Raw genomic sequence first — 72,089 nt, 5'->3', positions numbered from 1 at the left:
GTAATATATCATCTACAAATAATGCCAGGAAGACGATCATGCTCCCACTAACCTTCTTGTAGACATAAGGCTCATCTTCATTCTTGATGAATCCATATTGTTTTACTGTTTCATCAAAACAAATATTCCAGCTTCTGGAAGCTTGCTTCAATCCATAGATTGATCTTTGTAACTTGCATATCTTTTGGGCTTCTTTTGGTATGTCAAATCCTTCAGGCTGTGTCATGTACACATCCTCAAGAAGATTCCCATTAAGGAAATCGGTTTTGAGATCCATCTTCCATATTTCATAATCATGATATGCAATGATAGCAAGTAAAATCCGAACATATTTAAGCATTGCAACTGGTAAAAAGTTTTCATCATAGTCAACCCCATGAATTTGTTTATATTCTTTTGCAACCAGTCTTGCCTTATAGGTATGTACCTTACCATCCATGTCAGTCTTGTTTTTGAAGACCCACTTGCATCCTATAGGGTTAACTTCTACAGAAGGCTCTACCAAGGTGCAAACTTGGTTTGCGTACATGGAATCCATTTCAGATTTCATGGCTTCTAGCCACTTCTCAGATTTGGGACCAGTTATGGCCTCTTGGTACGTCACAAGCTCATCTTGATCCATGAGTAATACATTACCATGATCAGTTATGAGATATCCATATCTCTCAGGCAGGTGACGTATCCTGCTTGACCCACGTTGGTCTTGTTCTACTTGAGCAGGTTGCTCTTCCACAACTACTTGTGTTTCCTACTCTAATTCCTCCATAGGTGTATCAAGGCTTTGTGATTCTTGAATTTCTTCAAGCTCTACTTTCCTCCCACTGATTCCTTTGGAAATAAAATCCTTTTCTAGGAAAACTCCAGTTCGAGCGACAAACACTTTGCCCTCAGAAAGATTGTAGAAGTAATACCCTCTTGTTTCTTTAGGATATCCCACAAATAAGCATTTGTCAGATTTGGTCTCAAGCTTAGTTGAAATTTGTCATTTCACATAAACTTCGCAACCTTAAATCTTCATGTAAGACATATGTGGTTTCTTACCACTCCATATCTCATATGGTGTCTTCTCAACCTTTTTTGATGGAACACGGTTAAGTGTGTAAGCTGCTGTCAATAGTGCATATCCCCAAAATGAGTTTGGAAGATTGGCGTGACTCATCATGGATTAGACCATGTCTAAGAAGGTTCGATTTCTTCTATTAGATGCACCGTTCCATTGGGGTGTTCCATGAGGAGTAAGTTCGGATAGGATCCCACACTCTTTCAGATGGTCATCAAACTCTAGGCTTAAATACTCACCACCTCGATCTGATCGAAGAGTTTTAATATTCTTACCTATTTGGTTTTGTACTTCATTCTTGAATTCCTTGAACTTTTCCAAGGACTTTGATTTGTGTTTCATTAAATACACATAACCATATCTATTGAAATCATCAATAAATGTGATGAAGTACTGAAAACCTCCTCTGGCTGGTATGTTCAATGGTCCACATACATCAGTATGTATGAGGGCCAAAAGATCATTAGCTCTTTCACCTTTTCCTATGGATGGAGACTTTGTCATCTTTCCAATTAAACAAGATCTGCATGTCTCATATGATTCATAATCAAAAGAGTCCAAGAGTCCATCTTTATGGAGTTTGGAAATATGTTTCTCATTTATGTGGCCTAATCGACAATGCCAAAGGTAAGTTGGATTTAACTCATTAGGTTTCATCCTTTTAGTATTAATATTATAAATAGGAATTTCAAGATCAAGGACACATAGTCCATTGTTCATTTGCGCAGTAGCATAGAATATATCATTCAAATAAATGGAGCAACAATTTTTCTTTATTATAAATGAAAGACCAAATTTTTCTAAACAAGAAACAAAAATAATATTCCTGCTAATTGCAGGTACATAATAACAATTCTCTAACTGAATTATTAAACCAGTAGGTAAAGTCAATAAATAAGTTCCCATGGCTAAAGCAGCAACCTTTGCTCCATTGTCAACTCGTAGGTCAACTTCACCTTTTGCCAAATCTCTACTCCTTTTTAGCCCCTGCACATTGGTATAAATGTGTGAACCGCATCCAGTATCTAATACCCATGATGTAGAAGTAGATAAATTAATTTCAATAACAAAAATACCTGAAGTTGAAGTCTCTACTCCATTCTTCTTATCTTCTAGGTACTTTGGCCAGTTTCTCTTCCAGTGTCCGGTTTTACCACAATGGAAGCAGGTGCCTTCCTTTGCTATTCCTCCACTAGGCTTCAAGGCAGGAACAGTGGGTTTGGGTTTGGCAATTTCCTTACCTTTCCCTTTATCACCCTGCTTGGTGGGTCTTTTGTTCTGTCTCTTTCCATTTCCGATCATCAGAATGGACTTCCCTTTTGACTTCAGATTCTGCTCAGCAGTTCTTAATATGGCTAGCAGTTCAGGAAGAGATTTGTCCATATCATTCATATTTAAATTAAGGATAAATTGACTGAATTTATCTAGCAACAATTGCAAGATCAAATCAGTCGCAAGTTCCTTTCCGAGGGGAAAACCCAACCTCTCAAGGTTCTCCATATACCCAATCATCTTGAGCACACATGGACCTACAAGGGCTCCCGTAGCTAACTTGCCTTGAAAAATGGCTTTTTAAACTTAAAACCTTTCATACCTTGCTTTCTCTTGATAGAGCATCTTCAGGTGTTCGATCATATCGAACACTGCCATGTTCTCATGTTGCTTTTGCAACTTTGAGTTCATGGTAGCTAGCACAAGGCAAGCAGTTTCATTGGCATCATCGACATGCTTCTTATAAGCATATCTTTCTGCCTTAGGTGCAGAACTAGGAGGTTCCTCTTCAGGAACAGGTTTCTCCAAGACATACAACTTTCTATCATGTTTGAGGACAATCCTTAGGTTTTAGTGTCAATCCAGAAAATTTGTCCCAGACAATTTTTCCTTATCAAGGATTGAGCTCAAAATATTATTAGAGTTGTTTGTCATCATGGTAATCTACATGAAAATAATGAAAATATAAGTATCAATAACATATTTAATTAGGCCTTTAATTAAATATGCTCCCACTATTTTACTCAAAACAAATGACCCTCACCAATTGATTCGGAAAATACCGCTGGAAGGTTTTCTAGTGGGTCGAGATCCACATTTCACTTTGTTTTAAGTCCGCGTAGGCGTATTATACAAAACTAGGTTATTTAGATAGGAACTCCATCCAATTGTATCTAATACAACTCTCGAATATTTTAGTTGGGTGAATAACTCCTTATTCCAATCCATCACATGGATCATTTCCAACTCTTGCTTCTAAACATATATAAAGTTTGACCCATTGTTTTAGCAATTGGATATTACAATCATCCCATCGCACCTTACTAATATAGAATATGCACCTCGCGTAGGCGAAACCTACATTATTCGATACTAGTCTTGATGAGTGCTAAAACTTGGAAAGCACAAACTTTATATTTAATTTGAGGGAATTTGCAATTATTTTGATCTCACTGGCTTATTTATCATATAAATCGTCTCTCACATGCATCAACATACATTCACATGCATCAACATACATACAAAATGAAACAGTTATGGCCCCTATCATAATTGTTCTCCCAAGCCAATGAGAGAACCTAAGCTAACCTAATAACGATATAAGGTTCTCCAAGCAAGATCTTCAAAGTTGTCCTCCTTTGATATTGTTTTCTTCTCTTTCTTCATAACAGTACATTACATAAAAGAAACTCGTTTTACATACGAGGGAGTGAGATGAGAAAAGAAGTTACATTAAGAGATTAAAAGAGAGGCACGACACGCATGTCGTATTTTAAAATATCAAAACAAAATAAAGGAAAACTAAGGTCATAACCGATCACCACAAGACAATAATAATAAATACATTATTATTAATTTAAATTTTGTTAATTAAATAAACCAAATTAAATTTCGACAACAGATCACTCCATGCAGAGTTGCAGGGGCAGCGCCCCGACATAAAATTTTAATGAACAATTCATTTGAAATCTACGTTGTTTTTCACATCAACACTTGATACCTTAAAGCACAACTCTTGCGCAGTCACAAACCTAATCCCATAACTCTTTGACAGCACAACCCTTGTACCGTCATGAACCCTAATGCAGCAATATCATACCGTCAAACACACCTCGATCGTTAATTCAGTATGATTGATCGACATATCATTGCTTCACCATACTAATGTCGGATCAAGAAGCAAATGACCATTGATCGCTCAAAGGAAAACAACCATTAAGTGTTTGAATGAATGAAACAGAAAAAATATATCATATATACCGTATTTTGCATCATAATTACTTATATCATATATATAACTTGATCGATCTCAATTGTGTAACCTATGGACGATCGATGTATCGCTGCTTCACCATACTAACATCGGATTCTGAAGCATAGTTAACATCAATCATCCAAATCGTACATACATGATGCCAAATTTAATTACTCGTTTAGCCTTTGATTCATTCCATCTTTTAATCGTATTAATACAGAAAATACAGAAAATAAATAGCTATCAGATGCATGGTTTCGTAAGTGGCTCTGATACCACTGAAGGAGAATAGTGATCCAAAACGCAGCTGAATTTAAAATTTCTCCATCAGCGATCCTTACGAATGGGCATCATCAGTGATATAATCATTACCGCTTGTGGCGATTGAAACCTTTGATGCAGATCTAAGGAGAGATCACGAACATTGAATGGTGACAACGCCTCTACTCAGTCCACATGGACGAATTCCTTCAATCTCAGCGCTAGCTGCTACGAATGAAGGCTTTGAGTGAGAGAGAGAGAGAGAGAGAGAGAGAAACGAAATTTCATATGAACAAATGCTTCTGCACAAGGGTTCTATTTATAGAACCACTTATGTGGGTTGTAAGCTAAAAAGCCCACTTAAGTGTATGTGGCCCATATCTTATGATATACCAAAATCACTTAAGCACGTGGTACCTTACCATATTTCATATTCTACTTAAGTGCACTGTACCTTACGATGTTCTACAATTCACTTAAGTGCACTGTACCTTACAATGTTCCTTATTTACTCTATCTCTCTTCAATCTGTCCTTTTGTGTGTGACCCTGTAGGTTCTCACGACATCGGTAATTATATTAAATCACGTATTTAACATAATAAACAATGAGCGGTATCTAGCAACACACCACTGCTATCGAAAACACGAAAATGTCATGTGATATGACAAATCCTTTTGTGATAATACTTATGCGTACAATTACCCTTTTTCCCTTATCTCTATATTGAACATAAAGCATAGACCATGTCATCCTTATCCAGTTTAATATTGGACCCGTAGACATTTATCCTGTTATGCAGAATGGGCAAATTCCATCTAGGTCACTCATGTCCCTCAACATGCTTCGTGGAGTACCCATCAACTGTCTTTATGGTCATCTAGTTACGGATAATATTTGACCTACAATAAGGCACTCGACTCTACATCTAGGGTCCATAGTGATTTCAGGTCAAAGGGTGGTATACACCATTATCACCATGAGAATAACTTATGACACTTTGCATAACGATCTATATAGTATTCTCATAGCGGGTCAATCCAGTATAAATATTACTCTTAATATTCATACTTATGCTTAAGACTTGATAACTCCTTATCCATCATCCGTGAGATGTGATCATTAGTCTATATACATAATAGTCTTAATGCTTTAATGTTATTCTACTTCACAACAAAGTTCGACTACGAATACTTTAAGAATATTACCCTTATGTTTAATGGGAGCTCATGATTAAGTCACACTTGATAAATTAAACGAACTAGCTATTCTAGGGACTTTATTAAACAAACATAATAAAGAAAAATCCTTTTATTATTAATAAATAATTCGATACAAGTACCAAAAGTATTGGCCTCTAGGGCTTACACCAACACCTATTACCCTTTGAAAAGGTATACGTCAAACACGAAATCATTCTCCATATTATATTGATTTATGTTATCTTCGTGTATCCCCTTTGCAATATACTTGTTTGTCTTCTTTGTCTTCTATTTCTCTTCCTAAAACTCCAAGTGAAACATTATCTCACCCTAAGTGGAGGAAAGCAATGATTCATGAAATGTGTGCTCTTCAAAGTAGTGGTACTTGGGAACTAGTTCCTCTATCCCCTGGGAAATCTTTAGTAGGTTGTCGTTGGCTTTATATAGTGAAGGTTGGATAAGATGGTTAGATCGGTCAACTTAAAGCTCGCTTGGCAGCCAAAGGATACACTCAGATTTTTGGGTTAGATTATAGTGATACCTTCTCGCCTGTAGCTAAGATGGCATATGTCAAACTTCTTCTAGCCATTCAACATTGACCTCTTTATATACTTGACATCAAAAATGCCTTTTTACATGGTGATCTTGAAGAGGAAGAATATGGTTGTTGAATGCCAAACCAGTTGATACTTTTATGGATCAAAGTTTCAAACTTCTACCCAATGAGGGGAGCCTTTATCTGACCTAGGAAAATATAGGAGATTAGTTGGAAAGTTGAATTATCTCATAGTCACTCGTCCAGTCATTTATTTGCAGTTAGTGTGATAAGCCAAATCTTAAATTCCCTTTGTCAAGAACACGTGGAAGCTGTTATCCAGATTCTGAGATACATCAAATGTGCTCTAGGAAAAGGTCTCATATATGAAGATAAAGGATATACTCAGATAGTTGAATACCCCGATGCTGATTGGGCAGGATCACCCATGGATAAACGATTCACCTATGGGTATTATGTACTTATTAGAGGAAACCTTATATCCTAAAAAAGTGAGAAACAAAATATAGTTGCAAGATCAAGCGTCGAGGAAGAGTATAGAGTCATGACAATGGCAACATGTGAACTTATTTGGTTAAAACAGTTGCTCAAGGAACTTTAAATTGAAGAAGCAAGACCAATGACACTTATTTATGATAATCAAGTTGAATTGCACATTGCTTCAAATCTAGTCTTCCAAGAGGACCAAACATATTGAGATAGACCGTTACTTTGTCAGAGAGAAGATCGAGTCAGGTGACATCGTCACAAGCGTTGTCAACTCTAATGATCAATTGACATATGTGTTTACAAAATCCCTGCGAAGTCCCAGAACCAACTATATATGTAACAAGCTTGATGCATTTGACTTATATGCTCAAGCTTGAGGGGGAGTGTTGATATATATATATATATATATATATATATATATATATATATATATATATATATATATATATATATATATATATATATATATATATATATATATATATATATATATATATATATATATATATATATATATATATATATATATATATATATATATATATATATATATATATATATATATATATATATATATATATATATATATATATATATACACACACACACACGAAGAGAATACTCCCTAGTATAATCTAGAATAGAGTAGGATACACTACTACAAAAGTAGATATAACAACGCCACCTTTACAACGGTCTTTCGAAGGAGTGTGGTGATATCTCTAAATTCATGCGCCTATATAATTTTTTATTTTTTAATTAAACATTTTTAATTTATTACCACAGTTTTCTCAAACAACCATGGTAATATAGTTTGACGTTTTATGAGTTCGACTCTTAGCACCTACTATTTCGTGATTTCTTCAGATTTTACCACCGCCTTTCACTTTTATTTAATTAAAGAAGGATAGTTCACTATAGTTATTTTGACTAACCGTTTTGAAAGATTTTCTATTTTTTTTTCAAATTGTAATACTTTAAATATGACATTTTTAAAAAAAAATATCAGCAATGTCAATATTATATCACCACGGTTTTTAAAAATCCCATTGTGATGTATCACAATGGTTTTCTAAAATAATCGTGGTGATATCTTTTAATCACATTACCCAGAGCTAGCTAGCTACCTTGTCTAATGTCATGAAATATTTTCAATAACATATTAATTTTCTATTATAGCTCAAATCACGTTATATTCAATTTTTTTTCACTTGTTTATGTAAGCATTTAACGATAAGACACCTTTGTCTTTCGAAGACTTATACGAAGTTCGTAGATATTGGGCGATTATTTTTAATGTGTTAGTTGAAAAAGGAGGAGTTAGTATTTATAATGGTTAATTTGATATTTTGTAAATATTTAGCTCGCTCTCTCTCTCTCTCGCTCTCTCTCTCTCTCTCTCTCTATATATATATATATATATATATATATATATATATATATAGAGAGAGAGAGAGAGAGAGCTAATTATTTACAAAATATCAAATTAACCATTATATATATATTTTTAACATAATGGTAAAACAACAAATAAAGATCTATAATATATAGAAATAAAAATAAAAATAAAAAGTATTTAATCACAGTAATTTTAAATCAACAATTGTTATAGATATCACGCATAATATTATTAACCATATATTCCTTGGGTTTCGAAATCATGATCATTTGTTTTATATTACAACAATTGATTATCTTGACCGTCGTGAGATATAGCACGCTACCCAGCTTATCACAACGGTCCAAGACCCATGGTGGAAATCATCATACATACAATCACACCCTACCTCGCAACGGTTAGTCAGACGTGATTGTATTTCTTTTCCAACCGTTATGATATGTATTTTTCGTAGTAGCAATATTTATGTAATTAGTACCACGGTCTGTATTTTTTCCTATAAAAATCATCTTCCGTTGTATTATTCAACACACGGTTTAATTTAAATGTCTCTTAGTCTCACTTATTTCAACAAAACCTAGAGCTGAAAATAGAAAGGGAATGACTGAGAATATCCCATACCACAATATTAAGAGGGTATCGGTCATTCCTCTAACCTTGCACAATGGAAGGAGTCTGATCAATGAGAAGGTCATCCTAAACAAACTACTTCGCCCCTACACACATCGTACTTGAGGGTCTGTGTGATATCAAGGTTCTTCATTCAAATACTTTTCTCACACATGCCTCATTTTTGGGAGACAATGTAATATCTAGGTTCTTCTCTCAAAAGAAATCCGCTCTTACCATTCTTGTGTTTGGGTGACTATGTGTCAGACTGACCCTCTAAGTTGGAGTCTCGCCTAGACCCTGAAGAGTGCTCCTAAAATAGTGAACAACATAGGGACCTTAAAACAAGTTCGAATAAGCCCTCCATAAATAGAAATAGGCTAGCACCCTTGGATTTGAAGTCGACAATACTGATTGAAATAATGGGTCCATTAAAAGGTCTTAAATATCTAGACAAATACAAATTTCAATCAAATCATAAATCTCATGCATTAACCTTGATTAGAAACTTTTTACCAAAATAAATATCTAGATTAATTAATTTTGTTTTCCTTTTTATAAAATCACTTTTTTAAGCATTAACCTTGATTAGAACCTTATTACCAAAATAAATATATGAAAATAAATATATTATAAGGTGGATTATTTAATTTTTTTTCCTTTTTATAAAAAAAATGTCTAACTTTTTATACATGGGTTAGTCTCTATAATTAAAAAGAATGCAGAAAGATAAGTAAAGATAAATATCATATATTTATTAACATCAATTTTTATATTTTACACCATCATAGAACATATTACAAAGGGTTGTATTATTTATATAAGAACAACTGAGTGTGGACCCTGTTTAGTTTATTATTTCTCCATTTTGTTCAAGGAATGCTGTGAAACAAAAGACAAAAAATAATATGAATATTAATTCTAAGTAATAGTAAATATATATTAAAGAAAGAAATATTGAAAACTTACTTATTGCAATCCATGTGTCTACTTATAGTATAACCTAAGTGAACACCGCAAAGTTCGGGAAGTGAGGCAGCTAAATCATCTCTAAAGTTAGAGATTTGATTAGCCAATCTTTTTAGGCATTCACATGCGGCACGACGTTCTTCAACAGTGGGTGCTGATGATTCTATAAATCTAACGCCAAGGCAACAACTAGTTGGTGGCTTATTATCCTGACCGATGAGAAATGGCTTACAAGATAATAAAGATGTCTCTGCTGCTCCACAATCAAAACCATGCACTTTCTCCATACTGAGGAGAAATAGAACTAGAAATGTCAGAATCATACTCAAATTCTTCATCTTGTTTTTTCACACTTATTTACTTGTGTTTCAATGTATGATATCAAGATTCAAAGGTGGGGTATATATATAGCTCAAGATGTGGGATAGTATCAAGGATAAAATATATTATAGAATGTAATTTCTATCACTTTAAAAATTAGTAATTTGGTTTTATTCTTTGGAATGCTTTTGTGTGTTGTCGATACTTCACTATATTGGCATTCTAATTTTGGATAAGTGAGAAAAACTTTCAAACTTGCATATCTATTAATATTTTGTACTATTTTTCATCAACAAACACAAAGTATGACACACCATAGCTTAATAAATATTTATATACTTGAGACGAAAATAAATTTTAGCGTCATCAAAATTCAAAAACTATGTGATAAAATAAAAATATGGACAAATCAATATTCAAAAACTATGTGATAAAATAAAAATATGGACAAATCAATTTGCTTCCACATATACGTAAGTAACAAGAAACCAAGTATTCACTATTAAAGCACATAAAATTTTTAATTATTTTATTTTAAATAAAATTTATGATTTTCTATAATATATTAATAATATGTTTATGTATTTTGTCCTTTGCTATATGAGCGAACCTTTGTCTATGCAAATGGCGCATTGTTTCTTAATTGGGATGGTCATTATCGAATATGACACAAGTTGCACAAGGTGCTTATAACCTGGGAAAGTCTTTAGGGCAAGAAAGTTCATAGAACTTAGAGTGATGTAAGCTTACGACATTACTATAGATAATATAACATAGTAGGGAGAACTCTTTTTCCCTACAAAGGCTTGAGTTTTTAATGAGGCGCTATATTTTTTAAAATAAATTTTATTGTATTCATATATTTATAACTTTTTTCACTATTTTTCCAAATCCCCTATCACTATAAGAATTATGTTGCATAACGTCATTGTGACTGGAACTCACATGGCAAAATAAGGTTGTTGCGAGTGAATTTCATGTCACAAACACTTTTTAATAATTAAATAATATTTTAGATGGTGGAATATTTAAAAAAAAAAAAAAACATTTCGTTGTGTTATTCTTCAGTAACATATGGGAATCTTTTCTGAACGCATTGATGAGTTGGTCAAGAAACTGTGATTATTGTGACTGTGACTGGTCAACATTACCGACATGGAAATCACGCCCCCAGGCAACAATTACTTTTTATTTGCCATGTGATTTTCACGTCGCTGAGTTACGACGTGATTTCTACGACGCATAATGGCTTATATATATATATATATATATATATATATATATATATATATATATATATATATATATTTGTTTGTTTGATTGTTTAAATTTATATGTTAGATTTATTTTCTTGTTTGGGTTTTGATAGTTAGATTTAAATATGTTCAGTTTTATATGTTGATATGTTTTTATATTAGTTGAATTTTTTTTCCAATATGTCAATATATATATATATATATAGTTATAGAAAAGAACAGAATATATTAAATAGTATATATTATTTTTCTAAATTTAATATAATAAATTTAAAAATTATTATTATTAAATTTCGTAATTAATAAATTAATAAATATTTTTTTTTATTAAAAAATGATTTGTGTCGTGGGAAACACGTCGCTAGTCATAAATAATTTTTCAAATAAGTTTCGTGAAAAACACGTCGCAAATATGATATTAGTGACGTTAAACTCACGTGGCAAAAATGCTACCAGGATCTGCAAACCTGACGTGCAGCAGTAGAGAAGCAGAAATGCAACAAAATTTTGTGACGTGAAAATCACGTGGCAAATGTTGTGACGTGAATTTCACGATGGATCTTTGTGGCGTGAAAATCACGTGGCAAATGTTGTGACGTGAATTTCACGACGCATCTTTGTGATGTGATATTCACGTGGCAAATGTTGTGACGTGAATTTCACGACGCATCTTCGTGACGTGATTTTCACGTGGCAAAAAAGTTATCGCAACTGCTACTTCCTCGTGAAAGATTACGACGCTAATGTTGCTTTGTGATGTGATTTTCACCTTTGTGTCGTGAAAATCACATCACAACATACAACTTTTTTGTAGTGTATGAGCGAACTTTGAAAAATCTCCCTATACAAAAATTTTGATTTCATCCTTATCTTTTCAAAATTCCCTTATTTTTGTCCTTCTTGAGACCCGCCATCCGAATTTATGACATGATCTTCTTTTTATAAATTCTTTTTAATGATGTGGATGATTTCTTTTTCTTTTTTTCTTCATTTTTTAAACCCAATTTGAATTTATTATTATTATTTTATTTTTTGGTTGTTAAATGCTAAAAGATAAAACTTTATTTATTCCAAAAAGATAGGTCCAACTTGTTCTTCTGATTTTTGGCAAAATACTCCACACTCAGAGCCAATCAATGGCTCATGAGTGTGGTGGTTTGTTCGTAGTTATGCATAGGTGTTGTTTCCATGTTTAAATCCCTTAAAAACTCGTACTTGGAGGATTTGATTTAAGTGTCTCAAGGTTGAAGACGACTTGGCTTCGCGCATTTTGAATTTGAAATATTGTGTTCGCTCATTCTGATTGGCCAACTAGCGTGCGCATCACGTTTTCCTTTTTGTTTTATTATTTTATTATATTGGTGTGTTTCTGAATCACCAAAGGATGCTTGGCCCAGTGGATGAGGGGGTTGACCCCCATGATCCCAGGGTCAGGGTTTTAACCCTCAGCGTGTGCATTTGTCCCGTTTTATTTCTTTCTTCTTTGTTTTTATTTATTTATCACCTTATTTATTTTCCACTTCATTTGATATTTTTACCACTTATATTTATATTTATGAGAATATTTCCTACACAAACTCATAGCATTTTTTTCTCTACTATTTATCACCTTATTTACTTTAGATTAAGTTTTGATTATGCATTTCTTAAGTTATAGTTTCATTTGATTCACTATGTTTCTATTTTTATACTAATCCACTAACCATTATTGTTAACTTGTTCATATTGTACATTAATCATTAGGACTTGTCTAACCTAATCATTTAATCAAATCATTAACCATTAACCCTTAAGTTGGTATAGTCTTCCTTTTCTCAAGCTATTGATAGATGAACTTGGGGTTTGTATAACTATCATTGTTACAAATCTATTATAAGTTGATCATTGATCATCTTCAATACATTGCATCAGTGATAAGTTATCCTCTGATGCGCCATATTGTAAGACACTAATTTTAACCCTAAGATCCCTCATGGCATCATGCTATTGCACAAGTGCATTGCCTTAAGGATCATAGCATGTTTGGCTCCTTAACCCTAGGGTTGGGACTTGTTTGAGTGTTTTGAGATCACCAAGCATGCTTGTATTATATGTTATTTCTTTTCATATTTGATTACTAACCAAAAGCACAAAAATATGTCACTAACTCTTTTTGAAGCTCAAGTGATCATGTGCTCCATAATGCTCCTAGGAGGCTCCTAAGCCCAATGAAATGGCTAGATGAAGATGAGAAAAAGCATGAAAATGATCATATATATCCCCCAATTATCTCAATTTGTCAATTTGATCAAGATAACCCAAAGGGCTTAAAGATTGTTTCCCAAGGAAACCCTAATTTCACCATGCTTTGACTGTGCCTTGCCCATGAAGCAATCTCAACCTATGATCAAATTTAATCAAAGTAAGTTCTTTAATTTATCATTTTATGCATATATGAGCCTATTTGAGGCCCCTAAATCATTTATTCATCAAGATTGGAAGTTTGGTCTTGAAAAGTTGACCAGTCAAATCATCTGACTAAGCTGAGGATCAATGAGATATAACTTTTGATGAATTTGTCAAATAAATATGACCCCAAGAGAAAACATGTTACTAAGAATCATATGAACAACTTTCATGTTCATAAAAAATCCATTTTAAGCTTGGAAGGTCATCATTCATTTCAAAACATTATAGGTCATTTTGACTGAAACCCTAATTTTGGGTCAACTTGCCAAGGGCATAACTCCCTTAATTTTTATGATTTTAAGGTGAGACCAAAAGCATTGGAAATATTGAGATGTCTAATTCAAATGTTATGTCGGACAAAATTTCATAATCCTAAAATAAATACATGTGATAATGCAAAACATTATAGGTCATCTTGGACCTAATTCATTGAATTTGAAAAAGTACCCAACTTCAAATGCCCATAACTTTGTCATCGAAAATCCAAACGATGAAAATTTTGAGTCTATATTTACCATCTTGGAAAGATCTACAACTTTGATGTTAGAAGTGTTTTCATTTGAAGCTTGTATCATGAGGACATACGGGTTTGATCAAGCTTACTTTTGGTGAACTTTTTCAAAATGATTTGAACATGTTTTGTACTTGAATTTTCCCAGCCAGTTTTAATCAATTTGAACATGCCAAATGATTTTTTGCCCAACATGACCATTGTTCCTTATTTCAAGAGCTTTCCAACCATTACTCACAATAGTCCTTGGGGAATACCATTTGGGAGTTTCGAATTTATTTTCATGTATGTGCATTTTGGATATTTTATGTTATAACTTGGTATGCAAGCATTTCCCATCCATTGTGCACGACCAAATGCCTTTCATGTTAACTCAACAAGCTTCTGCAGTCATTCATGGACCTTTCACATGTCCATAAAGGCCCACGCATTCAAATTTCATTTTCCATGCACATGAGCAAAGTGTGATGATCTGATACATTTAGCTATAAATAGAGGCTACATCTCCCTCATTTCAAAACCTCTTAGAGATCCCATATGCTGCTGCACTGAAACCATGACCCTCACCAAAGGAATCACTCAATATTTTTTAGATTTTCGAGCTTGAAATTCAGTATCATTAGCTGAGTTTTAAAGCTAGATTCCTTAGCCAATCGTCTTCCATACACTCAAGGATCAAAGAGGAGCAAAGATCTTGGAGAATTCGTGGCCAGAAGTTCATCAATTCAAACGTATAAACTCAAACTTTTTGGATCTGAAACTCTTAATTCAGTGTAGTTTGCTTCTGTTTCTGTGGTTCTCTGAAGTCCTCATACTTGAGGCAAGCTGTTGATGCATTCAATTTTCCATTTCATGAGCAATCCGTGTGGACATCATGATTTTATCCTTCATCTTTCTCTCAATATAGGAAGAGTGAGGGAAATCCAATGGTACAGTGATGATCTACATCACACGAGCTTCATTTCCATATCCTTGTTTCTTATTTTTGTTAAGATTTATTTTCTGCAACTTTTGGTCAAAATCAGTTGCTTCGCCGGAGAAGATGGTGGTTTCCACCACCACCACCACCACGTGTGCTTGCTTACAACCTTTGAATCTTGCTTCCATGATCTAATCGTGTGCATCCATTTTAAATACTTCATTTAATTCTCCATGTGGCGCGTTTGACTCAAGCCTAGCATGTGTCTTCAGATCCAGACCATGCATTAGTGCCACGTCAATTAATGAATTGCATCTTTTGGTTCAAGTTTTTTTTGCTTATTTCATTTTTCTTTTTATTTTCTATTAATTCATTTCATTTTCATTAATTCATTAAAAATTCATTTGAAGTCAGAAAAATATGAGATCAACTCTCAAAATTTTCTTGAAAAATCTAGTTTCATATTATGATTTTTAATTATTTTTTTGACTTCATTTGATATTTTTTATGAATTACTTGGTTTTTAATGATTTTTATTCATTTTAAAACACTTTCTGACTTTTAAAAAATACAAAAATATTTTCATAGCATCTATGGATCATGATAAGTCAATGAAAAATAGTCTCAACAATTTCTTTTTTGTTTTGAGATTATTTGAGATTTTAATTCATATTATGCTATTTTTGGTTGTTTTTAATTGATTTTAATTGCTTTCTGATTTCAAAAATTTGTGAGAAAATTAGTCAAAGTTTGTTTGACTATGTTGAACCTATGAAAAATTTAATTGGACTTTTTGAAGTTACTTTGAATGGAATTTGAGGTTCAACCTTGTTTGTTTATTTTTTATTTGTATTTTCTTTTAATTCAAAAAATACCAAAAAAATATCATTGACTTCTTGACTTGTTATCTTCATTCTTCTTCTGTTTGGTGTTGATTGAGGTTGAATTGGTTCAACTTTGATCAAATTCATTGGATCTTGTGGTTTGAAAGTCCTTAAGGATCATCACCTAGAAAGATGGATGAATTTGATCAAGGATGAGTTATCCCTTGATCAATTAGGATTGGTTGTTGACTTTTTACCCCCTCCCTTTCATCTTCATCCCTTTTTTTCCCTCAATGGCCAATGAGTTAAAGTCTTGAGGTTGGTCTTGACAAATAGAAGTTTAATCTTCTTTGATCCAAACCAAATTCAACTTGATCCATGATCAAGTGAGTTATTTTGTATCAAAGATAGGTTACTTCTTGGTCAAACAAATAACCAAAAGTCAATACAAGGCCCTTCCCCTTTTGTTTGGCATGGAAAGTTTATGGAGCTTGGCTTACTAGTCATGACCTCTAACTTGTGTTCTTTGCCTATATTCTTATTGACCGACTTCAGATAGGTGTGACTACTCTATTAGTCCACTTACGATTGCTTAACATAGAGGTACATTATCTCATGATAAGCTAATATAACTCTATTAACTACTAACTTTAATTTGAGCTTTTAAATTCTTGCCATTTACTTTTAATATCATTTATTTCTTGCTCATTATTCATCTTGGTTTTCATCTTTGCTCACTTGAGCACATATTTTATGTTTACGTCATTTTTCTTTTGCTCATTCGAGCCCATTATTGTATATAAATTGCTATCTTGTGTTATTTTGTGTTTGTTTTGATGTGAACCAAAATGCAAAAGGAGAAAGAACTTAGAATTAGGATTTACCCATGCTTAAAGGAGTTCAAGAGCAACTAGGCCTCATGCCTTTAGAATGCTGATGATTCTATAAATCTAACGCCAAGGCAACAACTAGTTGGTGGCTTATTATCCTGACCGATGAGAAATGGCTTACAAGATAATAAAGATGTCTCTGCTGCTCCACAATCAAAACCATGCACTTTCTCCATACTGAGGAGAAATAGAACTAGAAATGTCAGAATCATACTCAAATTCTTCATCTTGTTTTTTCACACTTATTTACTTGTGTTTCAATGTATGATATCAAGATTCAAAGGTGGGGTATATATATAGCTCAAGATGTGGGATAGTTTCAAGGATAAAATATATTATAGAATGTAATTTCTATCACTTTAAAAATTAGTAATTTGGTTTTATTGTTTGGAATGCTTTTGTGTGTTGTCGATACTTCACTATATTGGCATTCTAATTTTGGATAAGTGAGAAAAACTTTCAAACTTGCATATCTATTAATATTTTGTACTATTTTTCATCAACAAACAGAAAGTATGACACACCATAGTTTAATAAATATTTATATACTTGAGGCGAAAATAAATTTTAGCGTCATCAAAATTCAAAAACTATGTGATAAAATAAAAATATGGACAAATCAATATTTAAAAACTATGTCATTGCCGTCATCATAGGTAATTCTTCACCAGCCCTCACCTTGAACCGGCTACTCGCTCCTGGTCCCCAATATAGGACCAAAGCACAGTAAAGTTCGTTACCATCACCATAGACAACACTTCACTAATTCTTCACTAGAACTTTCTACTCGCTCCCGATCCATACCACCGGACTAAAGCACACCTAAATTGGACTGAAGTCTATACACCATGATGCATGACTCTCACAACATGCATTATCACCAAAAGAATTCCCATACTCATCTCACCATTTATGCATTACATCATTCATCATAAACAACAATCAATTCATGTTAGAACATCAATAAATAACAACAAACAACAACAACAACTCATCAAACATGCCTTCATAGGCATTCACTCATGTTACTTCACCAAAACAACAACACATCATTATATAAACATAAAGGTTCGCTAACCGATCATATAAGTCAACACAAACATTGCCACAGTAGGTACAAAATTATATTTGAAATAGTTCGCCAAGCATCACCATGCAAGACTTCTGCGGGTTAGCTTTCCAAAGCTTCAAACCGCGTCTCAATCAGAGTCAGGAAACTCAAGTTACGATGAAAACAATTGGAAACAAAAATCAGCATTTCAACATTGTTTCTCTTTGTTGAGCAAAGCCTTGCCCGCTAAGCGAAGTCGCCCTCGCTAAGCGAACTCGTTCAGACCTAGAAAATGTAGAATTATGAATTTCACTTCTGTAAGCAATCCGGACCTCCGATTTTGATTCTCTAAAATCCCCTGATCTAAGAATTTAACATATTAAATTTATTTAATGATTAAAACCATAATTCACATTATATCACAGATTGAGATAATCAAAATCATCCAATCTCATAAATTCATGTTTACCTTAAACCTTCTAAACCCTTAAACATGGTGGAAACATCAATATAGGAACATATAATTTATCAATAAAACAACCAATGACATCAAAACTTCATAGAAAATTCAGAATCAATCACATTCCAATATCCCTAAAGAGAGTAAGGATCTCTCTTCTATACCCTTCATGCAATACACCTAGACTGATAGCCCTTTCTCCCTCTTACCTTAGATTTCCAACAATTGATGATAAATTGGATAGTTTCTATGAGTTCCCTCTCCAATTTCCTAGCTTTTGCTATTTCTCTCCTTTGGTCAATCCTATCATATTACACTATGCCAAATAAGGGAAAATAAGGCGCTTTTTTTGGCCTATAACAGCGCTTTAAAGCGCCCTCTAATCTGGCGCTGGCATAGGTAAAGACATCGCTTTTTTTCCTGGTGAAAGCGCTCTCTAAAGTGGCTCTTTAAGCCCTTTAAGGGCCACTTTAGAGGGCGCTTTTTAAAGAAAGCGCCCTCTAAAGTGGAAACTTTTAAGGGTTTAGAGGGCGCTTTTACTGGAAAGCGCCCTCTAAAGTGGAAACTTTTAAGGGTTTAGAGGGCGCTTTTACTGGAAAGCGCCCTCTAAAGTGGAAATTTAAAGGGTTTAGAGGGCGCTTATTTTGGAAAGCGCCCTCTAAAGTGGGTGGTTATTTAATTTTTTTTTTAAAAAGCGCTATATTTATTTATTTATTTTAGACAACCTGTATATTGAAGCAGTACACCTAAAACTGTATAATTTGAAGCCCTTTTTCACACATTGCATTCAACAAGCCTTATATACAACAATCCATACATATACAACAATCCACTGATATATAATCGTTTAACTTCTAAAGATTCTAAATATACAACCAATTCATAACTTAAAAAGAAATAAAACTAAAGATTCTTCATCAACAACTTGAAAGTTATGAGAGAATCACATGCCATAAGCCTTAAGTAGTAAAGAATGAATGAGAGTGGAGAATTCTATTAACTCATTCTGAATATCTTTAGGTAGGGGACGAATGACCCAATTGCTCATCGTATTCACCTTTACTCATAAACTTTAGTGTGGTTCATATCTAATGAATGACAAGTCTTATTCATCTTCTATTATCATATAATCTCTCTTGCCTCAGTCTCTTTGTTGTCTCATACAGGAAACCTCCTGTCTCCTCAGCCATGGTTAGCCTCCCTGTCTCTTTCAGCAGAGATTTTTGTCATGTACAACATGTATAGCTTGTAGTTAGCATAAACATGGCTATAAGTCAAAAGCCAAAATAAAAGAGAAAATGCAGACTATCACAACATCAACACAACATGATTTGTACATGGAAATGTTAAAACAAACTCTCACACTTCAAAAGTAACCAACTTCATATCCAATTATGTCATTGAACAACAACTACTACAAATCCTAATCCAAAGCATGAGAAATCAGTATAAATTCGAGTTTTTTTCTTAAACAGAGGGAGAGAAAAAAAATTCAAAAAAACATTTTTGAGATAAGAGTTACAAAGTCACTAGAGATTAGTTTTTTTTTACAAAAACCTAAAACCTTCAACCAAACTAGCAACCATCAAGAATAAAAATCCCAGCAATTACCAAACAACACCAAGAGAAAAAAATCAGTAAATCGAAAAAACTCAGTAAGAAACCATAGCAGTCGAAAAATCCTCATTCACAAACAACAATCTTTCACCTTAAAGGAAACAGAATCGTCCAAAAGAAGTCGAAGCAGACGAAACCAAAGAGAGAGATCCGTAAGCGTTTACCTTTGAGGTTGGTCAGAGAACCTCGTCGGAGTCTCAAAACTCCAGAGAAGTCATTTTTCCCCTGCCTTCGTGCTTTCCTTTCTTTTCCTTGCTGCATATTACTCATTCCATTTTGAATTGAGGTCTGCTTAGCATTTAGGCCACTATTTGGTAGTTTGTTAGGTTAGTGTATTGAGAATACTCAATAAATGTATGAACCAAGAAAAATGAAACCAAAAATGAACAATAGCGAACGTCAGAAGAGAAACCAAGTAATATGAAGATTAGAAAAATACCTATGGTGTCAAAATCGAACAGCTAACAACGAATTAATAGAAGGAGGAAACGTCGTAAATCTAACAGAGGTGGAAGGAGAACGCCTTAGAAGTAGCGAAAATCGTAGCAGTGAGAACCCTAACGTGAAAAAGAACGAAAATAACAAAGAGTGAAATAACAAAACGCGCAGTATGTTATAATTTTAATGTTTACTAAAGGGGACCTTAGAGGGCGCTTGTGGAAAAAAAGCGCCCTCTAAAGGGGGCCTAAGAGGGCGCTTATGAAAGCGCTCTCTAAGGCTTTCCAAAAGCGCTTTATAAACTGGAAATGCACATGGACTTATAGAGCGCTTTTTTAAAAGCGCCCTCTAAGGGTAACCTTAGAGGGCGCTTTCTAAAAAGCGCCCTGTATTGTTGTCCCTCTATCTCCTCCTTATTTTTTCGCTTCACCTTAGAGGGCGCTTTATTACAAAAGCGCCCTCTAAAGTGCGCTGTCTATTCCAGTTGTTTGCTCCTTATTTTTTCGCTTCACTTTAGAGTGCGCTTTTGTAATAAAGCGCCCTCTAAGGTGCGCTGTCTATTCCAGTTTTTGGCGTAGTGTTACTATATATTTAATTAATTCGAATAAAACACTACTTATTCTAATAATTAATTAAAATTCTAATAACTTCTAAACCACTAAACAAACCTCTTACTCTCTCTTCAGACCTCTATTCCAAGGATACTTACCCCTACAAGCCCACAACAATAATTTTAAAACATCAATTAATCAAATAAAATTCTAAATAATTCAATTAAATTAATTATTCGAGTTCGAGGTGTTACACATTTCTCTCGTCATTTTTATAAATATCTCATTTTTATCACATATATTTTAGCCATATTTATTAGATATTATTATTTAGTGTAAGTGAGGTTCATTGTTCTAGATGAGGAAAAAACTTTAATTTACCAAGAGTGTATTATCTATTGTGTAAAATATCCTACCATAGGTGGTTGTTTGGTTTTGAGATAAGTTGTTAAAAGCTCTTGTATTTTTTGGGGAAGTCTCAATTTGGTTCATGAGATTCACCTTGAAGAAAAAGCTCTCTTTTGGTTCGTGAGGATCAACTAGTGAAAATATGCCCAATGGTTATGGAGCTCAGCCTGGTTAAAATATCTCTTGGTTTTTGAGTTCATCCTTGTGTAAAAGCTTCGTAGGTTTGAGATCAGCCCGGTAAAAATGTCAATTCAGTTCGTATCATCCTATGTAAAACCCAAGTTCATTTAAAAGGATATCCAACTAAAAACTTCATCTTAGATCGAGATCAGCCTATGGAAAATCACTATTTATTTTAGAGACTAACCACTCTTATCTTTGTTCGATGTTTTGTTAGAACTTTTCATGAAAACTTCATTTCCTTGATTAAAGAGGTTTGTGGGCACATCCTTCTAAAGTCTCTCAAGTTTAGTAGATACTCCCAAGAATATTGGAAGTGTGATTCGTTGGTACCCAATTAGCAGCTCCAATTCTGTGGAGTACAACATACTTCACACTTAAGGCACTTGCAGACAGTTTCCCTTTCCTTGGCCATTCCTTTACTTGTTTAGTAGTAATCTCTCTGCATATGACATTGTCAGAGACTTCTATGTGAAAGAATTCTTTAACTTGAATTAACTTTTAATGATAGCAAATTGTGTGATCATCATCCAAATTGGTTGTGCATTGCATTACATGATATATTTGTGTTCTTACCTTGTAATTCATCCCATTCTATTGTTGCATAACCACACATATAAGCCTACATTGAAGATTTCCTTTAAAATAACAATTAAAATGCATTTTATGTCAGTATGTATCAATACATGACCCTTTGCATCGATACATGTAGCCTGTGATTAATCACAAAACAATTCTTGTTCAGTATGCATCGATACATACGAACCATGCATCAATACATGGAAGGCCAAAAACTCTGTGCATCGATACACACGACAACTGCATCGATACATAACTACTTGAGTCAGCCTGTGCATCGATACATACGCATTCAGCATCGATACCTATTAGTGTAAAATTCACATGCATCGATACACACGATTCCTGCATCGATACATGATTAATTAATTTCACCAAAAATCTATACAACTTACAGTATGCATCGATACACACTTCTATGTATCAATACACAGAGTTGTTTTAAGTCATAACAGCAACTGTTTTTTTTTAAAGGATATAAATACAGGTTTCAACAGCAGGTGGATTAGACGAATTCATTGAGCAGAAAGACAATTGAACACAAGATCAAAGAAGTGTTGGAGCAATTGTCAGTGAGCACATAGAAACCTGAAAGAGACTTCATCTTCTTCATCTTCTCAATCACTCTTCTTTCAAGAACATTTACACATAACAATTCTTGTTCTTTGGATTAAAGAAGCATTGAGATAACGTTCAGTGGTGTGATCTAGGATCTAGCTGTGGGTTGCAGTGGAACGATCGAGGATCTAGCTGAGTCGAAGATTGAAGGGGGTTTCTAGGAAAAACCTACTGGTTTGTCCTTCAAGAACTGGTGTGTTCTTGAGGGTTTGGGAGTCACATTTGCAGAACACATTCAGCCGCAGCGTTGCGTTTGGAGATCGGGGGATTTCGCAAGCAGGTCGTGGAACCGGTGAATTGTTTGCAACTTTGTGCAGAAAAATCTTGATCAAGCTCAGTTCAAGTGAAGGTTTATACAAGAAGAGGTTCTTGGAGTTTAGAAATTCTGTCTTTGTATCAAAACCTTGTACAAACGGATTCGGCAATAATTGATAATCAAAGTTCTCAATTTCATTTGAAATTGAGAGGGAGACGTACCCACACGCGAGGACGACGTGGGGAACTTCCTTAACAAATCTCTGCGTATCTTACTTTTACCTTAATCTTCTTTACGTTTCAATACTGTTTTGCAAATTCTGTTAGTGTGTGGTGATTGATTATATTTCTGGACAGCAGTGATAACAAAACCTTTAGTCATACACCATTGCTGTTTATCATCAAACACTCACACACCAACTGTTTGACAAAACGGTTAACTTGATTGTGTTCATTGGAAATAGTATTTGAGGATAAGCGCATTCAATCTGTTAAAGTTCTGTGTGTATTATTTCTGTCATTCTCACTAAAATCCAGCAACTGCACTTGCGTGTCCGGCTTTCTAGTAGTAGTTCAGAATAGACGGAAGTCGATTCGGGACTGCTTTTTCCGCTGTTTTTGAAAACTCTGATTAAACGTTAAATCCGTTATTTTTTAAGAGGTGATCTATTCACCCCCCCTCTCGATCACTAGCCACACCGTCTAACAAGTGGTATCAGAGCGCCGGTTCGCTGGTGCTCTGTGGCTGCCTGTAACAGTATGGATTCTGAACCAAAGGGGGCGTATAATAGAGCGCCTATTTTCAACGGTGAAAATTATGGCTACTGGAAAGACTGCATGCGAGTTCATATAAATTCTGTGGATAGGTTAGTATGGGCTGCCATTGAAAACGGTCCGTTTCAAATTACAATGACTAATGCGGCTGGCGCCATAGTACCTAAACCAGAAGATGATTGGAATGAGAAAGATTAGAAAAAGTGGTCGTGTGATTGGAGAGCTCGAAACATGTTAATTTCAGCACTTGGTGTTGATGAATATTATCGAGTATCACATTGCACGACAGCTAAAGAAATGTGGGACGCTTTAGAAGTTGCCCATGAGGGTACTACTGAAGTAAAACAGTCCCGCATTAACACACTCAATCAAGAGTTTGAACTCTTTCGCATGAAACAAGGAGAATCCATCTCCGACATGCAAAAGAGATTCACCCATCTAACTAACCGATTGAATGCTCTTGGAAAACCTATTTCCAATGAAATTGCTACTAATAAAATTCTCAGGTGTCTTAGCAGGGAGTGGCAACCTAAAGTTACAGCAATCAAGGAAGCCAACGATCTTACAAGACTTACGATTACTACACTGTTTGGAAAGCTGGAAGAACATCAGCAAGCTTTGGAAAGTCTTGAAAAATATGAGAATAAAAGTAAGAAGGAGAAGGAAAAGAAAAGATACAAAGAGGGAGAGAAGAAGCCAATAGCTCTTGTGGCCTCTAGCTCTAAGTCCTCACGAAAAGAGCAAAGCGACAATGATTCAAGTAGTGACAAAGACACGGATGATGAGGAAATGGGACTGTTTGTAAGGAGATACAATAGGTTCATTCGAAAGAATGGAGTTAAGCATTCCGACAAAAATCTCATGAAGTTTCGAAAACAATCTACAAATTCGAAACAAGAAGAGAACAAGAAGAGTAGAGGAAGAGGATCATGCTTTAATTGTGGTAAATCCGGACACTTTAAAACGGACTGCCCTATGAAGTATAAGGACCAAAGAAAAGACTCACCAAAAGGGTACAGCAAGCAAAGAAGGGCGTATATTGCATGGGAAAGTGATAGTGATTCATCAAGCACACAAAGCTCAAGTGATGATGATGAAGCTGCAAATCTGTGCCTTATGGCTCACACAAAAAATCAGTCCTACCACAAGAAGAAAAACAATGACAAAAAGGTAAAACAAGCCTACTTCAATAACTTCTCCTCTATGTCTTTTTCGGAATTAAAAATAGCTTTTGAAAAACTGCATAACGAAGCTGTAGATGCTTTTAAACGACTAGCTTCCGACAAACATATCTTCTCTTTTTTGGAAGGTAAAGTAAACAAAGCTGAAATTGATTTAGAAGCATTGAAAACTAGTATTGCAGAAAATTCAAAAACTATTGACATTGACGGATGTAGTAGAGTTAGGTATTGTGACGCTTGTTATGTTTGGCAAAAAGAGGTAAACACTCTTAAGGTCAAACTAGAGAAAGCGCTACAACCTAAAATTACTTATGCCGTTGACCCCAAGTTGTTTAAGAAGTCATTGAATCCTCCATATGCAAAATACTCTTTTATCTTAAAGGATTCAATGAACAAGAAACAACAAACACATCATCATGGTTTATGTCATTATTGTTGTCATGCTGGCCATACCATTGAGAAATGCAAATTTAGGAGATTTCTAGTCCCTAAAGGTATTTATCAATGGAAGCCAAAAGGCAACCATGTTAACACTTACCCTCTTGGACCCAATGAAAATTGGGGACCAACTTCTCTCTTTTGATGTTGTAGGATGAGTGCCTTGCCTCCGTAGATAGAAGGTGGTTTCTTGACAGCGGCTGCTCAAGGCACATGACCGGTGACATATCGCTTTTTATAGACTTCAAGGCGAAGAAAAAGGGATATGTTACTTATGGAGACAACAACAAAGGAGCTATACTCGGCAAAGGTAGTGTAGGTAATCCCTCCACCACTACTATTTCAAATGTCCATTTAGTTGAGGGACTTAAACACAACTTGTTAAGCATAAGTCAACTATGCGACATGGGCTATAAAGTTTCGTTTACAAAAACTTGCTGCATAATTGAACATGCTGAACAAAACATTGTGTTTAAGGGTGTAAGAGTAAACAACATCTATATGCTTGACTTGTTTGATGTACCGTTAACAAACACTAAATGTCTAGTCACCTTGAATGATGATTCTTGGCTTTGGCATAGACGTTTAGCTCATGTTAACTTCGATTTGCTAAACAAGGTTGTATCTAAGGATCTAGTAGTTGGTCTACCAAAAATAAAATTCTCAAAAGACCACCTATGTGACGCGTGCCAAATGGGAAAGCAAACAAGGGTGTCTTTTAAATCTAAAAATGTAATTTCAACTTCACGACCCCTTGAGCTTCTCCATATGGACCTCTTTGGACCTTCTAGGACAAAGAGCCTAGGTGGAAACTACTATGGCTTTGTAATAGTTGATGACTACTCTAGATTCACTTGGACTATATTCCTTCATAGCAAAGATGAAACTTTTTCTGCTTTTAAAAATTTTGCAAATCTGTCCCAAAACAAAATGAATTCCAAAATAGTTACAATTCGTAGCGATCATGGTGGTGAGTTTCAAAATTATCACTTTGAGAAGTTTTGTGACAAGTATGGCATTGAGCATAACTTTTCAGCCCCTCGCACTCCACAACAAAATGGCGTTGTGGAGCGTAAAAATCGTGTTTTAGAGGAGTTGGCAAGAACAATGCTTAATGAGGGTGGATTACCAAAATACTTTTGGGCTGATGCTGTTAGCACAGCCTGTTATGTCCTAAACAGAATTTTAATTCGCCCTATTTTGAACAAAACTCCTTATGAACTTTTGAAAGGAAGAAAACCAAACTTGTCACATCTTCACGTATTCGGTTGTAAATGTTTTGTTTTGAATAACGGTAAGGAAAACATTGGGAAGTTTGATGCAAAAGCGGATGAAGGTATTTTTCTTGGTTACTCAATGTCAAGTAAAGCATATAGAGTGTATAATAAGCGTTTACTTACTGTTGAAGAGTCGGTTCATGTTTCTTTTGATGAGTCTTATCCGAAAAATGTCGGAAAAGGTATTTCTTTTGATGACGCAGGTGTATCTACAGAAGACATACTCAAGGAAGCTGTTGAGGAAATTGATCAGTCCAAAACAGCTGCCCATGAGAAGGAGGAAGATACAAGTCATGAAGAAATTGAGGAAGAAAAGACAGCTGAAGTGAATGATCTTCCAACAGCTTGGAGATCCTCAAAAGACCATCCCATCGACAACATTTTGGGAGACATTTCAAAGGGAGTAATGACCCGGTCAAAGATAAGTAACTTTTGTTCTCACTTCGCGTTTGTTTCACAAGTTGAGCCTAAAAATGCCAAAGAGGCCTTGATTGATGAGTTTTGGCTAATGGCCATGCAAGAAGAGCTTAATCAATTTAAAAGAAATGACGTTTGGGAACTTGTCCCTCGTCCGCGAGATCATCATATCATAGGCACTAAGTGGGTTTTTAGAAACAAACTTGATGAAAACGGAGTGATTACTAGGAACAAGGCACGCTTAGTAGCACAAGGATATAACCAAGAGGAGGGCATAGATTATGAGGAAACTTATGCTCCAGTTGCTCGTCTCGAAGCTATACGTCTTTTGCTCGCCTATGCGTGTTCTAAGGATTTTAAGCTTTACCAAATGGACGTAAAGAGTGCCTTTCTTAATGGTGTCATAAATGAAGAAGTATATGTTTCACAACCTCCCGGTTTTGAAAATGCTGAAAATCCAGATCATGTTTTCAAGTTAAAAAGAGCTTTGTATGGTCTTAAACAAGCCGCTCGGGTTTGGTATGAAAGGCTTAGCAAATTCCTAATTGATCATGGATATTCAAGAGGTAAAGTGGACAATACTCTCTTTATTAAACACAAAGGGAAGCACATTCTTTTAGTTCAAGTTTATGTCGACGACATCATATTTGGTTCAACTAACATACACTTGGTCGAAGAATTTTCTAAGGTTATGCAGGGTGAATTTGAGATGAGTCTAATGGGGGAGCTAAACTACTTCCTAGGACTGCAAATAAAGCAACTTGATGAAGGTACTGCAGTATGTCAAACAAAATACTGCAGAGAACTACTCAAGCGCTTTGGAATGAATGACTCAAAATCAATCGACACTCCAATGCCTACCAACGGAAATCTAGAAAAGGATGAGCACGGTAAGTGTGTAGATGTCAAAAGATTCAGAGGTATGATCGGATCTCTCTTGTATCTTTCTGCCTCTAGACCTGACATCATGTTTAGTGTTTGCATGTGTGCACGCTATCAATCAAATCCTAAAGAATCGCACCTAAAAGCGGTGAAGCGCATATTTAGATATCTTCATGGAACATCTAAATATGGGCTTTGGTATTCTAAAGGAAGTGATTGTAGCCTAGTAGGGTACTCCGATTCTGATTTTGCTGGCTGCAAATCAGATAGGAAAAGTACAAGTGGTACGTGTCACCTATTTTCAAACTCCTTGGTCAGTTGGCACAGCAAAAAGCAAGTTTCTGTGGCTTTGTCAACTGCAGAGGCTGAATACGTTGCAGCCGGTAGTTGTTGCGCTCAGATTCTATGGCTTAAGCAGCAACTACAAGACTTCAACATTCAACTAAAACGTATTCCTATCAAATGTGACAACACTAGTGCCATAAACCTTACTAAAAACCCTGTTTTACACTCACGCACTAAACACATAGAGATTAGACATCATTTCCTTCGCGATCATGTTGAAAAAGAAGACGTTGTCTTTGAGCACGTTGACTCCAAAAACCAGCTTGCTGATATTTTCACTAAACCATTGGCAACGGAACCTTTCTTCAACATACGTCGTGAATTAGGAATCTTAGATCTATCTCATTTGATGTCATAAGCATGTTACATCGTAATTATATTATGCCTCACCGTGTGTGACAAGCACTGTTTTAGATGTCAATTATCCTTCACAAGATCTCTCCAATAGAGGTAATATCAATCCTTTCTACAATTTTCTTATTGATTAGTGATTGTGTTTGTTAGAACAAATATGCTTACTCTAGTTGATGTAAAGTTTGCTTGAATATACTTCCTGTCTATAATGTGTGCTCATTAACAATCTGATTTCTGAGCAAAATTATCATGACATAGTGCAACTGCATAATCATACTGCATAAAAACTCATTAAAAACCAGTTCAGCATCAGTATGTATCGACACATACGAAGCCTGCATCGATACATATGCTCTGAAATTAAATTTTTTGAAAAACTGATTCAGTATGCATCGATGCATCTATCGCATGTATCGATACACAAGGCAATTGAAATACTTGGCATCGACGCATAACTCTCTGCATCGATACTTACTGCTGTCATCTGAATTAAATGCATTCTTTTTCTCTCTCATGCATCGACACATCAACCAATCATATCATCTCTTATCTCATTACTTCATCTCATCTGCCCTCAAAAACCCCAAAACCAGTGGCTAACCCTAATCCTTCTCATCTTCACTCTCTCACAAACTTGGTAAAACCCTAAATCTCATATCACCATGCCTCCACGCACCATTCCAGCCAGAGCCAAAGGAAAAGGAAAGGGAAAGGAAGCAGCCGGTACGTCTCAGCAACCACCAGATGTTCCTTCAAATGCCTTAGAAATTCTTCATCCTGCCATTGCTGCTGAATTTGAGGAATCCTTCAAGGCCAGGTTGGTAATGAAACCTCATATCTTTGATAAAACAGATGCTGTTCATCTGCACTTAAATGAAGTAGTTGAACTGTTACATGCACAAAGACTTGGGTCCCTTCTATCTACAAAAGATGACTATCATGAGGATTTCATCCGGGCCTTTTATGCTGGTTTACAAACTGGTACAGGCTATATGTTCCGGTGTTCTATCGGAGTCAGAACATATACCTTTGAAGCCTGTCATTGGGAAACAGTGTTTCAAATGCCGCTTCCGTCGATGGCTTTCAAGTCCTGGCATGACCTGCATTTTGATCCTGAATTTGACCTGAAGGAACTTACAACTTCTATCCTAAAGATTGATAGACCGTTGAGTGAGGACGAACACGTCCCGTCAGGTATGATCAAACAAACTCCGCGTATTCTTCACTGGATCATTACTCACATTCTGCGTCCAACCAACAGTGGCCACTCTCGGTTGGATAGGCCTTGCCTACATCTTCTCTACATTCTGCAAAATAAGATTCAATTCAATTGGGCGAACTACTTTGTCAAACGTCTATTTTATGTGCGAGACAGCAAAACTGTGGCGCTAGGGTATGCCTCTCAAGTAATGAAAATTCTCAAGTTTTGGAAAGTTACAATACCTATTGTGCCTCTCCTATCTCCATCTGCAGCTCAAGAATTTGATTCTGCCACTCTATCGCATATGGGATATCGATGGGACAAAGACCGCAAGTGCTTCTACTTTTTTGAAAGAAAATCCAAAACCAGAATTTACAACTTTGACGTGCCTTCTGAACGCATCCATGTTGCTGAAGAACAGCCTGATGAAGAAATGCAGGATGCGCCCGAAACAGATGTGCCTCAAGCTGAGGCCAATACTGGTTGGGGTGAGTGGGTGCCACGAAGGTGGTCTCCCACCAACTACGTACCTGAACCTACAGCCCCTCCATTCGCCGGTGGTACTTCAGCCTCAACACCAAATGCGGACATCACTCACATGCTTCAACAGATGGAAATCGTCAACAAAGAACGCCATGAAGAAGCACGGTACTGGCATGTTCAACAAACTGAATGGCATAACGAGCATCGGGACTGGCATGATGAGCATACACGGATGTATCACAATCAACACGCTTGGCACCAAGACTTGATTAAATGGCATCAGGTTTTCTACAACGAAATGTCCGGCTTTATGGATGATTGCCGTGAAAACCCTGGGATTATGGACAGCTTTAGAAGCACTGAAGTTCAGAATCGATTTAGGCGATACTCCTTCATGGGCCAAAATCCAGACACAATGCCTCCTCCTCCGCCTCCGCCAAGCTACCGAGATCCTGACAGACATGATGAGGAGTCATGTGGTGGCAACAATCCAAATTAACCAACCACCCTTTCATCTCACTGCATTTCATTTCATCTTGCTCATGTTTTAGCTTGTTGCACATTATATGGTTTCGCTTATGTAACCCTTAAACTTGCTCGCACACTTAAAATGCTTTTCAATTTCTGTTTACCTCTATCTGTTATTGCCCTTACTGTTTGAATGATTCTTTGTGAATGATTCTTTAACTTGCAGCTTCTTTCTTTGTGATTGATAGCCTATTATCCATTTTTGCCATGCCCTGCTACACCTTCTGCTTGCTAACTATGTGTCTTCCTCTTTTTGATGTTGACAAAGGGGGAGAAAACGCAGATATGCACAAACTCAGGGGGAGTATCACACATCTTGCCAAGAATTTGCCATCATCAAAAAGGGGGAGTTTGTGAAAGAATTCTTTAACTTGAATTAACTTTTAATGATAGCAAATTGTGTGATCATCATCCAAATTGGTTGTGCATTGCATTACATGATATATTTGTGTTCTTACCTTGTAATTCATCCCATTCTATTGTTGCATAACCACACATATAAGCCTACATTGAAGATTTCCTTTAAAATAACAATTAAAATGCATTTTATGTCAGTATGTATCAATACATGACCCTTTGCATCGATACATGTAGCCTGTGATTAATCACAAAACAGTTCTTGTTCAGTATGCATCGATACATACGAACCATGCATCAATACATGGAAGGCCAAAAACTCTGTGCATCGATACACACGACAACTGCATCGATACATAACTACTTGAGTCAGCCTGTGCATCGATACATACGCATTCAGCATCGATACCTATTAGTGTAAAATTCACATGCATCGATACACACGATTCCTGCATCGATACATGATTAATTAATTTCACCAAAAATCTATACAACTTACAGTATGCATCGATACACACTTCTATGTATCAATACACAGAGTTGTTTTAAGTCATAACAGCAACTGTTTTTTTTAAAGGATATAAATACAGGTTTCAACAGCAGGTGGATTAGACGAATTCATTGAGCAGAAAGACAATTGAACACAAGATCAAAGAAGTGTTGGAGCAATTGTCAGTGAGCACATAGAAACCTGAAAGAGACTTCATCTTCTTCATCTTCTCAATCACTCTTCTTTCAAGAACATTTACACATAACAATTCTTGTTCTTTGGATTAAAGAAGCATTGAGATAACGTTCAGTGGTGTGATCTAGGATCTAGCTGTGGGTTGCAGTGGAACGATCGAGGATCTAGCTGAGTCGAAGATTGAAGGGGGTTTCTAGGAAAAACCTACTGGTTTGTCCTTCAAGAACTGGTGTGTTCTTGAGGGTTTGGGAGTCACATTTGCAGAACACATTCAGCCGCAGCGTTGCGTTTGGAGATCGGGGGATTTCGCAAGCAGGTCGTGGAACCGGTGAATTGTTTGCAACTTTGTGCAGAAAAATCTTGATCAAGCTCAGTTCAAGTGAAGGTTTATACAAGAAGAGGTTCTTGGAGTTTAGAAATTCTGTCTTTGTATCAAAACCTTGTACAAACGGATTCGGCAATAATTGATAATCAAAGTTCTCAATTTCATTTGAAATTGAGAGGGAGACGTACCCACACGCGAGGACGACGTGGGGAACTTCCTTAACAAATCTCTGCGTATCTTACTTTTACCTTAATCTTCTTTACGTTTCAATACTGTTTTGCAAATTCTGTTAGTGTGTGGTGATTGATTATATTTCTGGACAGCAGTGATAACAAAACCTTTAGTCATACACCATTGCTGTTTATCATCAAACACTCACACACCAACTGTTTGACAAAACGGTTAACTTGATTGTGTTCATTGGAAATAGTATTTGAGGATAAGCGCATTCAATCTGTTAAAGTTCTGTGTGTATTATTTCTGTCATTCTCACTAAAATCCAGCAACTGCACTTGCGTGTCCGGCTTTCTAGTAGTAGTTCAGAATAGACGGAAGTCGATTCGGGACTGCTTTTTCCGCTGTTTTTGAAAACTCTGATTAAACGTTAAATCCGTTATTTTTTAAGAGGTGATCTATTCACCCCCCCTCTCGATCACTAGCCACACCGTCTAACATTCTATTTCAGCTTGTTCTTCTTCATTTTTGACCAAGAACCTATTGATTATTTCAGAAGAAAAATCCACACATCTTCCTCTAACATACACTTTTTTAAACTCCTTGATCCTCTTGTTGTAACATTCCTTAGAGATGTTCATAATAAATTCTTTAACAAGCATTTCATAGCACTTGCTAAAACCAATTACAATTTTCATTAATCCAGCCTTTTGAATCAGACTCATCACCTCTTTGCATTCAAAAGCATCTTTACTCAGTTCCCTTTCTAGAGCTAATCTTCTTTGATACACAAATTTCAATTTTTCAACATTATCCATAGAGTGAAAGGAAATCTTGTCAATTGGAACTTCAGGGATATTTGCTGGAATCTTCTTCCCAGATGCTTGCTTTTTGGCAGTAGAAATGATGTCATGAACATTGTGTTTGACATCATGGTCAGACTCACTAGACTCAGACGAAACTTCCTTCCTCTTCAGGGATTTCTTCTTAGACACAAGAGTAACAACCTTGCTCCATCTTTTTGTCATAACTAGTTTTATCACTAGTTTTAAAGGCTTCAACATCTTCCATAGCATTTGTTATAACATTACGATCTTTAGAAATACCAACATTAGGTTCAACTTTAATGGGATCAAGATACAAACTAGTCATAAATTGGGGTTGCTTTACTGTAGTAGAAGGTTCAAGAGTTTTTACATTTCTAGCAGTCATGGAAGGAGAGGAAGAGTTTTTACTAATTATATATGTTTGTATTGTTCATTAAGAGAATATTATCAATTTGTCATCAGATCTCTTCGGACGAATATGGTAACTACATTGTGTTGTTAAACAAAGAACTTGATCCTATGATGAAACAAATCATTACTAGGTATAACTTTATGTTTATGAGGCTTTTTGTGAAATTTCCTATTTGACTTTGTATTTATCTTAGTGTCTAATATTTTTAAATCATTTTCAATATACATGTGTGTGTGTGTGTGTATATATATATATATATATATATATATATATATATATATATATATATATATATATATATATATATATATATATATATATATATATTAATGAAATGCATGTGTGGTTATACATTCATAAAATATGTAAAATTGTAGACGAGGAGATAAGCAGAGAGATACAAGTGTGGGTACTATGTAATGAAACACATGTTTAACATTGTCTCTAGCGACATTGTTAATTTGTGGAATCAAGTATATAATATGATGAAATGTTTTCAATAACATGTTAATTTGTTATTATAATTCAAATCACGTGAAATTCAAAATTTTCCACTTGTTTATGTAGACGTTTAATGACATGACACATTTCTCTTCTGAAGACTTAGATGAAGTTTGTACACGTTGGACGATTATTTTTAATGTGTTAGTTGAAAAGGAGAGGTTGATATTTGTAATGGTTAATTTGATATTTTGTATTTTGTATATATATATATATATATATATATATATATATATATATATATATATATATATATATATATATTGGTTTGTAATATACTGATAAAACAACAAATACAGGTCTGTAATATATGGAAAAATAAATTAAAATTAAAAAAAATAAAGTATTTAATCACAGTTATTTAAACCAACTGTTGTTATAGACAACCCGCATAATATTATTAATCATACATTCACTGGGTTTCAAAACCATGATCATTCACTTTATATCACAACAGTTGATTATCTTGACTGTTGTGATATATAGTGCGCTACGTAGCTTATCACAACTGTCCAAGGCCTGTGGTGAAAAACATCATACATATAATCACACCCTATCTCAAAACGGTTGGTCGGACGTGGTTGTATCCCTTTTTCCACCGTTATGATAAGTGTTTTCCGTAGTAATGATATCTATGAAATTAATACCACGAAATATATATTTTTCCTATATAAATCATCTTCCGCTATGCTATTCAACACGCTATTTAATTTAAATGTCTTTTAAGCTCGCTTTTTATTCAACAAAACCAACAATTGAAAATAGAAAGGGCATGACTGAGAATATCACATATCACAATATTAAGAGGGTACTAGTCATTCTTCTAACCTCGAACAATGGAAGGAGTCCGACCAATGAGAAGGTCAACCTAGACAAAGTACTTCGCCCTACACACAATTAAAAGACTAGCTCGGCTCCGCTGATTTAATATTGTTTCAAATAATGGGTCCATTAAAAAGTCTGATGTATCTAGAGAAAACAAATTAAAGGTCTTAAACAATTAAAAGGTCTTAAACACACAAGAGGTACGAAAAAATTCAAGCAAATCATAAATCTCATGCAACAGAAACTTTGTCAATCCCATTAAAAGGTCTTAAGTATCTAGACAAATACAAATTTCAATCACAAATTTAAGATTAAATTTAACTACAAAGTACGGTCCTTAGTTTGGTTGCTTTATCACAAACCAGTGATTTACCAACTGTATTATGTATGTCTCTAATTCAATTGCTAATTTTTTTTTTCAAATGATATTGGGCCATGATTTTTAAATTATTAATTTGACAGATATAGCATGATGATATTTTTTATTGTATTTAAAATTTTAGGTTATTCTTTACCATTATAAACATCTTGAAACATATCTAAAATACAAAAGTTTTTATGTTCTGAATAGTGAAACTTTATTTGAAGTATTAAAAGTCATTACATGTTTTCTAATTGTTGAATTCAAATTAAATTTATGCTATAAGTTATAAAATAATCTTAGCAATCTTTGTTACTCTTGTCCTTGTTGATAGATTTTTTTTTTTTTGTGATCTACTATATTATAAGGTAGATTAATTAATTTTGTTTTCCTTTTTGTAAAATTATTTTTTGAAGCATTAACCTTGATTAGAAACTTATTATCAAAATAAATATATGAAAATAAAAAAAATGTCTATCTTTTTATGCATGAGTTAGTCTCTATAATTAAAAAGAATGCAGAAAGATAAGTAAAGATAAATATCGTATATTTATTAACATCAATTTTAATATTTTACACCATCATAGAACATATTACAAAGGGTTGTATTATTTAAATAAGAACAACTGAGTGTGGACCCGGTTTAGTTTATTATTTCTCCATTTTGTTCAAGGAATGCTGTGAAACAAAAGACAAAAAATAATATGAATATTAATTCTAAGTAATAGTAAATATATATTAAAGAAAGAAATATTGAAAACTTACTTATTGCAATCCATGTGTCTACTTATAGTATAACCTAAGTGAACACCGCAAAGTTCGGGAAGTGAGGCAGCTAAATCATCTCTAAAGTTAGAGATTTGATTAGCCAATCTTTTTAGGCATTCACATGCGGCACGACGTTCTTCAACAGTGGGTGCTGATGATTCTATAAATCTAACGCCAAGGCAACAACTAGTTGGTGGCTTATTATCCTGACCGATGAGAAATGGCTTACAAGATAATAAAGATGTCTCTGCTGCTCCACAATCAAAACCATGCACTTTCTCCATACTGAGGAGAAATAGAACTAGAAATGTCAGAATCATACTCAAATTCTTCATCTTGTTTTTTCACACTTATTTACTTGTGTTTCAATGTATGATATCAAGATTCAAAGGTGGGGTATATATATAGCTCAAGATGTGGGATAGTATCAAGGATAAAATATATTATAGAATGTAATTTCTATCACTTTAAAAATTAGTAATTTGGTTTTATTCTTTGGAATGCTTTTGTGTGTTGTCGATACTTCACTGTATTGGCATTCTAATTTTGGATAAGTGAGAAAAACTTTCAAACTTGCATATCTATTAATATTTTGTACTATTTTTCATCAACAAACACAAAGTATGACACACCATAGCTTAATAAATATTCGATACTTAAATTTTAGAGTCATCAAAATTCAAAAACTATGAGATAAAATAAAAGTATAGACAAATCAATCTGCTTCCACATTTGTGTAAATAACAAGAATCCAAGTACTCACCACTAAAGCACATAAACTTTTAAAAATTGTGACATATTAGTATTGGATACGTATCTGTATCTAGTACACGTATCGTACTCATATATTTAAAAAATTATTATTTTATTTTGAATGAAATTTATGATTTTCTATAATATATTTATGTATTTTTGATTATTTCTTATGATAATCTAAAAAAAATATTAATTAAAAAGTTAAATAGATACTATGCCCTTTGCCCTATCACTATAAGAAGTATGTTGCACAACGTCATAATATTGTGACGTGGAACTCACGTAGCAAAATAAGGTTGTTGCGACGTGAATTTCACGTCACAAATATTTTTTAATAATTAAATAATATTTTAGATTATGGGACATTTAAAAAAATTTAAAAAACATTGCGTCGTGTTAATCTTCAGTAACACATGAGAATCTTTTCTAAACCCATTGATGAGTTGGTCAGGAAAATGTGACTATTGTGGTTGGTCAACATTACCGACGTGGAAATCATGTCGCAAGACAACAATGATTTTTTGTTTGCCATGTGATTTTCACGTCGTTGAGTTACGAAGTGATTTCTACGATGCATAATGGCTTATATATATTCCAGCTTCGTTCTCCACGCACACAACGAACACATTTTCTTCTTTTTCTCTCTTCCACTCATTAAATCCACTCACTCTCAATGTTTTACACATTTTCTCACCTTAATCCTTACTCATCAAACCTCAATTTTACTGATTTCTCTCTCTTCCAACTCAGCAAAGTAAAAATTTATATATTCATATTATTATTTGTATTCAATTTTCCGTAATGAATTTTATTTTGTTATTAATATTTATTATTATTTTTTTAAATTTAAATTATTAAGAGAAGAAATTGATCTATAAAATATAGCTTGTTGCTAAATTTTTGGCTCCTTACGGGGCTCCTTATGTGATATTATTTCTTGAATCTTATTTCTTAAAATATAGATTTCATCTTTATCATTTCAAAATTCCCTTATTTTTGTCCCTCTTAAGACCCAGACATCCAATTTATGACATGATCTTCTTTTTATAATTTTTTTTAATGATGTGGATGATTTTGTATGCTATTTTTTTTTTCACTTTTTAAACCCAATATGGATTGATTATTATTATTATTTTTTTGGTTGTTAAATGATAAAAGACAAAACTTCCAAAATTTGGTTCCAATAGGGTTTAAATCCTAGTGAAGCTATCTGAAATATGCTCATCGAATGCACCACACACTCTAAGGTACAACCGAGTCGCCACCGAACTTTATTTATCCCAAAAAGATAGAGAATAAAAAATATCGATAAAACCCAAGGGAAAAGAAACAGGTAAGGGAATCGGGTATGCGTGGGGAAGGTATTAGCACCCCTTACATTCATGGTACTCAATGGGAACCATTTTGAATGTTCTTTCTTGGATGAGTGTTAAAATTTACATGTACCTACAGAAAATAAAGTGGGTTAGGAAAAGAATGCTCGAGGAGGATTGTGGCCCTCATGCTTACGTATTCTCATGGTACAATGAGAAAGTCGGAGCCTCATAGTTCGGAGAACAAAGACTAAAAAGGGGGAGAGGAAATGAGGATGGAGAAAGATGTTCACATAGGATTCACATCCTCATTCCTACGTATCCTCATAATGCAATAAGGAAGTCAGAGCTCCGTAGTTTGGAGAACAAACACTGAAAAAAGATATGATTTAGGGTGGTGTTTAAAAAAAGGAAAGGAAGGGGGTTAATCATAAAGGTGTGTCCCTGAAAAGGAAAGGAAATTGTGATGTTGTTTAAACCAACAGAAAGGGAAAACTTATCAAATTCGGAGACTCATATGACAAGGGTCTTACCAAAGAACTGGGACTAATATGGTAAGAAAGAAAATAAGGAGCTTGTCAAAGCCTGAGACTCAAATGACAAGGGTCTTACCAAAACACTAGGTCTAACATGATAAGGAAGAAAAGAAGGAACTTATCAAAGCTTGAGACTCACATGACAAGGGTTTTACCAAAACACTGGGTCTAACATGGTAAGGTAGAGGTATTTAAACCAAGAAATGGGAATAACCATGAAGGTGTCAACCCAGGGAATAACCATGAAGGTGTCAACCCTAAAAATGATGGGAATAACCATGAAGGTGTCAACCCAGTGACTAACCATGAAGGTGTCAACCCTAAAAGAAGAAGGGAATAACCATGAAGGTGTCAACCCTAAAAGGAAGTTTATTACAATGGTGTTTAAACGAAAAAGATCTGAAGAGAGGAGTCAAAGAGGCTAGGTGCAGACTTGACAGTGAATTGATTGGAATTGCACTAAAGTTTATGAACAAAAACGAATACTCTGAGCAGCTAGGGTCTACATCCTATGCATAGAGGTACTCTAGACAAGGGTAGGGAAGATCCCCTCTCATCATTTTCTATTTCTTAAGGCTCATGGTATGCAAGCCTAGTCAAAGACTGACAAGTTATTGAGGCATGTTCCCAAAGATGCTTGCAAGGATGAGTCATATGATGGATTGCTTGTGGGGGAGGCAAAAGCTCCAAGGTGACAGAGGCAAGTCCCATCAAGTGACCAAGAGAATTATGGTCACTTGATAAAGACAAAGGGAAATAATAACAGATGAAACGATTTAGTAGATCCAATGTGAATGGGATCAAAATAAATCAAAGGAAAAGATTGATGAACAAACAAAGATGCATGATCATACAAAACTAGCATAAGGTCTCATTGTTAGGTAGCCCAAGAGAAAGCCATGTGAACGCAAAGTATATTGTCTTATGTCTCATTGTTAGGTATCCCAAGATAAAGTCATGTATGTGTAAGAGTGTGCTAAACCTAAACTGATAAATGCAATGGGCAAGAGCAGATGAATCAACAACACAAGATCCAAAGTTCAACAAGAACAAATGCAATTCAAAGTGTCTACAAGGTCTTATGACCAAGGTCACTCCAAGCCAGCAAAGGGCCTAAATCCTAAGTCAAAGTCCAAAGTCCAAAGTCCAAAAGGTCTTCAATACTCTAGATCAAGAATGGGATTATGATTAGGTCCAAGTTACTTCATCATATTTTGATTCATTAATGTTTAACAAGCAAACAAATCAAACAAGATAAGAGAAACAAATGAATATAGCAAGATGATTAGAGTATGGAATGATATGATGATTAATGGGACATGAAATCGAAGTGAATTAAGTAAATGACATAAACTTAAATGACTTGAATTAAATGGTAATAATGTAAAGAGCAAGAATTAATGTTAGGAGTTAATGGTTAGTCAATTGTGTCAGGACAATTTAGCGTTATGTTAAGCAATCGAAAGTAGGCTTATGTAGAAGCCATACCTATATGTGGCATGTATGTTAGACAAGTTAGAGAATTAACATAAATTTAATCTCAAGTAACATGTCACACAATGGTCAAACAGAAGAAGAGAGATGAAAGTAGAAAGAATGAAGAGGCAAATCAAGGCAAGTGCATAGGTATCATTCTATCCACAAATTAAAGGACTCAAAATATGGTGCATTGAAGGTTAACCTATCATTGATCAAAAGTATTAAAGATGATTCATGATCATCTATCAACAGTTTTGGATCAAAGAAGGTTGAATCAACCTCAAGTCCATCTATCAATGATTTAAGATATGGAAGAAGTCATCAACCAAGTAACCAACTCAATTCAAAACACCAAGTGATCAATAAAAAGAAAATAAAAATGAATTAAAAATGATTAATAAAGGAAAATAAAAGAGAAAATGTCAAAGAGGGGGCAAAACATCAAATAAAAAACCAAGCAAAATGTGGGAGGTCGACAAAAATATGAATGACTAGACCTCAAAAGTTGGGATAAAAATGTTTTAAAAGGATTAAAATAAAAATCTCATTGTTCATGTCTTCCTGTATCAGAGCAATTGATTTGCTCTGAGCAGAGAGAATTTGCTCAGAAACTCGAAGACCATAGTTCTTCAAAGTAAAATTAAATGGTGAATACTGAAAATAAATGACAAGTAGGTTAGGAATTTTGATAAGTGAAACAAGGCGAAGAGTGTGGTAACGTGTTTACTCAAGGTTGTAACTTGTATCTACCTGTTCGAATGAAGCTTCAGAAGTCAATAATGGTGGATCTGAAAGCTTGGTTGCAATAGGATTCGGACCAAGGCATGCTTCAAACACCTTCAGAGGATGCCTATGAAGGATTCTGGGTAAAGAAATGGAAGGGAAAGAGCTTGAATAAAAAAATAGCTTGACTGGTTATTTGAGGCATCGGGCTTTAATGGGTTTAGAGTTTTTTTGGCTTTTAAAGCTTGCAAATGAAGGAAAAAGCTTCCTCTATTTACAGAGAATGTGTAGGGATCCAAATATATGTGAAATAGGCTTAAATTCGTGTGATTTGACTTGGAAATTTTCAGATCCCGATCGTGTGAAAGTCTGGCACCAAACTCGTGATTTAGGAGCTTCTCAAGTCGTTTCAAGTTGTCCTCGAATGCGTTTGGTCATGGGTAATTGTTTGGCACGCGTGAGAAGTGGTCCCAAAGTGTTTTGTGCATGTGTAGCGGGGTATTCGTTACCTTTAGATTTATTGACTAAATCAAAAGTAAATCATACAATTCGAGTCGTCACCGCACTTCTATTTATCCAAAGGAAAGGTTAGAAAGCGAACAAAAACCGAGAAATTTTATCAAATGAAAAACTAATAAAAATGTCAGAGATCTGGGTAAGGGGGTTGGTTATGTAATGGGAAGGTTTTAAGCACCCAAAATATCCTTAGTACTCTAAGGGAGCCCTTTTTACAAATGTTGTATGGTAGGTTGGTATTTGTGCAAACATGATTGGGGAGATGAGAAAATATTATACAATTTATTTATAATTTTGTTGTTTGAATGGATAAACCCATTGCCAACGTACCATCACAAAGGTAGGATCAAAACCTCGTAGTTCGGGGTAAAAATCTCAAAATAAATTGGTGAATTGATTGGTCAAAAGCCTTAAGGTCTTTTGTTATCAAAGGGAGAAAACTCAACCTAAACCACAAATTCACCATGTGAGGAGAGCTTCAACATACTAGTGAGGGATCCACCCTATAATAAGTATGGAAGACTTATAGTCCAATCACTAAGGATACAGGTGAGGTTTATATCAACGACTATGATAACTCAAACCTAATAGCTAATTCTTATGAAAAGCTTTGGCAAAGATGGTGATTGGAACCACAAAACATTTGAGTGAGTTGTATTTACAAATTAGAAGTATTCACAAAAGTAAAGTCAAAGTTGACTTCCTGATATTGGCATTCTAATTTTGGATAAGTGAGAAAAACTTTCAAACTTGCATATCTATTAATGTTTTGTACTATTTTTCATCAACAAACACAAAGTATGACACACCATAGTTTAATAAATATTTATATACTTGAGACGAAAATAAATTTTAGCGTCATCAAAATTCAAAAACTATGTGATAAAATAAAAATATGGACAAATCAATTTGCTTCCACATATACGTAAGTAACAAGAAACCAAGTATTCACTACTAAAGCACATAAATTTTTAAAAATTGTGACATATCAAAATTGGATATGCATCCGTATCGAGTACACGTATCGTATTCATATATTTATAACTTTTTTATTATTTTATTTTGAATAAAATTTATGATTTTCTATAATATATTAATATTATGTTTATGTATTTTCAATTATTTTTTATGATAAACTAATAAATTTTTGTCCTAATTAAAGAGTTAATATGTATTTTGCCCTTTGCTATATGAGTGAACTTTGATAAATCTTCATATATAAAAATTTAGATTTCATGCTTATCATTTTAAAATTCTCTTATTTTTGTCCCTCTTGAGACTCGGTCATCCGAATTTATTACATGATCTTCAATTTTTAAAAAACTTTAATTAATATGGATGATTTCGTTTGTTTTTTTTCATTTTCACTTTCTAAACCCAACTTGGATTTATTATTATTATTTTATTTTTTAGGTGTTAAATGATAAAAACAAAACTTCTAAAATTTGGCCCCAATAAGGTTTAAACCCTAGACTTTTGTCTATTCAAAGGGCGCGTTGTTTCATAATTGGGATGACCATTATCGAGTATGACACAAGTTGCACAAGGCGCTTATAAACTGGAAAGTCTTTAGGGCAAGAAAGTTCCTAGAACTTAGAATGATGGAAGCTTATAACATTTTGTTGAGGTTGTTACCTTTATCAAAATATGTAAAATCAGTAACATAGTGGGGAGAACTCTTTTCCCCTGCAAGGGCATGGATTTTTAATGAGGCGCTATGTTTTTTAAAATAAATTTTATGTGTGGAATTGAGTATAATACACGATAACATTTTAAATCCCTTCATGGTGTCATTGCTTGAAACCTATGGGGTATCATTGCTTCCTACATGGTACTATTGCTTGAACCATAACTGAGACTCCCTATGAGGTATTATTTCTTGAACCTTATGAGTTATCATTGTTGCTTAAGGAGGGGCTCCCTATGTGGTATTATATCTTGAAACCAATGTGGTAATATTTCTTGAGCCCTACGGGGGACTATTTATGGGGTATTATTGCTCGCATAGTTGAAAACAAAAACGTTAGTAAACAAGTTCTCCCTTATTGTGCTGATAAAAAAGAATGCCATAAGAATTGATTAATTGACTTAACAAAATGATCATTTCAACACAAAAAGAGTAGAAAAATATTTGTTAAACGTCAAAAGGCCCTGAACGGGAAGAGATAAAAGAATCGTCCAAACAAAGAAAAATTACATTAAAAAACAAAGCAAAAAACATAAGGTCCTAATTTTAATAGATGACTTTAAACGAAATGTCATGCTCGACCACCACATCACTTTTATTGGAGGAGAATATAGAATTTAATGGTCTAGAAGAGGGGGTGTTGAATATACCTTTTTCAAAAACACCAATTTAAAAACATTTACTTTTATAAAATTAGAGGTCGATAAAAATCGCTTGGTGTGTAGTTGAATTTTCGTACAAAATATATGCTTTTGGATTGATTGTAGTATATGTGGATTTAAGTGCTTGCAGCTATAGTAAAGATGATCAAAGATGGTGAAGCTTAGCAAAACTGCACTTCAACTAGGTAGTTTGATGATGACGACACTCAATATCAAATGATATCAAGTGAAATCAAGTATCTGGTGAAGTTATCTTAAATGATCAAAGATGTACATATTGGTTGATGACGTTATACTCTTGAAGATATTATTTAAGATCAAGTCAATATTGTGGTCCAACGACATTCAAGTGAATTTTTTACTTTCAAGGGTAAAAAATGGTTTAACCTCTCAAATAATGGCAATCAAGATGAATATATCTCAAACCTCATTAATAATATTCATAGCTCTTGTGTGATTCTAAAGTAATAGATAATGATGTGAAGACTTGAAGCTTCAGAGTTATGAAAAAAGGGAAGTGAGAAAGCTTGTCTGGTTGTTTTTGTCTGAGTCACCAGTGTCTTGAAAAGATATAAGGGTATTTTTAGAAATATTATGGCTAAATCACTCACACTAAAAACTTTTGAGAAGCCTCTCATATTTAAGTTAAAACATGAAGAAAATTATTTAGTCCTAGACTGTTGATTAAGAGATATTCTGATTGATTGGAAGACATTTTCTAAAGGCATAATCGATTAGATTATTAACCTAATCTATTATTTCATGCTTGGTTGAGTCTATAGTCGATTGGGACAATCTCTTAATGATTGGTAATAACTATATATATAAAAGTTCAATTTAGGGTCTATATTCAATTAGAGTATTGATTTGGACCATGAATTATTTCCAAATTTATACCATGCCTCGACCTTAAAATATAGAGCTTCTCAGACACTTTTTCACATCCAGAAAATCAGCTTAAGTATCACTTTTCATTTGTAACACCCTAAACCCCGAAAATAGATAAATCTTAGAATACTTCAAGCATTGAGCATAATGCACACGTTTAGGATGCCACTCATCATAAAACGACACCTGCCTCAAATATGATAAAACATTCTAATATACTTGTCATCACATGCTCACCTTCACTTAGGATATCATTACAGCGGAAATCATCAAATAAGCATGCTTCACAATAATTAAGTCTCGTCAAAATACCTTATTTGAATTAAAAATATGTGGCAAAAATATCCAGTATAACATAAACTCAAAACGTCAAGAGTATAGTATACGCCTATCAAATTAGCAAAACACAAACTAAATAAAAACAATCAAACATTCTCAACCTCAATGTTATAAGATCAGGGCAAGACTTCTAAAACAACGATGAACTAAACGAAGTAAGTATGGGAGCTAATTCCACTTATAGCAACAAACTCTATTCTTGAGTATCTGCAATATGTCCATGGTGGACAACATCAAAGCAAAGGCGATGAGAAATAACAAACCAATATAAACAGTGTAAAGAATGCTAAGATAGATAATACACAATAAACACACATTCATTACACATCCACCAACAACAAATTCTCACACCTAAACAATGGCAACAATTACATAATCACATTCAATCATTAACATCGTGAACAATCAAACACACATATAATCATATATGTAAATGTACTCCACAACTGACTCATTATGCATGTGGTATCATTCATGAACATTGAGATTCAGCTCGCTCCCGATCCCCACCATAGGACCAGAGCACACCAAATATTTACCATCAACATAGGTAACGCTTCACCAGTCCCCGTCTGGAACCGGCTACTCGGCCTCAATCCCCAATATAGGGCCAGAGCACACCAAATTTTGTTACAATCACTATATGTATGCTTCACTAATTCTTCACTAGAACTAGCTACTCACTCTCGATCCATACCACTGTACTAGAGCATACCAAAATTAGACCAAAGTCCATACACCATGATGCATGAATCTCATAACATGCATTATCACCAAAAGAATCCCCAGACCCATCTAACCATTTATGCATCACATCATTTATCATACCCAATAATCAATTCAATTTACAACATCAATAAATAACAAAAAATAGCAACAACTCATCAAACATGACTCCATAGGCATTCACTCATGTTACTTCACCAAAAAAACAATACATCATTGTATAAACATAATGGTTCGCTAATTGATCACACAAATTAGCACAACATTTCCATAATAGGTAAAAAAAATTATTTCAAACAGTTCACCAAGCATCACCATGTGAGAGTTCTGCGTGTTAGCTTTCAAAAGCTTCGAACCGCGTCTCACTCCGAGTCACGAAACTCAAATTACAACGAAAAGAGTCGAAAAAAAAGCATTTCAACATTGTTTCTCTTTGTTGAGTGAAGTATTTCTCGCTAAGTGAAGTCGCCCTCGCTAAGAGAACTCGTCCAGAGCTGCAAAATGTAGAATTGTGAATTTCGCTGTTGGAGGCCTTCTGGATCTCCAATTTCGATTCCGTAAAAACCCCTGATCTTAGAATTTGATATACTATAATTATTCAATGATTAAAACAACAAATTCACATTATATCACAAATTTACATCAACAAAATCATTCAATCTCATTAATTCATGTTTACCTTTAACCTTCCAAACCCTCAAACATGGTGGAAAACATCAATATAGGCACACGAAATTCATCATTAAAATAACCAATGACATAAAAATTCATAGAAAATTCAGAATCAATCATATCTTCATATCTCAATTTCCCTAAAGAGAGTAAGGATTTCTTTTCTCTATCCTTCATGTAATACACCTAGATTGATAGCCCTTTCTCCCCCGTTACATTAGATTTCTAGCAATTGATGATGAATTGGATAACTTCTATGAGTTCCCTCTCCAATTTCCTAGTTTTTGCTATTTCTCTCCTTTTGCATGTTTTCTACGTATATCAGATGTTTTCTTTAAAACCCATCTTTTTCCCTATTTTTAGAATATATAGTCCCTGTCATACCCCAATTTTGGCCCTGAAAATTTTTCCCCATCAATCACTCGTTTGTATTCTTTCTTCATTCACCTTCATATCCTTCATTCATGTTCATGTTTACTATTTCATATTTTTTACGTTTTTCACATTCCAAATTTACATTCATATTTTCTTCATTCACATTGAAAAAAATTCCATTCATATTCAAGAATTTCCACATGCTCATTCATAGTTCGATTACTTCGTTCATTCATTCAATCATAATCATCCATGTACATGGCATATGAATAACTTATAATAAAAAAAACATCTCATCACATGAATACTTGGAAGTTCTAAGGCAAAGAACAACTATGTTTTGCTACAAGGACACCAATTTTCATTCACATCCAGTGTTATATTCATTACAAATCATGAGATTTTTCTAAGCTTACAAATTTACAGAATGGACATTGGGACCAAATCGAACTCACTCCAAAACTTCCAAAAACTAATTCCAATTAATATGCCAAATCATCATCCAGCTTCAGCCTGACCACGACGGTTCCCATGTGTTATTGTCAAATATTTATGCTTCAAAAGGAAATTGGGGTGATGTTCTTGAAATTAGAGCATCTAGCTATGTCTAACACTACAAAGGTTTTGGATCCTACATTCCATGGAGTGGGTCAAAGATTAGGAACTGAAATATAGAGGATTGAGAATTTTCAACCGGTTCCATTGCCCAAATCTGAATATGGGAAATTCTACATGGGAGATTCATACATTGTCTTGCAGACATCACAAGGCAAAAGCTTGTGAAGAATTTTGTATTGCTTTGTCACTTTTGGAAAAAAAGGGAAAAATGGAACATTCTCCAGGTTCAGTCCCCCGCCCACATTGCAAGGATGTAAAAGAGATAAACATTGATAGAGTTCTCTACGAAGTTAATATATTGAAGGTCAATTTTTTTGATGGAAAAGTCTATCACTAGGATGATGGAGCAAGAAAAATAAAAAAGATGAAAAGATAACTTCCATCGAGCTCATGGCTCTAGATGTTCTAATTGAAGCATGTCAGAAGATAACACCAATGGATGTAGAACTGTATTTCAATTGCCATTACAGAAAACTGAAAATACTCATGGCATTGATGGGTTTGAGTACAAGTATTACATCACTTAAATCTTCTGACCAAACACATGGTTTCAGTACACCTTCTAATTTGGATGACTCAAATGAAAGCTCTATCAAGCACTATAGCCACTTGGTTACGGAGGAAGTGATGGCCCTCTCTGACTGTATATCACAAGTGAAGAAAGTTATTGATCACTGTGGAGATTCCGACGGCCTCGCTGTTCCGACAAGCAGCATTTGTCAAATGCAATCTCTGATGCTGTTAATCATGGGCTATGTCGCGAATGTACTCGTGTGCAACATAACCTCTGCACAAGTAATATCTGATCAAGTGGAAAGCATCTGTTTTGTTGATGCAGCCATTGTTTTCTGCAAACTTCAGCATCATAGTCGGACCACACCTATCGAAACTCAAGTTGATTTAATTGTTGCAACCCATGACATGCTTGCTGAATATGAGCTTTGTTGTGTCGGTGAAAGTGTCAAAGGTGGAGAAGGAACATTTCTTAGATTTGCAATAAAGCATCTGTTCGGCTTGGATATGAAGTTCAAATCCAGCTTTAACCTTAAAAATAAAGAACCAACGCGATGCGAAGAAGCATCCAAAAACAGTGTTGTCAATTTATCTATGGAAGAATCCATATCAGATACATTAGATTTCCGGATTGATTGGACCAGAATTAATGAAATTACCTATGTGAAAAAGGATGTTTCTGAAGGAATATCTATAGGAGTCTCATCTTGCAAAGTTCAAAATAAAGACAGTACGGAGGTAGAGTGTGAAGATAACATGGTTGCTGGGACTGACTGTAACTTAGTTGAGGAAGAGAATTCATGCAATCAATTAATTGAACATGGAAATGAACTTTCTGAAGATGAAGCAGAAGAACTCGAGTCTAAAATTGATGGGGCCTTAGATCAGTGCTTTTTCTGTTTATATGGATTAAACCTAAAGTCTGATTCATCCTATGAAGATGATCTAGTGATGCACAAAAATTCAAGTCGGGGAGATTATCAGACCAAAGAACAGTGTGCTGATGTTTTCCAATATGTTCTTCCTTATGCGAAGGCATCTTCTAAAACTGGACTGGTCAAACTTTGCAGAGTTTTAAGAGCTATGAGGAAACACTTTCTGCAGCCACCAGAGGACCTTTTGACAGGAAATCCAATTGATAAGTTCCTTGATGATCCTAATCTATGTGAAGATAAACTATCTGAGGAGGCCAGGTCTGAAGGATTCTTTGAAACTATAACTAAGACCATGTTTCCTGATGTGGGAGGTCTTGGACAGTATAACACAACACTATTGAGCAGGTCTGAGCCATATGTGGACGTCTACTGTAACTTGTATCATTTCTTGGCTCTGTCTGAGGAAATGAGTGCAACTGATAAATGGCTTGGATTTGTGCTGACCAAGGAAGGGGAAGAATTTGTTGAGCAAAATGCTAAGCTCTTCAAATATGATCTCATGTACAATCCTCTACGCTTTGAAAGCTGGCAGTGACTTGGAAATATTTATGATGAGGAAGTAGATTTGTTGCTTAATGATGGTAACAAGCACATTAATGTAGTAGGATGGAGGAAGAATCCCACTTTATTTGAGAGAGTGGAGACAAGCCGGAGAAGGAGTAGACGGTGCCTACTAATGAGTTTAGCTTTGGCTAAGACATCTGCTCAGCAGCGCGAGATACATGAGTTATTGGCATTGGTATACTACGACAGTCTTCAAAATGTCGTCCCATTTTATGATCAAAGATCAGCTTTACCCTTGAAGGATGCAACATGGATGGCGTTCTGTGAGAGCTCAATGAAACATTTTAAGAAAGCCTTTGCACTTAAGAAAGATTGGTTGCATGCATTTTACTTGGGAAAACTTAGCGAAAAGCTTGAATATTCATATGAAATTGCACTATCATATTACACAAAAGTTATTGCTTTGAACACATCAGCTGTTGATCCTGTCTATAGAATGCATGCCTCGCGCTTGAAACTATTAATTAAATGCGGAAAACAGAATGTGGAGATTCTGAAGGTTCTTTCAGCAGACTCCTTTGATCAATCTGTAAAAGAAGTTGTCACAAGTATCCTTGGCAGCACAGATAGCTCATCTTTAAATACAAAGGAGAGCTGTATTCATGCCAAATTTGTGGATACTAAGCATGGAGGGTTACTCTTACTTGCCTGACTTCCAATATTTCAGAGGTTTGGACAACAACATCAATCTCTCAATTAACGATACTGATAAAATATTGAGTGAAGTTAACGAGCACACAATTCATGTGGGTAGAATTGGCGATCAAACTGGTACTAGAGATTCAAACACCGCCGCACAGTCGTCATTGGTCCCTGTTTCAAAAGCAGCAGTTTAATTCTCCAGCAGGTGCAAGTGGGAGTCTTCATGCTACTTCTTTCCAATGCGTGCGTGATCTACAAAGGACCAACCAAATATCATTTCTGCATAAACTCACCGACAAATCCGACGTATACTCATTTGGTGTGGTTCTTCGAAATACTCTGTGCTCGCCCGACTTTGAACCCGACTCTTGCTAAAGAGCAAGTCAGTCTAGCTGAGTCGGCATATCATTGCTACAAAAAAGGAATTCTTGACCAAATAATAGATCCTTATCTAAAAGGCAAGATAGCTCCAGAATGTCTCAAGAAGTTTGCCGAGACCGCAATGTGTAACACCCCGATTAAAATAAGAGAATTATTTAATTGAGTTAATATTATTTTATTAATTTAATTAAATAAAGTTGAATTATTGGATTATTATTATTATTATTATTATAGATGTTATTTATTTTAATAATTAAATAAATAAAATAATTGGAATATGAAGAGTGGAAGGGTAAAAGTGGAATTGGATATAAGAGGCCAAAGTGAGAACTCAGAAGTGTTGTCACGTATTTTGCCTCAGAGTCAGAGAAAGAAAGGAACCGCTGAAGAGAAAGAGAAGGAAGAGGAAAAGGCCAAAGATTGCTCAGAGCTTCCTTCAATCCAAAGAGGTAAGGGGTCTGAACCTTATTAAATGATAATATGCGAGCAAATTCATGATATATGTTGGATTGTGGATGAATTTGGGGATTTTAGGGAGATTGGGAAAGTTGGGGTTTTGATGGAAATTCTCCGATCTGTGATTCTGGTCGAGTTATAGGCGTTATAATCGATAATTATGTGTGTAATCAAATTGATAAATTGTGATGAATTGTGATGAGTAAGTTGAGTGGTAAGGGTCTGAAATGGGCACATAAGGTCCCTGCCCAGAGAAAACACGTCTGGTGAACTGTCATGTTCGCCTAGCGAACATACCTTCGCCTAGCGAAGGGACGCGCTTCAACCTCGCCCAGCGAGATTGAGAGGTTTTGGCTACTGTAATGTTCGCTGTGGACTCGCTAGAGCTTCGCCTAGCGAGTGAGTGCTAGCTGTGTTTTTCACCAAAACAGAATGAGTTCGCTATTACCTTCGCCTTGAGCTCGCCTAGCGAATTAATTTACCAATTTACTGGAGCTGTTCGCCTTGAGCTCGCCTAGCGAACCAGAGCTTCGCCACAGACTCGCCTAGCGAGCAAGGCAGAGGAAGTGTTTTGTACATGTGTTAACGAGGTGTTTTATACATATGTTGATGAGGTGTTTTATACATGTGTGATGATATGTATGATGCTGTGAAGGTATCAGTTATGTGTGCATTCGTGAATAGACTGTTTTATGGCTTAGAGTGTGAGCATATATCTATTCCTGAATTGTTGTTGTTTTGTTGAGTTGAATGTCATGCTATTAATGATGATGATAACGTGACTATATGATGTTGTTGTTGCTATGTTGATTATGATGCATGTTTGATGTGCATGCATTCATGAAAGGCCGATGCCTAGTGATGAACGGACTGAGTTCCAATGATGTTGTTGACTCCGGGCTTGTTGAGAGGCTTGGTTCCTTGCGGGGGACTCGGATTCTATGGTGATGAATCTGGGAGTGGTGATCCTGTAGTTGGTCACAAAATGGGTATACCGAGTCGTGTTGAGTCATGCATGGGTGTGTGCATTGCATTTGATATGTTGTTATGTTGATGTTGATGAGTATGTTGATTATGATGATTATGATGAGCTGTGTTGGCATATGTGAAATATATTTATGTTTATATTTCTGTCGTTATATTATTATTTAATGATGTAATTCTCACCCCTTCTGCATGTGTTTATGTTCATCTATGATGAGCAATGTGCAGATAAAGCGGAATAGCTATTGTTGAGGTTTGAAGAATAAGTGTAGAGTTATTCTACAGAGTCGAGTCAAATGCTCTGGTCATGTGACACCGGGGTTCGGGGATTCGATAGATAATATATTATTATTTAAGTTGTTTATGATGACTAATATGTTGAGATGCTTTGTTGAGATAATGTTGAACCATTATTATGGATTGTTATATGATGAATGATAATATTAATATTGTTGTCCGCTGCGAAGTTTTAAATAAAATAAATAATATGTTTTATGTTGTGATGCGATGAATTGTTATGTTGTAAGAAATGTAAACTCTTCTACATGTTGTACTCTGATAATCTATTTAAATATGTCGTTTGGGTAGAAGGGTGTTACATTAGTGGTATCAGAGCATGGTCAGTCCAGTCGAGTCATAATGTGAGGTTTTCCCTGTTGGTCGATTAGTGTGAATGACACTGTCGATATTTAACGGTTGTAGTTGTGTTGTGCAGAGTATGGATGGAGAAAATGACCGTGCGATTGTTGAGGCTTTGGCTGCTATGGCGCAGGCTATGCAGGCGCAGCAGAATCCGCCGGTCGACGAGTTTAGGAATTTGGGAAGGTTTCTGAAGAATAACCCTCCTACATTCAAAGGGCGCTATGATCCAGATGGTGCTCAGATTTGGCTGAAGGAAATTGAGAAGATTTTCCGGGTGATGACGTGTACTGAAGCACAGAAGGTGCAGTTTGGTACACATACGTTATCTGAAGAGGCTGAAAACTGGTGGGATAACACTCGCCAGAGAATTGAAGTACCAGGTGCTGAGATGACTTGGGAAAGGTTCAAGACGGCCTTTCTGGAGAAATATTTTCCTGCTGATGTGCGATGTAAGAAGGAGATGGAATTTCTAGAACTGAAGCAGGGTAACATGTCTGTTGCTGATTACGCTTCGAAGTTTGAGGAGCTGGTGCAGTATTGTCCTCATTATAATAATGCTGATGCTGAGGAATCCAAGTGTGTCAAGTTTGAGAACGGGTTGCGTCCCGAAATCAAACAAGGCATTGGTTACCAGGAGATTCGTAGGTTTCCTACACTGGTTAATAAGTGCAGGATATTTGATGAAGATAGCAAGGCTAGGACTGCTCATTACAAGAGTCTTAGTGAGAAGAAGAATAAGGATCGTGGTAGTCCTTATGCATCTCCAAATGGTAAAGGTAAGCAGAAAGTGGCAGATGAGAAGAGGCCAAGTGGGGGAGGATCTCCCATAGCTGGTAAATGTTTCAAGTGTGGCGAGCCAGGCCACCGTGCTGATAGCTGTACCAAGAAAGTGCTGCGATGTTTCCGATGCGGTCAGGCTGGTCATAGAGTTACTGAATGTAAGGATGCTGGTCCGACATGTTTTAATTGTGGCGAGAAAGGCCATATCAGTTCGCAGTGCTCGAAACCGAAGAAGGCGGCTACTGCAGCTCATACTACTGGTAGGGTGTTTGCTCTGAGTGGGGCTGAAGCTCCTAAAGAAGATAATCTGATTAAAGGTACTTGCTTGATTAATAATGTTGAATTGCTTGCTATTATTGACACTGGTGCTACTCATTCGTTTATTTCGTATGAGTGTGCGACCAGGATTGGTGTGATTATGTCGTTCCTAGGCGGAAGTATGGTGATAGATACTCCTGCTAATGGTTCGGTGAAAACTTCTGTTGTCTGTCGAGGTTGTCATTTGACGATCTTTGAGAGAGAGTTCGTGGTTGATTTGGTGTGCTTGCCCTTGCACCAAATTGATATTATTCTGGGAATGAATTGGCTAGAATTCTATGGCGTGTTTATCAACTGCTATAGTAAGACGGTGCGGTTTTCTGAAGTTGGTGGGAATGATGAGGCCAGATTTCTATCTGCTAGGCAGGTGGGGGAATTTGTGAAAGATGAAGCTCAGATATTCGCTTTATTTGCGTCTCTGCAAACGGATAAGAAAGTGGTGAGTGTAGATTTGCCTGTTGTCGGTGAATTTCAGGATGTGTTTCCAGAGGATGTAAGTGAATTACCTCCAGAACGGGAAGTCGAGTTTGCCATTGACTTAGTACCAGGTACGAGTCCGGTGTCGATGTCTCCTTATAGAATGTCGGCAACTGAATTAGTTGAATTGAAGAAGCAACTTGAAGAATTGCTTGAGAAGAAGTTTGTGCGTCCAAGTGTTTCTCCTTGGGGTGCACCAGTATTGTTAGTGAAGAAGAAAGAAGGTACGATGAGGTTGTGTGTCGATTATCGGCAGTTGAATAAGGTGACTATCAAGAATCGGTATCCATTGCCGAGGATTGATGATTTGATGGACCAGTTGGTTGGAGCTCATGTTTTCAGTAAGATTGATTTGCGGTCGGGTTATCATCAGATCCGAGTGAAGTCAGATGATATTGCGAAGACTGCTTTCCGTACGAGGTATGGTCATTATGAATACACTGTGATGCCGTTCGGTGTGTCTAATGCTCCAGGTGTGTTTATGGAATATATGAATCGTATATTTCATCCGTACCTTGATAATTTTGTTGTGGTGTTCATAGATGATATATTGATATATTCTAAGACGGAAGAAGAGCATGCAGGACATCTGAGAATTGTTTTGCAGGTGTTAAGAGAAAAGAAATTATATGCAAAGTTATCTAAATGTGAGTTCTGGTTGAAGGAAGTGAGTTTCCTTGGCCATGTGATTTCGAGTGGTGGGATTTCTGTTGATCCTGCTAAAGTTGATGATGTATTACAGTGGGAGACTCCGAAGTCTGCTACTGAGATACGCAGTTTTCTGGGGTTAGCTGGTTATTATCGCAGATTTATTGAGGGCTTCTCTAAGTTGGCATTGCCGTTGACGCAGTTGACTAAGAAGGGTCAAGTGTATGTGTGGGATGCAGCTTGTGAAGCGAGTTTTGTTGAGTTGAAGAAGCGGTTGACCAGTGCTCCGGTGTTGATCTTGCCTAATCCTGGTGAGTCCTTCGTTGTTTATTGTGATGCTTCTTTGATGGGTCTTGGTGGTGTTTTGATGCAGAATGGTAAAGTTGTAGCTTATGCTTCTAGACAGTTGAAAGTTCATGAGAGGAATTATCCTACGCATGATCTAGAACTTGCAGCTGTTGTATTCGTGTTGAAAATGTGGAGGCATTATCTGTATGGTTCCAGATTCGAAGTGTTCAGTGATCACAAGAGTCTGAAGTATCTGTTTGATCAGAAAGAGTTAAATATGAGGCAGAGAAGGTGGTTAGAATTACTGAAGGATTTTGACTTCGAATTAAGTTATCATCCCGGTAAGGCTAATGTAGTTGCAGATGCACTGAGTAGGAAGTCTCTACATATGTCTATGATGATGGTTCGGGAGCTTGAGTTAATTGAACAGTTCCGTGATATGAGTTTGGGTTGTGAAGTTTCCGCTGATAGTGTAAAGTTGGGTATGCTGAAGTTGACTAGTGGAATTCTGGAAGATATTCGGAATGGTCAGCAAGTTGATGTCGCTCTAGTTGATCATATTACTATGGTTAACCAGGGTAATGGTGGTAATTTTGAGATTGATGAGAATGGCATCCTGCGATTTAAAGGTAGAGTTTGTGTTCCTGAGGTGTCTGAATTGAAAAAGAGTATTCTTGAAGAGGGCCATAGGAGTGGATTGAGTATCCATCCAGGTGCAACTAAAATGTATCAGGATTTGAAGAAGTTGTTTTGGTGGGCTGGTATGAAAAGAGATGTTGCTAAGTTTGTGTATGCCTGTTTGACTTGTCAGAAGTCAAAGATTGAACATCAGAAACCGGCAGGCATGATGCAACCTTTGAAGATTCCTGAATGGAAGTGGGATAGCATTTCCATGGATTTTGTGACGGGATTGCCAAGGACGGTGAAAGGTAATGATTCTATTTGGGTGATTGTGGATCGATTGACTAAGTCGGCGCATTTCTTGCCGATGAGGATTAATCACTCTTTAGAGAAGTTGGCAGAGTTGTATATTGAGGAGATAGTGAGGCTGCATGGTATTCCATCCAGTATTGTGTCTGATAGAGATCCCAGATTTACTTCTAGATTTTGGGAAAGTTTGCAGAAAGCGTTGGGGACTAAGTTGAGGTTGAGTTCAGCTTATCATCCTCAGACTGATGGTCAGACTGAAAGAACTATCCAATCCTTGGAGGATTTGTTGAGAGCTTGTGTGTTGGAGCAGGGTGGTTCTTGGGATAGTTATTTGCCGTTGGTGGAGTTTACTTATAACAATAGTTTTCATGCTAGTATCGGTATGGCTCCATATGAAGCATTGTATGGTAGGAGGTGTAGAACTCCATTGTGTTGGTATGAATCAGGTGAGAGTGTTGTACTCGGACCTGAGATTGTGCAGCAGACGACTGAAAGGGTTAAGATGATTCAGGAGAAAATGAAGATTTCTCAGAGTCGTCAGAAGAGTTATCATGATAACAGGAGAAAGGCACTTGAGTTCCAAGAGGGAGATCATGTGTTCCTGAGAGTTACTCCGACGACAGGTGTGGGTAGAGCTTTAAAGTCTAAAAAGCTTACTCCGAGGTTTGTGGGTCCGTATCAGATTTTGAAGAGGGTTGGGGAAGTGGCGTATCGGATAGCTTTACCGCCGTCGCTTTCTAATCTGCATGATGTGTTTCATGTATCTCAGTTGAGAAAATATATTGCGGATCCTTCACATGTTGTTCAGTTGGATGATATCCAGGTGAGGGATAATTTGACCGTTGAGGTGTTGCCAATTCGGATAGATGACCGAGAAGAGAAGACCCTGAGAGGTAAGAAGATTGCTCTAGTGAAAGTTGTTTGGGGAGGTCCAGCTGGTGAGAGCTTGACTTGGGAGCGTGAAGATCAGATGAAGGAGTCGTATCCGGCTCTATTTAATTGAGGTATGTTTTCGAGGACGAAAACTCCTTTAGTGGGGGAGAGTTGTAACACCCCGATTAAAATAAGAGAATTATTTAATTGAGTTAATATTATTTTATTAATTTAATTAAATAAAGTTGAATTATTGGATTATTATTATTATTATTATTATAGATGTTATTTATTTTAATAATTAAATAAATAAAATAATTGGAATATGAAGAGTGGAAGGGTAAAAGTGGAATTGGATATAAGAGGCCAAAGTGAGAACTCAGAAGTGTTGTCACGTATTTTGCCTCAGAGTCAGAGAAAGAAAGGAACCGCTGAAGAGAAAGAGAAGGAAGAGGAAAAGGCCAAAGATTGCTCAGAGCTTCCTTCAATCCAAAGAGGTAAGGGGTCTGAACCTTATTAAATGATAATATGCGAGCAAATTCATGATATATGTTGGATTGTGGATGAATTTGGGGATTTTAGGGAGATTGGGAAAGTTGGGGTTTTGATGGAAATTCTCCGATCTGTGATTCTGGTCGAGTTATAGGCGTTATAATCGATAATTATGTGTGTAATCAAATTGATAAATTGTGATGAATTGTGATGAGTAAGTTGAGTGGTAAGGGTCTGAAATGGGCACATAAGGTCCCTGCCCAGAGAAAACACGTCTGGTGAACTGTCATGTTCGCCTAGCGAACATACCTTCGCCTAGCGAAGGGACGCGCTTCAACCTCGCCCAGCGAGATTGAGAGGTTTTGGCTACTGTAATGTTCGCTGTGGACTCGCTAGAGCTTCGCCTAGCGAGTGAGTGCTAGCTGTGTTTTTCACCAAAACAGAATGAGTTCGCTATTACCTTCGCCTTGAGCTCGCCTAGCGAATTAATTTACCAATTTACTGGAGCTGTTCGCCTTGAGCTCGCCTAGCGAACCAGAGCTTCGCCACAGACTCGCCTAGCGAGCAAGGCAGAGGAAGTGTTTTGTACATGTGTTAACGAGGTGTTTTATACATATGTTGATGAGGTGTTTTATACATGTGTGATGATATGTATGATGCTGTGAAGGTATCAGTTATGTGTGCATTCGTGAATAGACTGTTTTATGGCTTAGAGTGTGAGCATATATCTATTCCTGAATTGTTGTTGTTTTGTTGAGTTGAATGTCATGCTATTAATGATGATGATAACGTGACTATATGATGTTGTTGTTGCTATGTTGATTATGATGCATGTTTGATGTGCATGCATTCATGAAAGGCCGATGCCTAGTGATGAACGGACTGAGTTCCAATGATGTTGTTGACTCCGGGCTTGTTGAGAGGCTTGGTTCCTTGCGGGGGACTCGGATTCTATGGTGATGAATCTGGGAGTGGTGATCCTGTAGTTGGTCACAAAATGGGTATACCGAGTCGTGTTGAGTCATGCATGGGTGTGTGCATTGCATTTGATATGTTGTTATGTTGATGTTCATGAGTATGTTGATTATGATGATTATGATGAGCTGTGTTGGCATATGTGAAATATATTTATGTTTATATTTCTGTCGTTATATTATTATTTAATGATGTAATTCTCACCCCTTCTGCATGTGTTTATGTTCATCTATGATGAGCAATGTGCAGATAAAGCGGAATAGCTATTGTTGAGGTTTGAAGAATAAGTGTAGAGTTATTCTACAGAGTCGAGTCAAATGCTCTAGTCATGTGACACCGGGGTTCGGGGATTCGATAGATAATATATTATTATTTAAGTTGTTTATGATGACTAATATGTTGAGATGCTTTGTTGAGATAATGTTGAACCATTATTATGGATTGTTATATGATGAATGATAATATTAATATTGTTGTCCGCTGCGAAGTTTTAAATAAAATAAATAATATGTTTTATGTTGTGATGCGATGAATTGTTATGTTGTAAGAAATGTAAACTCTTCTACATGTTGTACTCTGATAATCTATTTAAATATGTCGTTTGGGTAGAAGGGTGTTACACAATGAAGTGTGTGAACGACCAAGGCATTGAAAGGCCATCCATGGACGATGTGTTGTGGAACCTGGAATTTGCTTTGCAGTTGCAAGAAAGCGCGGAGGGGAGTGGCAGCGGTTTTGGCGGAATATGCGGTGAAGACGAGCCATTGTTTACAGATTCAAAAGGAAAGAAGGACGTGGATGCGATGCCGGGTTATGATGGAAATCAACCTACTGAACATGCTGTTTGGAAAATATTTTCATTTCTTGTGCTGAAATCCATGCTGGAATGTGGAAACTACAGTTGATGCTGCAGAAACAAGTGCCATTAAGATTGCGTGCTCGGTACCAATCTCAAACATCAAATGCTTTGTTGGTAACGGACCAAAGTCAAGCTAACGGAGCTCCTCCGCATGTCGGCCAACTCAGTCTTATGAAGATGCCCATCACAAGCTCGTAATGCAGAGTACAATCCCAAGCATTTTGTCTACTGTCATTATGAGTATCAGAGAACCGAAAACGACCTCAATCCACATCAAAACTACTGCGACACAATCACACAAAAATCAGTCCAATTCCAAAAAAAAGGAGAAAGCACATATTCAAGTGAGTTACTGTGGTGATTTGTTTCTTACCAACAGTGAAGTTTTGGAAATGAAAGAGAACTGAGAAGGGGACCACAAGTTGAATATGGACAAAACTTCAAAATCTCTCCCAGTACAAACACTTCCCATTTTTTTGAGGAAAGACAACAACACAGCAGAGAGAGGAGGAGTCATATATAAAAAGCAATCACTATTCACGAAAAACCCTAAGTTTGGATAGCCGCCACTGTTCACCCATAGGGAAGAGAGAATTCTGAAAAACACAAAAGCGCCGTTATTGTTCACTAAGAGAAAGAGGAGTCGAAGGCAAGGAGAAAAGAAATCCATAGTTTTTCCTTGTGGTGAAGGGCGGACAAGAAGATCAAAGCCGGTTCGGGCGAAACGCTTACTCACATTCGTCGGTCGAGCTCGCTGCAACCGATTAGCTTCCTTTCCGAGCTTTATCTCCATGTTTCGATTATGCTTTGAACTCCATGTTTGATTTAGCAACACCGCTGCCTGTTTGTTTGTGATGTTAACTTGCTGTTAAAATTTTGATTTTCAAAATGGAAAGAAAACTGAGCTTTGGTCATCCGTCGTTACTGTTTTTAACATGAGCTTTGGTTATTCGTCGTTACTGTTTTCAACTTTGTGTTTTATTTAAAAGGTTTGGTGCGTCTTTTGTTATATTATGTATTAGCGTTTGAAACTATATAACAAGAATGTCCATCTGGCTGAGTTGGTAAAGGGGTGCTTTGGTAAACCCTAGGTTTTGGGTTCGATCCCTGGTTTTCAGCATTTCTCATTTTTAACATATTTTCTATTTTCTACTAGTTTTTATTATTATTACCATTTTTTTTATTATTTTAAACCTTTTATTTATTTATTTTATTTTTATTTTTTCTCCTTTTTTAAACACTTGGTGATTTTAATGTTAAACATCGATTTTTAATTTATGGATTTGACAATTTTCTTGTTATTTATCCATGATTATTTTTATCGATATATTGATAGTATTTCGACGCGTTTCGATTAATCGCATATGACATTTCAATTGTTGTCAATATGTGCAAACCGGCTTTGAGCACATTATTTAGGCTTTGTGTGTTCCTCAATGTCCATCCGTACAAATCCCGATTTTACCTTTTTTAGATTTAATTCTTAAGTGTGTTGTAGATATAACTTGTGGTGTTATTTTTTTTCACATGACTTACTCTTGGGCCTTCTTACAATGAGACAGTTCGCTTGCACTTACACTCATAAATTGCATTATTTGTTGCTTAGGCCCGATTTAATTATTCCAGTATTTTGAATCCCCATTTGACAAAATGTACCCCACTCCCCCGATGTGTAATAATTTTACTGCTTTTCATTTCTTTATTTGTTTGACTGTTTAGTTAGCTACTAACACAAGAATAAAATTAACAATTTCCAAAAGATCAAAAATAAGACTCGATCCAACGTCGAGTATTTTCTCAATAAACAAATCAATCCATTTCTTTTTCCCATTCTGTTCCATTTCTTTCAAAAACTTCATCAAATGCTTGATCCAACGTCAAGCCATTTTTATAATGAAAACTCAAAAAAATATTAATTCATATTTAAGACCTTTTCCATAAAGATGGAAATGGAACGTGGTGTATACCGCGCACTCCTGAGACTAGGATTCGAGATAGATATCTCGCTCATCCTAGTTCTCGCCATCATCCGAATTTATCCACTTTGTTTTCTCTCAAACACTCATTCAAATCCTTCTCAATCGCTCATCAAATGTTTGATCTAGTGTCAAGTCATTTTCACAACAAAAACTCAAAATACTTAATTCCTATCTAAACACTTTTCAATAAAGATGGAAATGGAACGTGGTGTATACCACGCACTCCTGAGACTAAGATTCGAGGCGGATGTCTCGCCTATCTTAGCTCTCGCCATCATTTAAAATTGTCAATGCGGTTTCTTTAAACCCTTTCTTAATCAAACCTAAAAAAAACACTTAATGCATATTAAACATTTTTGCAAATAAGATGGAAATGGAACGTGGTGTATACCACGCACTCCTGAAACTAGGATTCGAGATGGATATCTCGCTCATCCAAGTTCTCGCCATTACTCAAAACACATCAAACCAATCAATTTCTTTTTCTCGCCGCCGTGCGATTGATCCTTTCAAACCTTTTCTCAAACGAAAGGTACTTTGTCTCAAAACAATGCAAGGCAATGTTTGTCCACCTGTTTTGGATAGTCCAACAATGTTTTCATCGATTTGACACAAAGTAGCTTCCGCTAAAATCGACCAACAAACAAACATTTTTCTACCCAGAACTACGTAAGCCTTGATTTCTCTGTTGAGATACGTAGGAGCAGGATTTGTAAATCTTGTTAGGCCCACTAATAAAAAACTTAGGTTTAGTCCTTCGTCGAAAATCCAAAAAACATTTCTTCTTTCTTCTATTCTTTCTTTCCCACCTAATAACTTGAAAAGCCTAACATTTCAAACTAACATCAACGCGCACAACTGACCTAATGGTTCCCGTTGAGTACAACGAACGTGAGGGGTGCTAATACCTTCCCCTTGCGTAATCGACTCCCGAACCCTGATTTGGTTGCGACGACCAATAATCATTGTCGTTTTGTCTTGGGTTTTATCGATATTTCCCCTTTCCTTTTTAGGAATAAATAAAGTTCGGTGGCGACTCTGTTCAGTCCATCATTGCGAGCGTGCGATTGCGTTTCGCTAGGTCGTATCCCCATTTTTAATTGAGGAACGACAGATGGCGACTCTGCTGGGGATCATACCCAATCCCTAAGTGAATCAAGCCTAGTTAGGACGTTTGTGTGCCTTTGTCTGTTTAATTGTGTGGCTTTTCCTTATTTATTGCTTTTCATTATCTTTATTATTATATTGATATATTTGTTGAATATTGGTTCCACTGTGTTGGGTACTTGGATATTTGATTGCAAACCATGTGGGAAAGACTCTACACCCGAGTCTAGAGTGAAAAAAACATAAGATAGGACGATGGTTGAGTAGTACGGACTCCCGAGGTGAATACTTCGTAAGAGTCGGTACGAGAACCTCACTTATAGTAGATCCTTTTGCAAATATTGTCGCCCTAGGTGTATACCTTGTAAGCTTCAATGTTTTAAAGGGGTCCATGACTCTAAGAACCTTTAGAACATTGAACCTTTGGCCAACTAGAAATGATGGTTGCATGGTATGGATTCCCGAGGTGAATACTTCGTAAGAATCGATACGAGAACCTCGCTCAGAATAGATTCTCTAGATGTAGTTGACGATCGGAAAGTATTTTCCGTAAGCGTCAAATAGTCTTTTGAATCCATGACTCTGAGTACCCTGTCTAGAACCGAGTCGATGGTTGCGTAGTGCGGACTCCCGAGGTGAATACTTCGTAAGAGTCGGTACGAGAACCTCACCCAGAATAGATTCCCTTGATGGAGTTGACGACCGAAAAGTATTTCCCGTAAGCGTCAAACATTCTTGTGAATCAATGACTCTGGGGATCCTTTGTAACAAAGCCCTAGATCATACCCGGTGAGAACCCCTGTTTTGGAAAGCAATCAAATTTATCCATACCTCGGACCTTTGAACCTATCCAAAAAAAAACATTGCATCCATCCATTCATTGCATACGCATAAAAAGCAAAACTTTTAGTTTGAACCAAGAGTTTTGCAAACAAAATGCATTCATACATGCATTCATACATTTTCAAAAAAAAAGTCTCACTCCGCCCTTTCTTCCTCCAGTTTCACGCTGAATTTTCAACACCGGTATAATACTCGCGCCAGAGCAAGACAGAGAATGGTTGAACAAGAACAAGAGAGCGCCCGAGTTAGAGCTGAACTAGATGAAATCAAGGGAGGCATGTCCCAGATAGGAGAGATGCTGCAAGCTTTAACCTTCAGGTTTGAGACTCCACAAGTGACCGTGATTTTAGAGACCACGGGCCCAGCAGTAGAAGTCCAACCTCAAAGGAAGTTACCCTCAACCCTTCCTCCATATGGGTTACCCTATGACTTCGTCCCCCGAGCAGAGGTAGTGCACGACATGGGGCAATTTGTCCAACAAGCCGTGCCATTACCGGTTTACATCGACGCACGTCCAATCATCCATACTATGGTCCCACCAGCTGCCTATGCTAGGCATATTCCTCATTATGAAGATCAAAACCACATGTATCAGACTGTTGACTCAACCGTTGCTGGTGACGAAGTAAGGTTTGAGGATTTCAGAGAAGTAAAGGAGAACATGCAGCTCCTTGAGAAGAAGTTTCGAGATCTAGAAGGAGACCACGTCTTTGGATCTGCTGCCAAAGAAATGTGCCTGGTATCCGGGTTGGTGATTCCATCCAAATTCAAAACTCCAGACTTCGACAAATACAAGGGGCACACTTGTCCAAAGAGCCATCTCATCATGTATTATCGAAAAATGGATGCACACGTGGAGGATGACAAGCTGATGATCCACTGTTTTTAGGACAACTTAAGTGGGGCTCCTTCCAAGTGGTATTTGAGTCTGGATCAGAACAGGATCAGGTGTTTCCAAGACCTGTCATACACGTTCATAAAACATTACAAATACAACATGGACATGGCGCCTGACAGAAGACAATTGCAGAGCATGTTCCAACATGACAAGGAGTCCTTCAAAGAATACGCTCAAAGATGGAGGGAACTGGCTTCTCAGGTTGAACCACCTCTGGCTGAGAAGGAATTGGCTGAACTGTTTATTGACACTGTCCAACCCCAATTCTACGAGAAGATGGTTGGAAGTGCTTCCCTGGGATTCTCCGAGCTTGTGGCTATAGGAGCTCGCGTTGAATATGGTGTAAGGAATGGCAAACTGGCGGCTGTAGTTGGAACTTCAAATGCCAATCAAAAGAAGTTCTCTGGAGGGTTTCCCAGGAAGAAGGAAGGGGAAACAAATGTCGTGACTGCTGGTCAAGGTAGAGCTCCTCCAAGAAGGAGACCACAACAATACTCACCTCAATAGTATGTTCAACAACCAATTCCCTATCAGCAACCCATGTATCCTGTCCAATATGCTCCTCAGCCGTACGTAGCCGCTGTGACGCTCGCATTCAACCAACTGCCTGCTCAGGCTTATCAAGCGCCTCCAGCTTACCGACCAGCTCCAGTTCAACAACGTGCTGCGGCTCCTCCAGCTTATCAACAAGTACCAGCAGCTCCTGTTTACCAACAGCCAAGAGCTCAAGCGCCAAGGCAAAATGCTCAACACCAAAATAGGAGACAAGGGGAGAGGGCGACCTTCAATCCAATCCCAATGTCGTACACTGAGCTTTACCCCTCCTTGTTGCAAAAGGGTTTGGTGGTTCCCAGACCTATGGGACCTTCACCTGACCGTCTTCCTCCATGGTACAACCCTAATGCACATTGTCCTTTTCATGAAGGTGCCCCCGGGCATGACCTAGAGGGTTGCTACGCTCTAAAGCATAGGGTTCGTGAACTGATTGCGAGCAAGATCCTGTCTTTTAAGGACATGGGACCGAATGTGAAGAACAATCCTCTTCCTCCCCATGGAAATCCTGCGGTAAATGCCATTGAAGACGCTTCTGTTGGTGTTACGGTTGATAAGGTGGATGATGTAAAGACTCCTTTGGCAACATTCCATGCCCGATTGGTGGAAGCTGGCATGATTAATGTTAATCATGAAAATTGTGAAGAGTGTGACACACACCCGAAGGGATGTCAGGTGGTACGAGACAACATTCAAGATTTGATGGATAAAGGAGTGCTTCAGATATTCAGTGTTGCGAAGAACGAAGACGTGTTGGTAATTGAACCTTGTTTAAATTTACCTGAACCAGTTGAAATCCCATATTATAGTGGTGGAGTGGTTCCAGTGAATAGTAAGCCGTCGCCTGTGGAAATATGTATGCCCACGCCTTTTCCCTACGAGAGCACCAAGGTTGTGCCTTGGAAATATGAGATTAACACTGTGGATAAGGTAGTTAAATGAAGTTCAGACGCTGAGGTGACAGAAGCTGTAAGTGAAGACGTCACCAATATTGCAGGAATGAGCAGAATGAGTCGTAGTTGTCGAATCTATACGCCTGAATTCAATGTGACTCCTCAAGGGCCAGCCAAGGAATCAACAGTTGTAACTCCTGCTAAAGAACCCGAAGTGGTTCAATCTGAAGATGTTGTTGAATTCTTGAAGTTGATCAAGAAAAGTGACTACAAGGTTGTGGACCAGTTGCATCAGACACCATCTAAAATCTCTATTCTATCTCTGTTATTGAACTCCCAAGCCCATAGGGAAGCTTTGTTGAAGGTTCTTGCTCAAGCTCATGTAACACAAAGCATAACAGTAGACCAATTTGATGGAGTGGTTGCAAATATCACGGCCTGAAATACTTTGAGCTTCAGTGGAGAGGAATTACCTGAGGATGGAAAAAATCATAATCGTGCCCTCCATATCTCGGTAAAGTGCAAAGATGATGCTTTGGCAAGAGTGTTGGTTGATACCGGATCTTCTCTGAATGTTATGCCAAAGAGAACACTCGCCAAGTTATCTTATCAAGGACCAGCTATGAAGCCTAGTGCCTTGGTAGTGAAAGCTTTTGATGGTTCCAGGAGAACCGTGATTGGAGAGGTTGAATTGCCCATATTGATTGGCCCTCATGTATTCCCGATTAATTTCCAAGTCATGGATATTAATCCAGCGTATAGCTGCTTGTTGGGGCATCCCTGGATTCATGCTGCAGGGGCAGTCACCTCCACCCTACATCAGAAAATGAAGTTTGTAGTGGACAATCAATTAATTATTATCTCTGGGGAGGAAGACTTTGTGGTCAGTCACCTTTCATCCTTCAGATATATTGAGGCTGATGAGGACGCTTTGGAAACTTCTTTCCAAGCTCTCGAAATAGCCAATGCCACTTTTGTGGAAATGAAGGACCCTGTTGGGAAAGCTTGTTCATCTTTCGCTTCTCTGAAAAGCGCAAAGTCTAGTATTGAAGGAGGAAACCCTGAAGGTTGGGGTCAACTTATTGATATTCGTGAGAAGCATGATCGCTTTGGCCTGGGATATGTGCCTTCCACTGCGAAAGGAGCCCGAGTCCCTACAAAGGACAACACCCGAAGCATCCAGGAAGTATTCCTCATCACAGGATACATCCATGGAGATCAGGTCAATGCAATTGAAGATAGCACCGAAAATGAAGATGAGCCATGTTTGGTTTACCGGTGTGAGACAGCTTTGAACAACTGGAAGGCGGTTGATATCCCCGAAATTTTTCCTTTGTCGAAGTAATAATTGTTTTATTTTTCCTTTCAAATCCTTAGCTCTGCCCAAGGCTAATGGATCATGTTGTAGGGCCCTTTTTCATTTTCAAATAATCATTATCAATGAATGAAAGGCATTTTGTTAAATTCTTATTATTCATTTATTTTGCTTTCTCTTAAGAAAATGGCAATCTTTTCAAAAACAAACAAAAAAACTTTTCATTTATGCATCTTTCATTTTTTTTGCTTTTCTAAAAGAAATCAATCATTCAAACATGCAGAATAAATGATAACCCCGTTGAATCCAATGACTTTACTACCTCTCATAACTTTGACTCCCCTATCTACTAAGCGGAAGAAAAGGGTGAAGAAGATTGTTACATCCCCGACGAATTGGCAAGGCTGCTCGAGCACGAGTCCAAAGCCCTTCAACCACATGAAGAACCGGTGGAAACAATCAACCTTGGCACAGAGGAAGAGAAGAAAGAAGTCAAAATCGCATCCACGCTTGAAGCAAGCATCAAAGAGATATTGGTTAAGTTGCTACAAGAATATGTGGATGTATTTGCATGGTCATACCAGGATATGCCAGGTCTAGACACCGACACCGTTGAGCACAAGCTGCCACTTCAGCCAGATTGCTCGCCAGTAAAACAGAAACTCCGAAGAACGAGATCAGATATGGCTCTAAAGATTCGTGAAGAAGTCAAACGACAATTTGACGCTGGTTTTCTCGCAGTGGCGAAGTACCCACAATGGGTAGCTAATATTGTACCTGTGCCCAAAAAGGATGGTAAGGTGAGGATGTGTGTTGACTATAGGGATCTGAACAAAGCTAGTCCAAAGGATGATTTCCCTCTACCACACATTGATACTCTGGTAGACAACACTGCAAGTTTTGCTGTATTCTCCTTTATGGATGGTTTTTCGGGATACAATCAAATCAAGATGGCTCCAGATGACATGGAAAAGACCACTTTTATCACCCCTTAGGGAACTTTTTGCTACAAGGTAATGCCTTTCGGTCTCAAAAACGCTGGGGCAACTTACCAAAGAGCTATGGTCACTCTTTTCCATGATATGATGCACAAGGAGATAGAGGTCTATGTTGACGACATGATCGCTAAATCTCAGAATGAAGAAGATCATATGAGCCATCTGAAGAAGCTATTTGAACGCCTCAGAAAGTTTAGATTACGATTAAACCCTGCAAAATGCACATTTGGTGTCCATTCAGGGAAGTTTCTTGGTTTCATCGTTAGTCAACGAGGAATTGAGGTGGACCCTGACAAGGTCCGAGCTATACAAGAAATGCCTGCTCCACGCACCGAGCGAGAAGTTAGAGGTTTCCTTGGATGTTTGAATTACATCTCAAGGTTTATCTCACACATGACGGCCACGTGTGAGCCTATCTTCAAATTGCTTCGAAAAGATCAAGCCGTTGAATGGAATTCTGATTGTCAAAATGCTTTTGAGAAGATTCGTCAATACTTGCAAGAGCCCCCTGTTTTAATTCCACCTGTCCCAGGAAAGCCATTAATCATGTATATGACTGTCCTTGAAGGGTCAATGGGATGCGTGTTGGGGCAACACGACGAAACTGGTCGGAAAGAACATGCTATTTACTATCTGAGTAAAAAGTTTACCAATTGTGAAAGTCGATATTCGCTTTTGGAGAAAACTTGTTGCGCGCTAGCATGGGCCGCTCGTCGTTTGAGGAAGTACATGATTTGCCATACTACTTTGTTGATCTCAAAATAGGATCCAATAAAGTATATCTTTGAGAAACCTTCCTTGACTGGAAAACTTGCCCGTTCGCAGATGCTTTTGTAAGAGTACGACATCCAGTACGTAACCCAGAAGGCAATCAAGGGAAGTGTGTTAGCAGAGTATCTTGCTCATCAACCAATTGAAGACTATCAGCCATTGAAGTTTGATTTCCCCGATGAGTATATAATGGTGATAAAGGATTGTGAGACCCCAGGCCCAGATGAAGGACCAGAACCAGGATCTCGATGGAAGCTCGCGTTCGATGGTTCTTCCAATTACAATGGTCATGGTGTGGGAACTGTTTTGATGAATCCAAATGGTGGCTTTACCCCTTTCACAGCAAGGTTGTGCTTTGATTGTACGAATAATGTCGCAGAATATGAAGCTTGTATCCTTGGTCTTGAAGCCGCAATTGATCTCCGAATCAAGATCCTTGAGGTGTATGGAGATTCAGCCTTAGTGATCTATCAAGTCAAAGGAGAATGGGAAACTCGCGATGCGAAGCTGATCCCGTATCGCGCTCATGTTGTGAAGATGATAGAATACTTTGATGATATCACTTTCCATCACATCCCAAGAGTAGAGAATCAAGTGGTTGACGCTTTGGCAACATTAGCATCAATGTACCAAGTCAGATTCCATAATGAAGCTCCACTTATTCGAATAGAGCGAAGGGACGAGCCTGCTTACTGTCAGCTAATTGAAGAAGAAACTGATGGTAAACCATGGTTTCATGACATCAAGCGATATCTTTTAAGTCAAGAGTATCCAGAAGATGCTACATTGTTGGATAAGAAAACTTTGAGGAGGTTATCATCCAAATTCTTTTTGAGCAATGATGTGCTTTACAAGAGAAACCATGACATGATTCTGCTCAGATGCGTGGATAGACACGAAGCAGACATGTTAATCAAGGAGATTCATGAAGGATCCTTTGGGACCCATGCCAATGGACATGCCATGGCCAAGAAGATTTTGAGAGCTGGTTATTATTGGTTGACCATGGAATCCGATTGTTTCAGCTATGCAAGAAAATGTCATAAATGCCAAATTTATGCTGATAAGGTGCATGTACCGCCAAAACTTTTGAATGTTTTGACGTCGCCTTGGCCTTTCTCAATGTGGGCCATCGACATGATTGGTGCTATAGAGCCTAAAGCTTCCAATGGTCACCGCTTCATCCTGGTTGCTATCGATTACTTTACTAAATGGGTAGAGGCTGCTTCCTACACCAATATGACGAGACATATGGTTGCTCGCTTTATCAAGAAGGAGATTATCTGCTGCTATGGAATCCCAAGCAAGATCATCACCGACAACGGTTCAAACTTGAACAACAAGACAATGACAGAATTATGTGAGAGTTTCAAGATTGACCACCATAATTCCTCTCCATACTGTCCAAAGATGAATGGTGTTGTTGAAGCTGCCAACAAAAATATCAAGAAGATCCTTCAAAAGATGGTGAAAACTTATAAGGATTGGCATGAGATGCTACCCTTTGCTTTGCATGGATACAGGACCTCAGTTCGCACTTCAACAGGGGCAACCCCATTCTCCTTAGTGTATGGGATGGACGCAGTTCTCCCAGTCGAAGTAGAGATACCTTCCACAAGAATATTGATGGAGGCCAAGCTGGATGAAGCTGAATGGATCCAGAACAACTATGATCAACTTAATCTCATTGATGAGAAGCGGATGACCGCACTGTGTCATGGACAATTGTACCAGCAACGAATCAAGAAAGCATTTGACAAAAAGGTCCGTCCTCGAGAGTTCAAGGAAGGAGATCTCGTGCTCAAGAAGATCTTGCCAGTACACAAAGATTCACGTGGGAAGTGGACTCCCAACTATGAAGGCCCATACGTTGTAAAGAGAGCATACTCTGGAGGTGCTTTATTTCTCACAACTATGGATGGCGAAGAGCTCATTCACCTTGTGAACTCTGATGCAGTCAAAAGATACTATGCCTAACAAAAACCCGGTAGACTGAAAACCCGAAAGGGCGGTCCAGGCAAAACTTAGGGATAATAAAAAATGGTAGCTCGCTAAGTTGAAAACCTGAAAGGGCGACTTAGGCAAAAAAGAGCGTCCTGGTGGATTGAAAACCCGAAAGGGCAATCCAGGAAAAAATTAGGGACAAAAGGCACAGACTGCATCAGTTTGTCACTAATCAACACAGAAGAGCTAAAAATGGAAGATCAATCCAGTTACTCCCTTCAGAAGCGAAGTTTTATGGAGTCATTGTTATTAGGATTGGTAGTAGTCATTGTGATTCAATGTAAATCTTTCCCTATTGCCATTTTCAAATTTGTAACATTCCATGGAGCTACACCATTTGTGTGCTACCATTCTTGAATAAATACAAGTTTTCCTATCAAATTCTATCATTTGCTGTTTTTCTCTGATTTTCTTTGTTATGCAAAATGTCATTTATTTGTTAATAACGAAATTTTGAACTCAAAAAGAATTTTTCAACGTATGGAAAAACACAATTTTGCTTTGACATGTGGAAATATTAAAAAGGAAACCTTTCGTCTTTCCCCACAAGTCTCAAGTTGCAAGATTCCCCTTGGATGATCAACATCTATTTCCAGAAAGCTTGAAGTTATTATTCTCTGGAAGGATTATTGGGTCAGTTGTAACTGTTCAGCTTGATAGATCCTTCTTTGATGCATTTACTCACTCCTTCGGTTGAGTTATTGGTGTTGAGGATTCAGTACCTCCATAAAGCTTTCCCTAATTTCTAGTCTGTAATTGTCAGCATTTGCATATCATGATCATTCATGCATCATGCATATAAGCAAAATTCAAATCATACATAGCCCGAAGTGCTTCGCGCTCATTTGCATAATCTCAGGTCTCGTTGTTGATTGTATCCCTTGACCTCTGAGACCATTTGTTACTGGCATCGTCTGTTAAGTCTGGTTATCACCAGTGTCTTTGACCAAATCCAGTTGTAACTGGTATCCTTTAAGGTCGGGTTGTAACCAGCATTTATTTTAAACCCAATTGTCGTTGGCATCACTATCAGTCTGTTTGTAAATATATTTGTGATTGATATCTGAAGTTTGGTTGTCGCCAACATCATTTCAAGTCCAGTTGTTGCTGGCAAACTCCGTTGTAGCCGGTAATTCTTTACTAATAACTTTCATCAAGTCCAATTGTTGTTGGAAAAATCCGTTAAAGAATCTGGTTGTAATCCATTGCTTACGGTCAAAGTCCAATTGTTGTTGGCACATACAGAGAGTTTGAATACCCTGTCTTTCTTGATGGCTCTGTGAAAGTCTTGTATGACTCATCATCTTGAGGAGTTCCATGAAGCTTGGAGGTTTTTCGTGTTAGGAAACTCCAATGATGTTGGTTTTGTTTGATTTCTCTATAAAGAATCATCGTAGCCTTTTTGATGTCCGTTTATCTTTGTTTTGCATAAATTCCCTGTTAGGAATCT

General features: G+C 36.6%; 3 protein-coding genes and 1 pseudogene across 3 annotated transcripts; 2 read left to right on the top strand and 2 right to left on the bottom strand.

Annotated features, from left to right (window-relative positions):
- Positions 1-9,552: 9,552 nt before the first annotated feature.
- On the bottom strand, positions 9,553-10,202 carry LOC127074235 (non-specific lipid-transfer protein A). The gene is made up of 2 exons (XM_051015538.1): positions 9,792-10,202; positions 9,553-9,704 (listed from the first exon to the last, which is right to left on the bottom strand). The coding sequence occupies exons 1-2, from the start codon at positions 10,127-10,129 to the stop codon at positions 9,695-9,697; spliced, it is 348 nt and encodes a 115-aa protein (XP_050871495.1). The 5' UTR covers positions 10,130-10,202; the 3' UTR covers positions 9,553-9,694.
- A 25,792-nt stretch (positions 10,203-35,994) lies between these two features.
- On the bottom strand, positions 35,995-36,640 carry LOC127074234 (non-specific lipid-transfer protein A). The gene is made up of 2 exons (XM_051015537.1): positions 36,230-36,640; positions 35,995-36,142 (listed from the first exon to the last, which is right to left on the bottom strand). The coding sequence occupies exons 1-2, from the start codon at positions 36,565-36,567 to the stop codon at positions 36,133-36,135; spliced, it is 348 nt and encodes a 115-aa protein (XP_050871494.1). The 5' UTR covers positions 36,568-36,640; the 3' UTR covers positions 35,995-36,132.
- Positions 36,641-47,622: 10,982 nt separating this feature from the next.
- On the top strand, positions 47,623-50,186 carry LOC127136469 (calcineurin-binding protein 1-like; annotated as a pseudogene).
- A 14,460-nt stretch (positions 50,187-64,646) lies between these two features.
- On the top strand, positions 64,647-65,993 carry LOC127136468 (uncharacterized). The gene is made up of 2 exons (XM_051063018.1): positions 64,647-65,514; positions 65,608-65,993. Exons 1-2 carry the CDS (start codon positions 64,647-64,649, stop codon positions 65,991-65,993), a joined length of 1,254 nt encoding a protein of 417 aa, XP_050918975.1.
- The last annotated feature ends 6,096 nt before the right edge of the window (positions 65,994-72,089 follow it).

This window comes from Lathyrus oleraceus, chromosome 4 (genome assembly GCF_024323335.1).
Source record: "Lathyrus oleraceus cultivar Zhongwan6 chromosome 4, CAAS_Psat_ZW6_1.0, whole genome shotgun sequence".
NCBI classification, from domain to species: domain Eukaryota; kingdom Viridiplantae; phylum Streptophyta; class Magnoliopsida; order Fabales; family Fabaceae; genus Lathyrus; species Lathyrus oleraceus.
The sequence above is the reverse complement of the archived record's forward strand: the minus strand, read 5'-3'. Positions and strand labels throughout refer to the sequence as shown.

Bases quoted from the DNA above. Each gene is read 5' to 3' on its own strand.
- LOC127074235 (XM_051015538.1), bottom strand. From the start codon at position 10,129: ATGAAGAATTTGAGTATGATTCTGACATTTCTAGTTCTATTTCTCCTC.
- LOC127074234 (XM_051015537.1), bottom strand. From the start codon at position 36,567: ATGAAGAATTTGAGTATGATTCTGACATTTCTAGTTCTATTTCTCCTC.
- LOC127136468 (XM_051063018.1), top strand. From the start codon at position 64,647: ATGTATCCTGTCCAATATGCTCCTCAGCCGTACGTAGCCGCTGTGACG. The intron at 65,515-65,607 runs GTATGCCCACGC...AATGAAGTTCAG, and splicing joins GCCGTCGCCTGTGGAAATAT to ACGCTGAGGTGACAGAAGCT.